The sequence below is a fragment of the Micromesistius poutassou genome, assembly GCF_964030765.1.
Source record: "Micromesistius poutassou genome assembly, chromosome: 11".
Classification (NCBI taxonomy): domain Eukaryota; kingdom Metazoa; phylum Chordata; class Actinopteri; order Gadiformes; family Gadidae; genus Micromesistius; species Micromesistius poutassou.
Window position 1 is genome coordinate 2,133,099 of NC_140281.1, and position 71,644 is coordinate 2,204,742.

At 44.8% G+C, this 71,644-nt stretch overlaps 5 protein-coding genes and 1 pseudogene across 7 annotated transcripts in view; 5 read left to right on the forward strand and 1 right to left on the reverse strand.

Annotated features, from left to right (window-relative positions):
* Positions 1-277, forward strand: part of LOC311355875 (uncharacterized protein) — a gene marked incomplete at its 3' end in the record, with an annotated part of 48,611 nt that extends 48,334 nt beyond the window's left edge. The window contains 1 exon segment of the mRNA XM_084475693.1: positions 101-277. Coding sequence (XP_084331819.1) covers positions 101-277 — 177 coding nt within the window.
* Positions 278-2,732: 2,455 nt separating this feature from the next.
* ssr1 (signal sequence receptor, alpha) lies at positions 2,733-9,617 on the forward strand. Of its 2 annotated transcripts, XM_084475564.1 has the most exons (10): positions 2,733-2,855; positions 3,747-3,880; positions 4,067-4,160; positions 4,511-4,614; positions 4,930-5,088; positions 5,395-5,471; positions 5,625-5,703; positions 5,897-5,990; positions 6,954-6,968; positions 7,776-9,617. In XM_084475564.1, the coding sequence occupies exons 1-10, from the start codon at positions 2,786-2,788 to the stop codon at positions 7,841-7,843; spliced, it is 894 nt and encodes a 297-aa protein (XP_084331690.1). In that variant the 5' UTR covers positions 2,733-2,785; the 3' UTR covers positions 7,844-9,617. The 2 variants fall into 2 exon arrangements, with proteins under 2 accessions (XP_084331690.1, XP_084331691.1); XM_084475565.1 differs by lacking the exon at positions 6,954-6,968.
* A 143-nt stretch (positions 9,618-9,760) lies between these two features.
* Positions 9,761-13,081, reverse strand: hus1 (HUS1 checkpoint clamp component). Its single transcript, XM_084475566.1, has 8 exons — positions 12,954-13,081; positions 12,686-12,813; positions 12,371-12,547; positions 11,890-11,997; positions 11,571-11,645; positions 11,349-11,448; positions 10,712-10,843; positions 9,761-10,083 (listed from the first exon to the last, which is right to left on the reverse strand). Exons 1-8 carry the CDS (start codon positions 13,003-13,005, stop codon positions 10,001-10,003), a joined length of 855 nt encoding a protein of 284 aa, XP_084331692.1. The 5' UTR covers positions 13,006-13,081; the 3' UTR covers positions 9,761-10,000.
* Positions 13,082-19,528: 6,447 nt separating this feature from the next.
* Positions 19,529-21,345, forward strand: LOC311355878 (lipid transferase CIDEA pseudogene; annotated as a pseudogene). The gene is made up of 3 exons (XR_014684169.1): positions 19,529-19,732; positions 20,184-20,400; positions 20,816-21,345. The product of XR_014684169.1 is annotated as a lipid transferase CIDEA pseudogene (transcript).
* Positions 21,346-22,210: 865 nt separating this feature from the next.
* LOC311355664 (tubulin beta-4B chain-like) lies at positions 22,211-26,098 on the forward strand. The gene is made up of 6 exons (XM_084475470.1): positions 22,211-22,340; positions 22,763-22,871; positions 23,503-23,613; positions 24,372-24,487; positions 24,735-24,863; positions 25,142-26,098. The coding sequence occupies exons 1-6, from the start codon at positions 22,284-22,286 to the stop codon at positions 25,955-25,957; spliced, it is 1,338 nt and encodes a 445-aa protein (XP_084331596.1). The 5' UTR covers positions 22,211-22,283; the 3' UTR covers positions 25,958-26,098.
* A 19,527-nt stretch (positions 26,099-45,625) lies between these two features.
* Positions 45,626-47,375, forward strand: LOC311355819 (ubiquitin carboxyl-terminal hydrolase 37-like). Its single transcript, XM_084475648.1, has 5 exons — positions 45,626-45,722; positions 45,844-45,967; positions 46,117-46,271; positions 46,584-46,738; positions 47,104-47,375. Exons 2-4 carry the CDS (start codon positions 45,857-45,859, stop codon positions 46,597-46,599), a joined length of 282 nt encoding a protein of 93 aa, XP_084331774.1. The 5' UTR covers positions 45,626-45,722; positions 45,844-45,856; the 3' UTR covers positions 46,600-46,738; positions 47,104-47,375.
* Positions 47,376-71,644: the final 24,269 nt, after the last annotated feature.

Below are 71,644 nucleotides of genomic sequence, written 5' to 3' on the forward strand. Positions count from 1 at the left end.
TGAATAATTTATAAACACACACACACAACCTCAAATAGGCACGACAAAATTGCTCCTGATCCACCCTGACCTCTAACAATTACCGTGTGTGTGTGTCCAGCGCGTGTACCGTGCGCTGTATGACTACGCGGCTCAGGACCACGACGAGGTGTCGTTTCGCGACGGCGACGTCATCGTCAACGCCCAGCACATCGACGAGGGCTGGATGTACGGCACCGTGCAGCGCACCGGGAAGACCGGCATGCTGCCCGCCAACTACGTGGAGTTTTACAACTAGTCACCACTAGGGGAGGGGTGGGGGTTACCAATAGAGGGGGGGTAAAACTAGAGTAGGGAGAGATGTTACAACTAAGGGGGGGGGGGGGGGGGGGGGGTAGCACTATAGGAGGAGGAGTAACAACTAGAGGAGGGAGGGTTACCACTAGAGGAGAGAGGGTACGAGAAGGGGGGGGATGCAGTTACAACCAGAGGAGGGGGGGTACAAGTAGAGGAGGGGGGAGGGCGAGGGGGGGGCGAGGGGGAAGGGGAGGTTACAACTAGAGGGGGAGGGTGGTGTTACAACTAGAGGAGGAGGGTGGTGTTACAACTAGAGGGGGGTGGTGTTACAACTAGAGGTGGAGGGTGGTGTTACAACTAGAGGGGGTGGTGTTACAACTAGAGGTGGAGGGTGGTGTTACAACTAGAGGTGGAGGGTGGTGTTACAACTAGAGGTGGAGGGTGGTGTTACAACTAGAGGGGGAGGATGGTGTTACAACTAGAGGTGGAGGGTGGTGTTACAACTAGAGGGGGAGGATGGTGTTACAACTAGAGGAGGAGGGTGGTGTTACAACTAGAGGGGGAGGATGGTGTTACAACTAGAGGTGGAGGGTGGTGTTACAACTAGAGGGGGAGGATGGTGTTACAACTAGAGGGGAGGGGTGGTGTTACAACTAGAGGGGGAGGATGGTGTTACAACTAGAGGTGGGAGGGTGGTGTTACAAACAGAGTGGAAGGGTGGTGTTACAACTAGAGTTGGGAGGGCGGTGTTACAACTAGAGGTGGGAGGGCGGTGTTACAACTAGAGGGGGAGGGTGGTGTTACAACTAGAGGTGGGAGGGCGGTGTTACAACTAGAGGGGGAGGGTGGTGTTACAACTAAAGGGGGGTGGTGTTACAACTAGAGGGGAGGGGTGGCGTTACAACTAGAGGTGGAGGGGTGGTGTTACAACTAGAGGGGAGGGGTGGCGTTACAACTAGAGGTGGAGGGGTGGTGTTACAACTAGAGGGGGAGGGGTTCGGAGGTGTTAAAGAGATGGATGGAGAGAGGTGGGTGGATGGAGGGGTTGAAGGCGGAGAGGGAGAAGACGTGGGAGATAGAGGGATATGGACTAAGCTAGGGGCCGAGAGTCGCTCATTTTTTGCTTTTGAAACAGTCCTGTTGTAATAACTCATAGTGATTTACAATTCACCATCTGGTATAGGTCTGCCATTCACACCCTGAAGAAAGGATGTGGTGGATGGTGTTTTGATGTATAATATTGTGTGATCTTCTACACACTTTAACACTAACCTCTGTGTGCAAACATGTGATGAGAGGAGAGTGACAGGCAGAGGAGAAAGAGGAGAGCAGAGGACTGAAAGTATAACAGACACAAACACAAAGTTTGAAACATTATTTGTTAAAAGCATCATCAGAAAGGCACTCGATATAAACAGTGTATCTATACTATCCAGCTATTTTGAATGTCATTTCCATCTAACAGTTATATGTGGATTGCAATCTAAACAAACTGTATTGTTACGTAAGTCAGGCCTGGAAGTGTCTGTACATGGAGCTCTATTTTGATACACGGGCTACGTCTGTGCAGTGGGGAAATATGTTTAATGCTCTATTTTGTGTATCCAGTCAGTTTCTATGGTTAGTCGTCTTGTGGTGTGGGGAAGTGTTTGCATTCAGATTATTTGTAAGACTCTCGCTTTGGTTTCTCACGATACAGTATCTATACCAGGTTCTGTTTTATAGTTTTCTCCATATGAGTTGCAATTTCAAATCAGTTACTGAATATGTTTGTGTTGTGTGTTGATTACTGATGAAGAAATGTGTGGTCAGTTTCTCACTTCAGTTTTTTTAATCTAGACTTGTAGTTTTCAAGATGTATCTCTTGTAAAGATTTTTTTTCCACACAAATTATAATATGTATTACCATGTTTATTTAGAAATCTACCGTGTGATTTTCCCCATTTTTTTTGACATAGTATAGTTGCCACTTGTCACATTTCTGAACAAAATTAAAAACCTTCATCATCTTAATTCTGATTCTTAGTTAATCCTTGTTGCACTTCCACTTCTACCGTCTCCATTCAGTGTGTTGACGGGAGGAGGGGGATCATTATCTCTGCTTGGGAATGTTTAACAGTCCAATTCAGTGCCAAACAGAAAATGCGAAAATTGTATTATTTTTATTTATTTTATATTATATATTTGTTATCAAATAAATATGAAACAGCTGGCCTATATCACAATATTTATTACCCCCATTGCCAGTGATAAAGATGATAACTTTTTTTTATGGTTGCTCATGATAAAATTATATAAATAGGTTATTTATTAATTATATTACATGTTAAAATCTATAATCTATAATCTATTAAATTACTTTAAATGTAGAATTAGCTTATATTTCTAACTGACCAGGACTTCCGGCTAAACTTACGCCTTACTGCGCATGCTCAGCTGTGCAGGAAGTACGGCGCTGCATATTCACCGAGGAGCGCTGAACCGGAGGCTCAGTGATTTCAGCTTCAACATGATGGCATTTCTTCCCAAACTCCTACTGCTGGTATTACTAGCGTTCCCGGCCACCATCCTTATGAAAGGTAATGCGTTCTTGACACTATTCGCTTGATGCTGAATTCCACCCCCCCGGCGTAAATAGCACGCATTTCTCCCTACTGTGAGCCAGCAGCGGCGGCTAGCTGCTAGCTCAATAAGTAGCCGAGCTTCCACAAGACAAGGCCAGTCTCGGTACGCACCTGACATGTGCTAAGGGATATCCTGCAACCATGTATGCATATTTCAGGGGGTTTTAACGCTTTCAATAAACAGTGCTGATATTGTTTCGCTAAAAGCCAGTGCCTTCGCCTCTCCGAGTGTGTTTGGTGAGGTTGGGATCCACGTCGTAGACATGTCTCCTCTAGACTGACGTGTCCTTACCGTCCTCCCGTTAGCTCAGCGCCGGTGGGCTTAAGCCACCCGGCACAGCGCCACATCGCTGACCTTACTGGAGAACTCGCCGGTCAAATGTAGATGGGCTAATTCTTCAACCCAACACACATGTCCCCGTTTGGTTGACTATCCGGTTGTTTGCGCTTGTTCATCTTCACTACACAATGGTGGCAGACAGGCAGCAGCCCAACGCCGGTGTTCCCCACTCATGGACTGATCTAGATCCACGGGCTGTATTGATGTTCATTGTTGTACTAATGTAATGTACACTTGAAAAAGAGGTCTTTCTGTCATTTGGTTCAATGGATTTTACTATGTTCATAGGATGGATCTAGTTGTAGATTTATAAATGCCTTGTTATGTGTCATGGACGTTTCAAAGCTTGATTATACCAAAGCTCATAATGATCCATATACGATCACGGCATCACTCTAAAACGTATTATATTACGAATAGTAATCATGGTAATTGCTGGTTAAGTCACTACAATAGGTTAATCAGTGGCCCGACTTTTAAATGGTATGCTCTTCTGGTGTGCCTAGGGCCAGGAGTAGCAGCCCAGGATGCCACTGAGGATGAGGAAGCTGAGGCTGGCGAGGAAGATGTGGTGGATGATGCCACTGCTGAGGATGAAGATGATGAGGCCGAGGTAGAAGACGATGAAAATACAGAATTGGTGAGTAATTTCATTGGTGATTATAAATCAGTCTGCACTGCTGTTGTTTGCTTGCTAATCCAATTAAATATAACAAACAAAAGTATTGTTGGGTATTATGGTTGATCAGGGGCATTGATATGGCTGTTGGATAACGTATTGTAGTGCAGGAAGTAACCGCTTTATTTTTCTTGTCGTCGTCATTAGACAGAAGAAAAAGAAGAGGAGGAAGAGGCCCTGGTTGGAGAGGTGAAGGCCTCCCCCAACGCTGACACCACCATCCTCTTTGTCAAAGGAGACGGTAAGGCCTGAGAGCAGACTGGGAAATAAAGGCACAACCGACCATTCGACAAGCTTGGTGTCTTTACTGTACAGGCCTCGTGGATAGATGTGTTTGTATATGTAACGGATGCCAACTAGCCTGGGCTAGCTGGCGGCAGTACGTGGTAAATCCTCACACCCCTAGCCTTAAGAACGCTTCTAGCCGCTGAGTTAGAAGCCTGGGCTTTTAGCTCAGTGGTTAGAACTTTCGACTCCCATGCCGGTAGTGTTGTATTTCGAGAGGTGGCAGGTTCGAGCCGCGAGCAGTCGAATCGGTCTCTGCTACATTTATATATATTTGTATTGTCATGTGTCTGTCCGTCCTGCTAGACTTCCCTGCCAACGAGATCGTCAAGTTCCTGCTGGGCTTCACCAACAAAGGATCAGAGAACTTTGTAGTGGAGTCTCTGGACGCTTCTTTCCGTTACCCTCAGGTACATGAGCTCCCTGGGGACTTGGGCTTAGAGTTGACCAGGTCCCATGTGGGTCCTTAATGTTGGGGTTTAGGGTCAGTTAATAGTATAATAATATATATACACCACTGTTCTGTGAGACCTTTTTATAATTCATTTTTAAGATGGTTATAAAATTCATTTTCTTTCATCAGCAATGTCTTGGAAAGCAGTCAAGTAAAAATTAAGCTGACCTAATGTTACCTTTTAGATCAAACCCACAAGAATAAATATGACCATAGGAGGGTTTAAACAAGGTTCTGTTGGGTTTAAACATGGTTCCGTTTTGTGTTTCAGGACTTCCAGTTCTACATCCAGAACTTCACAGCCCTCCAGCTGGGCCTTGTGGTTCAGCCCGGCAGACAGGCGTCCTTCGAGTACTCCTTCATCCCCGCTGAACCAATGGGAGGCCGGCCCTTCGGCCTGGTCATCAACCTCAACTACAAGGACAGCAATGTAAGCACGACGCCACAGAAGGGTTCTTGTATGCTGCTGTGTATGTGAGACGGCCTTTGCCTGGAAACCAATGGGGAGTCTGAACCAGCAACATAAAAAAATGTCTGTTTGATAAGCACATGGCTCAGTACAGCGAAAATTAAATCCTAATTAAGCTCTGGGGAATTTGGAATCCTAAGATGTATAACGTAACCCCCCCCCCCTTTCAAGGGTTCCAGAATTCTAGACCGAGGACCATCGTGTCTCCACGGTAACACTTTTTTTAGTCGTGCAGGAGTGTTGACGCGTGTTCCTGTGTGTCTGTAGGGCAATGTGTTCCAGGACGCCGTGTTCAACCAGACAGTGACCGTAATTGAGAGGGAAGACGGCCTTGACGGAGAAACGTGAGTCCTCCCCCCTCGCTTGTCTTTATTCCGTTTATAAATCTAAACGCTGATTACGCCGCAGCATCGTGACCACCATGTTCGGTGGCCGTATTAAGAAAGACTGGATAACAATGGATATTCAGTGGTTGGTTCCCTTCTTCCTTCCCACAGGATCTTCATGTACGTCTTCCTGTCCGGTCTGGGACTGCTGGTCGTCGTAGGCCTTCACCAGCTCCTTGAGTCCAGAAAGGTAGCGCCAACCACCTCCTCGCAGCACTCTTAACCTGATAGTGATGTAGGCTCCTCATCTAGATTGCATAGTGTCATTTCATATCTGTCCAGAAGCTACTACTATCCCTCCGGTCACAGCGTAATGAAGATGAACCAGTTCTGAGTGGTGTACATTTGTGTGTTAACGGCGTGTTTGTGTGTTGAAACAACAGAGGCGGCGTCCGGCCCCTAAGGTGGAGATGGGAACGTCGAGCCACAACGACGTGGACATGAGCTGGATCCCCGCCGAGACCCTCAACCACCTCAGTATGTGTTTCTCTCCATGTCCCATTCACACCCTAACATCCTAACCGACCTACAGGGCGGGCCTCCATGTGTGATCTAGTGGGCCAACAACATGCAGTTTTTGATTCAGACTCACCAGGCTGATTTGAAACCTGAAAATCCATTGGGCCACTAAATTGGAATTTGTATGGGTCATTGGTTCCTTTCCCTATGTCCTCTGCTGGTTCCCCCTAATTTCCTTCCAGGGAGTAATGGTGGAGCTCTAAGCCAGTTCAGGGGTTTGAAAGTATACAACTGTAGGATTGTCTATCCGCATATATAAAAAAATATATAACTATCACATCAAAACACATCAGACTGTCTGGAGGTCACTGCCGCCCTGCAGTTTACTGCTCCTATACTGAAGCATCCTGTTTGTATTTCTCCTATAAACCAGCCACTGTCTCTCTTCACCCCCTGAATACTACTAACACAACCTCTTTGAGTCACAACATAACTCTGATCCACTGAACTCCTGACTTTTTCTTACTTTGTCAAACATTGGTTTAAGCTGTATACAAACCACTGTATAGATTCTGCATTTTCTTGTTGGGCATGGTTGTTTTTTTTAACAAGCTGAAATGTTTGTTGCAGTGCTCGAGAACTATCTTCTTAGTGGGAATTTTTCACCCTCATAGGTTATTTAAAATAAAAATTAAGTTAATGTACGTTTACGTGGTAGCTGGTGCTACGATAAACCTACATAAATCTAACCTAATGTTAAAATGACCGCAACAGGACGTTACTTTACCCCACTGTTTTCGACTGGTGTAAGGGCCTGTGGGTGCTTCCTCGTTTAGCCGTTGTGTTTCTGTATCTACTGGGTTGTGGGCTGCTGCTTCATGGGTGACTTCAGCCTTTTGCACTTTTCACTCCTTTGCATGGGGTCACTCACGCTTTGTCTCCTCTCTCTCCCTTCCCTCTCTTGTTTTCTTGTGCCTTCAGTGCAGAGCCGTCGAGGTGAGGTTTTTCTGCGTGTGTGAAAAAGAGTTTTGCATACATACTTGTAGTTGGAACTGTCTAAATTGCTGTCCTATTGTATCAGTATTACAATGTAGCATAGTCTAATTTATTAAGTGGAATGCCTTTGCACACCATATTTATCTAGTGCAAATCATTTGATCAAGTAGAGGTTAGAAAATAACAAACGTAGACAGAAATGTGTCCTATTTGTTGAACAACTATTTTATAAATTGATCAAGAACTACTTACTCCAAGATACAAAATCCCCCTAAGGTACAAATCCTCTGGGTACAATGAGCCCGTTCACTGTAGGAAAAATCTAGGGGTAGTGAGAAGGCATCGCTGTCAAATCTGTCCCTGGGAAAAGTAACGTTGCGCCGAATTGAAAAAGGAACTACGTTTCGTTACCATATTTTCAGTGGTTACGCGTAACTTTACTTTTTACATGAAAAAGTAGTTACGTTACTGTATTAACGCTGTCTACCGGTCACACCGGTCTCACGGTAACGTCAAAATCTATACTGTAGCGCAAATTCACACCGGTGTACTTTCTATACCGTATACATTCGTTTTAGGCATTTTTTTCACATATTGATGCAACTAGTCATCTAAATATACACACTGCACCGACAAACAAAGTCCTACCTCATGTTGAAATGACAGGAACAGGAGGTCATTCTACCCTATTGAGGATAATTTATGTGAAAAGGGTGGATTACCCCTGAGGTCCAAATACCAGTACTAGGGTGTCTTTGAAGTCCTCTCCTCTTCTGTTGTTGGTAACCCTCCCTCCCTCCCCTCCAGACAAGGCCTCCCCCAGACGCTCCCCCCGCAAAAGGAACCAGAAGCGATCCGCCGGCTCTGACGAGTGATGGGCGGCACCGCACCCTTGACCGTCCGCACAGAACCCCCCCCCCCCACCAACCCACCGACGGGAGGGCTGGGAGCGACAGCCCAACGCACCCGGTCTCGCCCATAAAGAAACACACTCAATGCCAACCAGTCAGGGTTGCACTTCATAATCAACGTACAAACTGTTGAATACGATTTTGGACATACACACACATACATATTTTTCTTTAACACTTTTTACGGAGCTGTCACCTGGGGGTGGAATCAAAAAAACAACTGAAAATGCATTATTCTGAAGAGAAGAATGGGATATTTTGCGATGAGCGAGGGACCGGTGGGTAAACGGTAGACATCTGGTTAGGTTTTATATATTTTTTTTCTTCATTTTGTTTCAAATGGACTGCCTTTGTAGCATATCCGTGACATCATGATCATCAATTTGTGATAATGTGGGGGTTGTTTTTGTGACAAAGCCATGCAATGGATAATGTCTGCATTGCTTCATACTTAATTTTTTTGTTTTGGTAGCTTGGGTTGCTGTTGTACTTGTGGGAGCGGAGGTATTCCCCTTCCACAGGGTGTTCTGCCTCCCACGAGCCCCCAACACGTCGGCCCTGCCACACATTGGAAACAATACAGTAGTTGTTGCTGTTTCAAACCCCAGCCACTAATGCCCCTGACGCACTTTGAGATTAGAAGCAGAAGGGAGTGAACCCAAGGCCTGGCCGCCGTAGTAACAAACAGACCAACCACCTCCCCCCCAACCCCACCCCCAAATCTCTGCTTGTCTTAAAGGTTCACTTTTGGACGACACGCTTTCACTCTGGGAATGCATCTATAGTACCCTGCTACCTGGGGACAGCACTGGTGGGCAACCACTGGACGGTTATAGCCGCTATGGTTTTTGAAGGTGGTCAACATTCACAGCGTTGATGGGTGTTGTGAGTGGCGTACCGTATACGGGGTGTCGTTGGCGTGCAGGTGGTCACGGTGTTTGGTGTTGGGTGTTTTGGTCGGGGCTGTGCACTGAGTGGCGTCGGGGGGGCCTGAGCCGTTCTAAGATCAGCAATGGCAAACGAGGGTTCTGAGTCTGTCCCCCAACGTGCCTGTTTTTTACTTTTGTTTGTGATTCTACTGTACATTTAGTTTTCTGCCCTGGTTCCCCTCCTAGAAGCCAGTTTGAGGTTGGGAACAGGCAGGGAATGGAATGTGTTTTTGTTTTTGTTTCCAGGGCTGTTTTTCTGCTTTGCGAAATGTTAATCTGAGGCACTGGTGTAAATACTAGCTAAAGCTCCCAAACTAGAGCAACATGACAAGTTAATTTATTTCCCAAATGAAAAAGTGGGTTCCAATGGGTTTTATATACTGTATTCATTTGACCACTAAAGGGTACCATTGTGGGTATTTTTCTAGTAGAACTTAACTTCAGTTGCATTTCAAAGGGGTTCTCTACAAAGCTGTCTGGATTTTAAGCGTGGTGGTAATGGCTGTTCCAATGTGTGGCTCGGCATGCAGAGCCACAACCACCATGTTGGTGCGTATGTCATTGAACTTGCCACTTACTACCATGGCTCAATGTGTTTACAGTCGATGGCGCATAATGTGGGTGCTACTGAGAAGGGTAAACCTAATACAATAATTTCTGAAAATGGTAAGTGATACTCATAGGCCATATCTACACTTTGTTCGACTTTCTCCCCCCCCCAAAACGATGTGCCCCTTACAAATTGTTTCATCACATCCATTCATTCATTTTTCATTATGTGCAGAAAAATAAACTTTGATTTGCTGTAGGATTGGTCTCCTCTTCTAATTGACGGCATCACTTGAAGTGAAATGAGTGAAAACCATTATTATTGAAAAAATATATATTTATATTATTATTGAACATGCATTGATCAGAGTACAGAGAGATTCGGAAAGAAACGTGTTTATTTACAATAATTACAACTTAAATGTTTTGCAGCCAACATAAGCACAAATCAAGGTGGAATTTGACACAGATGTACATTCTCCGATCAAGTTGGTTGACTTCTCATCCAAAAACCACATTGAACCCTTAATCTCAAAATAAATATGTTGGGAACTAAAATAAAAAAGACTGGGAACATGAATGGGCCTTGTATGATGTTGATGGTGCTGCGCTGGTCGGTCCCTTCTTCAGAAGTGTAGGGTTCCTAGGCCACAGCAGGGATGAAGTACTGCAAGGACACATCTTCATAAAGGAGAATCAAGTGGATGATGGTATTCTGGACAATGTCTAAGGGGGAGAGGAAGAACCAAACATCTTATTCATCATATGGTTTCATACAGTACCTCATTCACTGTAGGTATGTTTTACATGCAAACATGAGGGAAAGAATATGGTACGGAGTGTCCTGTGTTTTAGGTTGTTTGACTCCAAGCTGGAAGGTTCTGGGTTTGGAAGCCCAGAACCGTAGAAGGGCATTGGATAAGGCTCAACACCTACTTGCTTATTTTGTATATAAGAATCAATTCAATATAAATGTCATCTTTGCATGTCTCCTTTAAGGGGACCTGGTCCTATATTTGTATCCCGACGACTAGTATAGCGCTTGTACATCAGAATCCATCATGGGATTTCTTTTGACCCATATATATCCATATAGAAAGGACGTGAGAGTTGTGTTACTGCAAAATCCGAAATTAACAAATATACCATAGTCTAACAAAAACATTGTGTAACATCACATGAGAAACGCTGCGGCAGTTTCAACCAACCCTTACCCTCTCCCTATAATTATGAATCATTTCACAATTCATTATTAAAATATGACAAAACATTACTACAAACAAATATCACAATGCTCCTATGGTTCCAAAATTGGAGGCGTTCCATGTGAGGACAACGGTAAAGCTGGACCTACTGCACATGGCCTTGCTAGGGTTGAACTGCTGTCCCATGAGGAACTGCTGCAGCTTCCTGATGTCCACCCTGGCCTGGACCATGGTCTCAGGGTCCCTCTGGGAGTCGCCCCCCGCCTGCGACCCATCACCCCCTGGGACGTGGTGGGGAGGAGGGATAAAGAAGTGTTCGGGATGGAAAGGAATCACGGGTGAGACACCAAAGACCGTAGCTGTAGTGATCAGATTTCAGACTTATTATAAGAATACTTTTTGCATGCATAAATAGCTTTAAATTGCCAATATATGATGTTGTAATTTAACTTAAAAAATTAGGCCTTCCCCTACTCATTCTGATACCTAGAAGAGTTTGTACCTTATATATGATTCTAACTAACATTAGTTTGTTATTTTCTCAACCCACAGAGATCACAGTACTATGAAGGCTGGGGCAGGCTGCAGTTTCCAGACAAAGGGCCAGTCATAAGAAGGTATTTCTGATTCTTACACTTATTTCCTTCAAGGCAAGTCTATTTATAAAGTAACACTCAAACACAAAAGGCCCATTCAGATCGCTTTATACAGGTGGGAATGTAAAAGATATGTCAATGTGTCAAAAGGAGATGTTTATATGTGCGATAAACCCATTCTACAACATACCCCAGGGAGGGTTGCCCAGGTCTCTGAAGTGGGTTGTGACCGAGACCAAGTCTGTCTCTATCTTCAGGTTCATCTCCCCATTCATGTTTGCTTCTATGACCTAAAAGCACACATCATATCCTTACTTATTACACACAGTTTCTAACAGAAATGGAGCAGTTCAAATTAAGAAGTCGTGACTGCCAACAAGGGGCCATTTGACTGAGCAAGGAAGGGTTATACCAGGAAGTTGGAGAGGTTCTTCATTCTGTCCACCACGTTCTTCATGATCTTCAGAGGGGGCATGTAGATGCTGACCTGCAGGGAAGACATCGACCACAATAGTATTACTGGCAGCAACGATTCATTTATTGTTGAGTAATCCATCAATTATGAATCTATTCAGAATTGAATTGATCAGCTTAGTATATATAATAATTAACTGTAATTTATTTTCAGAAGTTAATTTCAAAACGTCAACAGAATCTAGGCCAGAGCGACCTGCAGAGGACAGAATGTGAGATTCAGAGGGTTTCAAGAAGCTACGGAGGAAATCCCTTACGTCAAAGTCAGGCATGTTGGGCTCCTTGAAGTCATTCCACAGCCTCTTGGGGATGACGTCCACAGGGATGTCGTGGGTGACAACTCGACTCATGCTGGACATTGTTGGCTGGGGAAGGGAAAAAAAATGGGGAGAAAGAAACAGGGCGAAGAAAGAGTGTGTTAGAGCCACAAAAAAGACCATTTAGAAATACATTAAAATGTGTACATAAATGATTGTTTAGATGAAATTGAATTGTTCATTTATTAATGATCACACAAAACAAAACCTGCATAATTCTCTTTTAAATAAGACATCCATATAAATTAAGACATGATCAGAAACATGTTTCAGGATAGTAAAACTATTAGGTTAAACATTTCAACATGAACATTTTGAATTGATTGAAGAGTTTAGTCAAGTTTAATGTCATGCCCCACCATCAATTATGCTCCTATAAATGGAAGCACGTGGATCTGGAGAAGACAGAAATCCAGCTCACCAGTTCAGCAGCGATGGTCAAGCAGGGGCAGTGTTTCTTTGTCAGTTTGATCTTAACAGTTTTGGCATTCTGGGCGGTTTTAAGGGCCCTGGAAAGGTTGTCCGGTGCCAACTCCAGGCAAATCTCATTGGCCTCCGCTGACACACCCTCCAGCTGGAACTCGTCAAAGAACTTGGCCTGTCGAGTAGAGTGACAGGAGGGGTTGTTCGTGTCAACACGAACAAAAGATGTCTTGAGTCAAACACATTATCTGTTCATCGCTGTAATACTTTGAGTGTATAACATATTATGCGCCACAAGGCATTGTACTCCTACCTGAGATAGTTCACACCACATGCCCACACCTCCATTGGCCACTTTACCAGACAACACAAAGTACAGGTTGTCTGGAGTAAGCCTAAGGACACACGTCTTGGTCAGTTTAGAGATGGTAGTCACAACCCCTGGTTACAGAAAAACAAAGCACGGAAAATGTATATTATTGCGGCAAGTTATTTTAATAAACAGCGAATATTTAGAAAGATTGACAACTGAACAATTCCATTAAAGTTCTTGATCTGAATTGTTTTGAACAAAAACGTACGTGTGAAGTGATTGAGACATCCAATATCTATAATTTTCGACCGAAACTTCATTGTAAATTCCAATGTTATACGTATTAAATCTATAAAAGGAAAATCATATTTTGGGAAGCGTCGTAGGACCCGCAGCCTGGCGGGTTATTTTTCAAGCGCACCACGGACGGTGCATCTGGATAAACAGCCCGACGGAAACAACGGCTGGTTGGATTCGTTCTGCAGTGTCTCCAGTCCGAGTACGTTGCCTTCTTCTTCTTCTTCTTCTTTTAATTTCCGGCAGTCTGTATGCCTTTGCGGCACATTGCTGCCACCCACAGGCAAAATAATTAGATAAATAAATAAACCACCAAACAAAAATAAATAAATTAAATAAAATAAATAAAAATAAAATAAATAAATAAAATAAAAATAAAAAGATATATATATATATATATATACATGAATATATATATTTCAGACGCAGTCAGTCCATCCTATTTCCATAGGGGTAATCCAGTGGCTGTTATGAAGTCCAGGACAGCTTTTATAGTCCCAGGCTGGTTCTCAGATGGATTTAAGAGGCTCTTTAGCGTAACCGGTGCTGTTCCCAGGCTTTCCACAGCTGCATACAGATGTTCCCTCTGTCGAGTGAGACCAGTGCATTCCATCAGGATATGTTTCACTGTTTGCTGTTTTTTACACGCTCCACATAGTCCATTTTCATGTTTCCCAAGTTTTTGTAGGTCCCATGCGAGTCCGCAATGCCCCAGCCTCAGTCTAGTCATCATGACTGTATGCCTCCTTTCCTTTCCCAAAAAACACTGGCTTTTTGTCACTCTATTCTGCAAGCTGTAATAATGCCTCCCCTTCTTTTCCTTATCCCACTCCTCCTGCCACACAGCCATGATGTTCTTTTTGATGATTGATCTACACTCAGTTATCCCCAGCCTCATTTTTACATCGATTCCTTCCCTTCTTAAAGACCTTTTTGCTGCCCCATCAGCTAACTCATTCCCCTCTATCCCCACATGAGCTGGGACCCACATAAACCCCACTGACTCTCCCACCTGCTCAATCCTGTACATCAGGGTAAGAAGCTCGACCATGAGGTCTGACCTGGCTCCAAGCCCTCCCTCCCTCAATGTCATCAGCACTGACGCAGAGTCAGAGCATATCACAGCTGGCCCTGGCCTGACCTCCTCCACCCACTTCATAGCCCAGATTATTGCGAGCAGCTCTGTGGTGTAAACTGAAACCCCCTCAGACACTCGCCTACACTTAACAACATTCAAATCTGGGATGCAAAAAGCAAACCCAGACTTCCCAGTCCTTGGGTCTTGAGCCCCATCAGTGTATATTTGTATGTACTGTCCCCACGTGTTATTTAGTCTTTCCTTTACAATTCCCCCAACTGTTGCAGTTCTCTCATGAGCTAACACACTTATATCTATCTCCGGCACTGGTATAATCCATGGTGGTATAGTTGGCCAGTACACTACCGGGGCCACCCCCTCCTCCCCAAACTCCATCCTCCCCATTTCCTCATTGACTTTAAAAATGAAACTTTCCCTTTTCACTCTTGCTCCTCCCCACTCCCATGCACCTGCCAGAGCCAGCTCCCCCACATTCTCCCCTTGATGTCCCCTTAATTTACAGATATACTGCATAGCCAGCTTAGCCCTTCTGATACCCAATGGGGTCTCCCCCATTTCCACAAGTAAGGCTGCAATTGGGGTGGAACGGAAGGCCCCACAGACGACTCTCAGCGCCTTTGCCTGCATTACATCTAACTTCTTGAGATTTGTTTTTGCTGCCGTCCCGTAGCACAAACACCCATAGTCTATTCTCGATCTAACCATTGCCCTGTAAATCATCATCTGCGTATCCTGTCCGGCACCCCACAAACTTCCTGATAAGGACCGCATGACATTTATAACTTTATCACACTTTCTCACAATACTGTCTATGTGCTTTTTATAAGTCAGTCTTTCATCACACATTACTCCCAATAATTTAAACTCTTTTACCCTCTCTACTGCTTGCCCATACATTTGCAAACCTTGACCCTCAGTTTTCTTATTGCCAAATACAACATATTTAGTTTTTTCCGTTGAAATCTTAAATCCCCACCTGCTTCCCCATTCCATTATTTTATTTAATGCCTCCTGGATTTTCTCTGTTATGTGTTTGATGTTCCTGCCTCTTTTCCACACTGTTCCGTCGTCCGCAAACAATGCAAAACCAAAACCTGAACCAATGTCTTTAAAAATGTCATTCACCATTATGTTAAATAAAACTGGGCTTATTACACTTCCCTGTGGCGTTCCATTCTCAATGCATGTTCCATTCGACATCGCCTCCCCCACCCTAACCTGGATGACCCTGTTCTTTAAAAAGTCTTGTTTCCAGTTTAGCATACGGCCTCTAACCCCTGCATCATACAGCTTAATGATGAGCCCCTCCTTCCACAACATGTCATAAGCCTTTTCAATGTCCAAAAACACTGCAACTACTGCCTCTTTATTTACCATGGCTTTCTTTACATCCGAATCCAGGGAGATCACAGAATCCATGGCATTTCTTCCTCTGCGAAAACCACTTTGAATTAGTGTAAACCACCCCTCCTTCTCCAGTTTGTATACTAATCTATCAGTCACCATTCTTTCCATTATTTTACATATCACTGCTGTTAGTGCAATAGGTCTATACGACCCTGGATGCTCTGCTTCCTTCCCTGGTTTTAAAATTGGGACAACCACTGCCTGTTTCCAGGCTAATGGAAGCCTTCCTTCTTTCCAAACATTATTTATAAGTGCTAACATTTCTTCCACCACTAGATCACCTAGTCTTTTAAAAACCTCATAGCTTATGCCATCCTTCCCTGGTGCTGTTTTCCCCCCATTTTTTATGGCTCTGCGCAACTCTTCCACTGAAAAGTACAAATTAACACAATCAGTGTTATCGTCATTAACCCCAAGTTTAGATACGTTTTTTCTTAGCGTTTCATTCCTCTTTCTAATGCCTTCCTCCCCGATGTTTACTCCCCTATGTACATCCTTAAACTTACTTTCACACATTTGGGCTTTCTCTATATCACTTTTCGCTATAACTCCCTTTTCCTCCAATACTGGCATTTTCCTTTTTCTTCCCACTCCTGACATACGGTGAACTGCTGCCCATATTTCACCAACGCCCAATTTTCCACAATATCTTCTCCAACACTCTTTTTTTGTAACCTTAATTACCCTTCTTGCCTTAGCCCTAAGCCTTTTGTACTCTATCGCATTATTCTCTGTCGGGCACCTTCTTAATAGTCTATATGCACAGTTCCTATCCCTCACTGCTTTATCACAAGCCCTATTCCACCATGGCACACTTACTCTAGTTTTAGAGTTTCTCTTTAAAGGGATGCACTCATATGCACTACTTAATATCATTGAACACAAACTGTTGTTCCACTCATCTATTGTTCCCTCTCCATTCACACTGTCTAGACCACTATCACACTTACTAGAAAACTTCTCCCAGTCTGCCTTCCCATAGTTAAAAAAGGTTGGTCCAGTCTGATCCTCAGTTAACAAAGTTTTCCCAAACTTCAAAAGTATTGGAAAGTGATCACTACCCATTGAGTACCTATCCATATTGTCCCATTCTCCTACCCTTGCGTATTCACTGGATGCTAATGCTAAATCTATGCATGAAACTGCCCCCGTCTTAATTTCAAACCTAGTTGGCCTGCCATCATTCATACATACTAAACCATATTTGTCCATAAAGTCCTCCACTGTGCTCCCATTAGTATCTTTTACCCTGCTTCCCCACAAAGGATTATGTGCATTAAAGTCACCTAGCCAAATAACCGGTACCCCTATCTGTTCCATAATCTCCTCCAAATCTATTATGCTGACTGGCAAGCAGGGATTATAAAAGTTAACTATATTTACCCACTTATTGTTTTCCCACACCTTTACCACCACGCACTCTAGAGAGGAATTTATTTGCACCCTCTGGTACTTCACCTCAGATCTTATAAACGTTGCACACCCTCCTCCTGCTTTCCCACTTCGGTCCTGTCTAATACATTCATACCCTGGCACCACAAAGTCCAAACAGGGTTTGAGCCAAGTTTCCTGGATACACAATACAGCTGGTTTATACTCTCCTTTAAAAATGTCAACATATCTTTTAAACTCTTGGCCATTAGCGATAAGGCTCCTTGCGTTCCATTGTAATAAATAAAACATCAGCAGATTAAGTATCTTCATATTCAGTCATGTCCATTTCCCCTTCTTTACCATTTCCCTCACTCCTGCCTTTGCCCCTCCCTTCTCTCTCCCTCCCTCTCTCCTGCACCTCAAGCTTCTGCCTCATGAATGTGTGTAACTCCTCTGGGCCCATTTCAACCTCCTCAAGAAACCTTTCAGCCGCCTCCACCACAATTTTGATAGCATCAGACCTTTTAGTAATATTCCTTGCTGCCCACACAACATCTACCATGAATGCAAGAAGTGACTTTTTTTCGTCTGTCCGCAATATATCCCCTTTTCCTGGCAACGGGTGAGCACTGGTCCCCACTGGCCTGCTATCTTCCCCTGTGCCCTTAACTTGTCTTATTGCCTCTGCATAAGACATATCCTTCCCAGCTCTTACTTTCTCCACTTCCACAGCTGTTATATGGTACTCACACCCTCTGAAGGAAGTAATATGTTTACCCCCACAATTGCAGCACTTTGTTTTCTCCACCTGGCATTGCTTAAAGTCATGGTCCCCCCCACACTTTCCACATCTCCTGTCCCCTCTACATGCAGCTGCTGCATGCCCAAAACGTTGACACTTGTAACAACGCAATGGTGGACGCCTGTATTCTCTCACTGTAAAACTCATATACCCTAGGAATACTCGTTCTGGCATGGTTTCCTGCTTGAAGGTCAGCAATACCGCTGTGCCATCTTGTTTGAATCTGCGGGCAGACTCAATCTCAGCTCCCTTTAAACTTTCAATTAAAGCACTCTCAGTGATTTCGGGGCTAATGTAAACTACTCCCTTAACCCCTCCGCCCCCAGGAACGAAACACTCAATTGGCCTGTTAAGTAAATGACGTACTTTCATGGCCTTTGCTTTATGACCATGTGATTTACAGAAAACCAGAACGTTTCCATTCCTCAGCATTCTCACATTGAGTACACCTCCCATTTTATCTTTTATATCATCCGACAGTTTGAGGGGATTTAAAGCTTTATCATTTTTATCTTTGAACTTAACAAGAAACTTGTATTCTCCTTCTCCCTGGACCTTTGGAACCTTCCGGCTGCCTTGATCGCTGTCCCCCTCACTATTTGATTCATCCGACCTGTCCCTTTTATTGCCTTCATCCTTCTGTCTGTTTCCCTTTCCCCCTTGGCCACCTCCCGAAGCCATCCCAAAAACTATCCCCTCACGGGGAAGCCTTGATCGATTCAGTCCCAAAGTTTCAATTTGATACGGAATCCGTAGCAGCCCCAAACCTCTCCGATGCAGTAAACAAAGTTCGCCAACAAGCCGCGCGCTGAGTCAAACTCCGCTCCTCCTCCGGAAACCACGTCAGCCCTTCCGGTTGTCTCCTTCCATCCCGAGTAGTTGCCAAACGTGCCACTGCCAGATATATTAGATATACCATACGCGGAGATGCCAACTTTTGCGTTTTGGCCGGAGTGAGGGGGTGGGGGAAATTGGATGTGTGGCGTGTGAGCGTGTGTAAGCAGGCAAAAGCGTGTGTCACACGGTGAAACCGTGAGAGTTGGCAGTTCTGCATACGGGTAGGGCCTATATCATATATATATCTGTGTCAAACTACGTGCATCAATTTGGTGTTAGCAGCGGAAGGGCCAATTCCTTCAACATTTATGTTATTGAAACTTTTATACATTTGACTTCCATTTTTATTCTAGCATCTATCATAATGCTGACATTGTCTGTGGGGTAGAGTGTTAATTACGCCCAAACTCTGCTGCCGGAGATTAACTCGGATTTTGAGAATATAAATTTAATGGAAACACAAAAAAAACCCACACATTTAAAAGTCGATTTCAGTTCAATGGGATTTTCAAGAAATCTTGATAATCGTTCTGGTTTTGTTTGACAGGTCACTAATCTCGGTCCAGACCACCGTCTCTCGGCGCATCCTGCCCACCCCTCAGCCCCTCTGCTTCGACGTTTGCATCCACAACAGGCGGAGAACCAGCGACCTGGAGGCCCCTTCACTGGATGAACCAGCTGCAATGGATGAGTATCCAACATCCACACTTTGTTTTTACTCTTTTTAGAGTTCAATTTTCTATTAACTAATTGTTCAATATTCACTCTTTTACTTTATTTAACCAGTCTGGCCATTATAGGGTAGTGTAAGAATTGCCAATCATTTAGATACTGTACTTACATTGCGGTGGGGTGATTATTTTTTTTATTTTATTCTCCGTTGGTTGCAATTTACAACCTCAACGCTAGTTGCTACTAAATTCTACACGCTGTACCTTTTTTATTGATGCAAAGGTGTGTACTTTGTTCAGCTTCGACCACCACTTCACCACCAGGGAGCGCTGTTGCTTTGCAAATTACTATCTAAAACGAGGAGAACACTAGCTTAATCTCCTTGTCTGCTCCTCCTACTACTGTAAGGCGGCTAGGGTTCCTTGCCTCCAGCCATGACCTGACTCTGGTCCCGGAGGAGGATGGGACTGTGGTTGACTGCGAGGCCTTCTTTCAGCCTCTCCCCAGCTACACAGTCCTCATGGTGCTGGAGAGGGGCCAGGTGTGGACGGAGAGCAAGGTACGACAATGTGAAATAGGTCTTCTAAAGTGCATCTCCCGTGTGACTTTGGTTTGTCTGAGGTGTGTGTGTGTGTGTGTGTGTGTGTGTGTGTGTGTGTGTGTGTGTGTGTGTGTGTGTGTGTGTGTGTGTGTGTGTGTGTGTGTGTGTGTGTGTGTGTGTGTGTGTGTGTGTACCGAAACCCAATTTCTGTTTGCATCGGCCCTGTAAGCTGCGTATGTCAGCACAGAGCAAGACGGACCAGAACAACCGTGTGGGTGTCGATTGATTTGATTTACCCTTAGGCTCCCCCTGGGGAAGACGGATCAGATCAGATGTCCCTATTCGCTTGCCAATACAATTACACAATCAAAAGAATCTCATTCCAGGCGGTTCTGTCGCGGGAGAAGACGGGGATATCTGGGTAAGATTCCCCAAACTACCTAACCTTACGTTGTCATCGTCGATCCAGACCTGCCCTAGCTCCCGGAAGCCTCAGTGGAGTGGGATCGCCAACCTGACCTTTGACCTTCACTAGCTGCACCCTAAAGAGTTCCTGGGCTGCCTGTCGATCCGGGCCACCTTGTATGAGATGTACACGTTCTCCTGTGACCTGAGATGCACCAGAGCCAAGCCTGCCATCAAGTTAATGGACTCGCCTGGTCTTACACCTCACTACTTAATCATTTGTGGGTTGAATTGACACGTTTTTTTAATAATGGAGGTTTCAATACAAGTTTTTGTTTTGGTAACCATTTGTAAGGGCAGACCAATGTACCAATCCCTAGCCATTATTCATTCAGTAAGTGCTCATTGTTTGAAGTTGTTTGTACGACTGCGAGCACAACAATCAACTATCTAGCATACTAACTCTGTCTCATCTCTCCATTGGGCTGTCTCTGCCTATCTGTCTATCTTTCTCTTTGTCTCTCTGCCTGTCTGTCTTTCTCTGTATGTCTGTGTGTGTGTCTCTCTCTCTGTCTGTCTGTCTGTCTGTCTCTCTCCTTGTCTATCTCAATCTGTGTCTCTCTTTAACTGTCTATGTCTCTCTCTCATTGTGTGTGTGTGTGTGTGTGTGTGTGTGTCAATCTGTCTCTCTCCCAGGGGGTCCTTGCGTCTCCTGACCCACCCCGCCAGATTGGCAGTTTCAGCTGCTGCTGTACGGCGCGTCGTCAGCGCTAACCGCCATCGGAGAGGGCGACGACGACGACTACTTTGACGGCGGACCCCTACATCCCGTGCATACACTAGCGGCCCCCCCCCCCCGGCCCAGCACAAATGTTTAGGCCCCGCCTGTGTATCATGTGTCCTGAACGCTCCGCTCTGTTGGGGCAGAGCCGACTTGAACTGTGGTTGATGCCTCGATTTCATATTCTGGCTGTTCGGGCTGGATCACAGCAACCCAGCCCTAGGGTCAGCCCCTGGCTTAAGGGTGAAGTAAGGGAGTTTATATGTAAATGAGTCATCATCAATCATTTTTGTTTATTTTAAAATGGTGTATTTGCATTTGTTTCATCAGTTACCTTAACGGGTTGCATCTTGTTCTAACAGCCTTGTGATATTCTAAGAAAACTGCCTGGGGAAAATGCCAAACATTTAAGGTGTATGAATCAATAGTTGGCATCATCTGATGGTTTTAAATGCAATGTCAATGTGTTTGTCCTTTTAAGAAAAGTAAAATAAAGATTTGTTTTATTAAATAATTTGAGCTTTGTTTCAACTAATCTCAAGTGCTTAATTCTCACGTTAATTCACAAATCATTTATATGATTCCAAGTTAACCGTATCATAGCGTACTTGCTTAGACAATTGGTGTGTCTGCTTTGTACCATGGGCGTATAATAGCAGGCACACCTGCGGGGATATGAGGTCAGTCGTCTGGGGACTTCCTCCAGCCATGGTATATGCTTACAAAAACATTCCTGTGACAACCACACAGCCCGGATAATGAAGTCCCCCATCCTGTTCTGACCAGGAACACATTTCTGTCCGTTTGTTTTTCTGTTGGACTTGCTCAAGTGTTGGCAATAGAGTGTCTTATACGTTTGGTAGAATACATACATCATGCCGTGGTGGCGTACTTAATAAACCGAAGCTCCACGCCCTGCTGCTGCAGTCTGAAACAGCTGATATATGCGTCATGTGCGCGACGGCTTAGCACGTGTTCCATTTAGTTTCAGTACACACTCTGTGATCCTCGACCACTAAGACGTAGATGGTTAGTTGCCTATAGTGTGTAAATCGTTCATAATGAACGTTTCGAAGTTGACACTCTATCATGTAGCGCCACATTTGATCAATACGTATCAACTCCACTCTAAATACACCCACAATGGACGAGCAAGGGAACAGAGCAAGGGAACAGAACAAGGAGTCGTCAAGTTCATGAATTTTTGTTTCGAACTACTCCCTCCCTAAACTCGTACCCGGGCGTGTTCGCGTGCACGCGCGACGGAGTTGGAATTTAGCGCGGGTTGAGCTCGTGGCTCGCTCACATTATAGAGAAGAGACACACCAGCCGGCAGCAGCGAAACCTTTGAAGAGCACAGCAGACCTACGCACGAGCAGAAACATGAGGGAAATAGTTCACTTACAAGCGGGACAGTGTGGAAATCAGATCGGCACAAAGGTAATCACATGTTATGTCGCATGTCAACGTTTATTATGTGATACATATAAAAGTTTTTGCCTCTAATCGATTAATTAACAATATATTTTCCTTATTTTAAATGGATTCAATCATTGGTTCTGAATGCAATTAACTGAGTCACCGAATTTGCGCTCTCTTGATCCTTTTTCACTTTTAATAAATTAATTAACAGTGGTTTCGTGCTTTTTACGAGTAGGCCTGGAATTTTTTGAAAAATTGTGTGACAGGAAAAAGTGTAGAATTAAACCTCACGCTACCGATCTGACTAGTCGCACTAACCCTGTTAACTAAAGGAACGAGTAAGTCACTCCGTGTTCAGGCGGACGCAACAAGACGATTTATTTTAACGTCGTCATAAGCTTCTTCTTCTTCTTCTTCTTCTTCTTCAATGACTCGTGTAGTTCTGGGAAGTGATCAGTGACGAGCACGGCATCGACCCCACCGGGAATTATGTCGGTGACTCGGTGCTGCAGTTGGAGCGGGCGAACGTCTACTACAACCTGGCGTCCTGTGAGTAAAACTATCGGTTCATTCAAACGTCCGGCCTTTGGCTCGCCCCACGCATGCGCTTCACGGTGACTGGCTTGGAGGCGCTCATTCAAACATACGACCTCACGCTGTGTGTGGATAGCCGAGTGCGCTATGCGTTGAGTCACCGTGACGCGCATGCGTGGAGAGAGCCAGAGGCCCCATCCGCCTTTGACATGGATAGATAACAACAGCTTTTCTCCCGGTGGAGATGTGTCAGTTCAAAGTGAGGAGTAACCCGCTGGCCAAAATACCTCTGCTCCTCCAGACATGGGCCCTCAACATTAATGTGAGGGAGGAGGATAAAATCTTCCCATGGCCATTTTGATTCATTTTCAAAGTGCGTAATTCCTTCCCCCCATAGGCTGAACATTGAACTGCATGAAGTACTCAGTTTCTCCAAGTGTGTATCTATTCCTAATTAAACCTGTGTTACTTGTTCTTTAATGTGATGCAGATGTATTTTATGCGTATGAGGTTTTTTGGTTATGCAAGTCAGGTTTTTTTTTTTTATAGATGCATCTCATTCATAATAAACCACTTGCTTAGTTGGGGGATTTTTTTAAATGCACCAATGGATGTATTGAAATATGTTATTGTTTCTTGTGTGCAGCAAATAAATATGTCCCCCGCGCCGTGCTGGTGGACCTGGAGCCGGGGACCATGGACAGTGTGCGCTCAGGTTCCTTCGGACAGCTATTCAGACCAGACAACTTCATCTTTGGTAAAAACAAAACCTAATCAAAATTAGAGAGACATCTGCTTTCTGTGTAAGGTAGACACCTTAAACCAGTGTTGACGTCCAGTGTCCAATGTCCAGTGCCAATCATATCATGACTTTTGTTTTATTGCCGTGAGTCATTAAGTTATATGGGATTAACCTCAGTTAAACTCTGACCTTCATGTTAAAAGTTCATGGTAAATGAGACACACAACCTTGTATTATGATGTAAATGGTAATATTGCATAACATGCAATCTTCCATATAAACTATCCCCTCCCTTAAATTAGGCCAAATAATATGTACCACGTGTTCATGGCATAACTATAACCTCCATTTGAAAAGAGGGATCACTGATGGAAATCTGCTCTCGGTACTGTATAAACAGTGGAGCAGCATTCCTGTTGCAACAGCCCAGGCTCTGTTTAATAAACTGACTTCACCAGAGGAGACAGATCTCTCCCTCTGTGCCCCTCCTACTCCATGTGTTGCAACATACTGCACTACAGTGCTCTACACATTGCACTGCAATACAATGGCCTGAAGTACACTACGTTGCTCAACAAAAAATATAGTGAATCAAACTTCAGCCATTAAGCTAATGTTTAAGACTTGGTATGTTAACCCGTTTGGTACTTTATCGAAAGTAAGGGGAGGGGAACTGTGTGTCTGCGCCAGGGGATATTTATATGGGGGACGTATAATAAGGGAAGGTCCTTTTTTAAAAGATGTCTAACTTTGTTGTGATTGGTTGACTACAGGACAAACAGGTGCTGGGAACAACTGGGCGAAAGGCCACTACACAGAGGGGGCGGAGCTAGTGGAATCGGTGCTGGACGTCGTGAGGAAAGAGTGTGAGAACTGTGACTGTCTACAGGTACAGTTTGATGTAGTTTGGTATCGATAATAACGGATCAACACTGATATGGGCCTTATACAGAGCTACAATAGGATGTTAGCCCTGGGTGTCACTATTGGCGATCTGAAATGCCTCCTTGTCAACGAAAGAAAATCTTGATTCAGAAATGCATTATAATTGTTGGATTAAGAAGCTGAATTTTATTTGGGTTGATTGTGACAGTCATCCCCAGCTTGTTGACGGTATCATGTGTGTTTGTGTATAGGGTTTCCAGCTCACCCACTCTCTAGGCGGAGGCACAGGCTCAGGCATGGGCACCCTGCTCATCAGCAAGATCCGAGAGGAGTACCCCGACCGGATAATGAGCACCTTCAGTGTCATGCCCTCACCTAAGGTATCGCTCACCCTGAAGTTGACCTGCAGAATGTAAGAAGTAATCTAGCAGCCAAAGAATCTAGCACCTACATAGGTTTGTAGGTGTTCGTTATGAACCCTGGATTGACTCATTCATGGATCATTCTGGATTTTGTTTTTAGTTTTTTTGTTGGATGGATCGTAACAGGCCGATTAAAATATGGATATATTAATATTTACATTTACAACAATAGAGGGATGCTAGCTAATGGATACGTGGATGTGATGACCAATGGGCTGACCTCTCCCCTCGTCCAGGTGTCGGACACGGTGGTGGAGCCCTACAACGCCACCCTCTCCGTGCACCAGCTGGTGGAGAACACGGACGCGACGTACTGCATCGACAACGAGGCGCTCTACGACATCTGCTTCCGCACGCTCAAGCTGACCACGCCCACCTACGGCGACCTCAACCACCTGGTGTCGGCCACCATGAGCGGCATCACCACCTCCCTGCGCTTCCCCGGACAGCTCAACGCCGACCTCCGCAAGCTGGCCGTCAACATGGTGCCCTTCCCCCGCCTGCACTTCTTCATGCCCGGCTTCGCGCCGCTGACGGCCCGCGGCAGCCAGCAGTACCGCGCCCTCTCCGTGCCCGAGCTCACGCAGCAGATGTTCGACTCGAAGAACATGATGGCGGCGTGCGACCCGCGCCACGGCCGCTACCTCACCGTGGCGACCGTGTTCCGCGGCCAGATGTCCATGAAGGAGGTGGACGAGCAGATGCTCAACGTGCAGAACAAGAACAGCAGCTACTTCGTAGAGTGGATCCCCAACAACGTCAAGGTGGCGGTGTGCGACGTGGCGCCCCGGGGACTCAAGATGTCCGCCACCTTCATCGGCAACAGCACGGCCATCCAGGAGATCTTCAAGCGCATCTCGGAGCAGTTCTCCGCCATGTTCCGCCGCAAGGCCTTCCTCCACTGGTTCACGGGCGAGGGCATGGACGAGATGGAGTTCACGGAGGCGGAGAGCAACATGAACGACCTGGTGTCCGAGTACCAGCAGTACCAGGACGCCACGGCCGAGGAGGAGGAGAACTTTGAGGAGGAGGCGGACGAAGAGCTAGAGTAAGGAACAAGCGAACATTGGTGAAGGGATGCCGAAAAATTAAGGCACGCAATGTCGCTTAGACGTTGGTCCAGGTAGGAGGAAGAAGAATCTCCAGAATCCAGTTTGGGTATAAAATCTTGACAGACTCGTCCAGAGTCTGTTAAACAAAAACATCAACTTGTCTATGAAGTTAAATTTAAAAGAACACTGATATTTACGACTCATTCAGGATCGACATTTACGCAACTGGAGAAAACTCTGCTGCTGCAAACTTAAATTCCTTCCTACACTTTTATATTACACTAATAGTAGCTACTATTCTAAGTGTGTAACATATGTAGATAGAGATTTAATTTAACTAAATGTATGATATTACAAACTATTAGCAAATACACCCACATCCATCGCGGTGTCCGACAATCAAGTAACAAAAAAAGGAAAGTATTTAACTATGTACTCCGTGAACTAGTGGGTTTCTATTTAACCGAACAAAAGCGTCTTGTTTTGTGTTTAAATGTTGTTTGTGTTGTGTTGTATGAAAAGGTGATTTATTTTTAAGTGTTGACCCCAGTGGTTCATTCCAGGGGAAATAAATCAAAGAAGAATGTTTGTTTTGAGCTCACTTCTTCGTGCAGTGTTGTTGTGTGTTTCGTGTGCGTTTCACTTGCTACTCATGGAGGGACTGTGACATTTTGCAGCTCACTGATGGTATGTCAACTCCAATAACCTTAACACCCACCTAACCACACAAGCCACCTAAACAAACGCATGCAGAGCAGGAATGAGCCAGTCAACAGCTTCCTAATCTCACATCATTGTGTTACTAACGTGATCCTACAGCAGTTGTATTTGTTCAGACATAAGCCAGGGAACAAAGAGCCTGGGTGGTCACTGTCAGATTCAATGCCAAATGCTTTGCTCATGTCTGCCTGTCCTGTTAGACTGGTTGAATGTAGGCATTTGTCGGTGTCTGCCATCAGCTGTGAGGAGTAATGAAACACTGGCCTCCTATTGGCAAAACTGGAGAGTAATCCTTTCAACCTGGAAGTTCCACAAACAGCCTCATTTAAATCCTGAGACAATGTAGCATACCTCAAACAGGGGAAATCAGAGTGGGATTAGAGTTGATGAATGGAGAAGTTGCTCGCTATAGTAGGTAGCACAGGCCTGCTGAAACAGGGTGTTTCCAGGTCTGTTTTAATGTGTTTTGCATCACCATTGTAATGACTTGTACACAATATACAGGGCATTAGGCAATCTAGTCAGAAATTTGTGTCACCTTTTTACATTATGTTTAGTCTACATAGAGATGCATGTCTCACGGTATACCGAATATTGGAACACTATCGGGAAGTTGAACTGACCTGGGTCTGTGATCTCGACCAATAAACAGGTGGACCGACGAGCAGCCCGAGGAACCAATCGGAGACCCGGAAAACAGCCTCAGCCCAATCAACTATTAGCACAGATGGGCCTTCAACACATTTCACTCCTGAAACGTTGACATATTGCTGTGGCTTTGACAGTGTGACTGTTCCTCTGGTTAGGCTTTGGTATGACAAAACATAAATGATACAAAAGTGATGTTTTAGGATACATTCCAGATGCCAACAAGGGCCTCCTTATAAACGTCATTCAGCTTAAAAATTAGCCCTGTGTCTTGTAGGGTTTGTAAAGAGTTATGTAGCTAGAACCAGTGGTTTGCTGAAAGATGATGTGCTGTGAACATTTCAATAGTACTGGAGTACAAAAGCCAAACTGCAATCATCCACAATGTAGACATGATGGGCAAAAAAAAAAGCCTTGATCGATAGTCAAACCACCAATAACCAAAATGAAGATAACCTGCATACATACTACTGCAGGGAAAGCTTGCTTTTATATGATTATTGTAACAGGTTTTACCTCGATTGACAAAGTTGAATGCAATTGTTTTTCCCCAGTTCCCTATGGATGACTGTACAGTCTGGGTGAAGTTGGCATGATTGTCCAATGTGTTCAATACCTTTTCCATGTTTGTTGCCGAGATTACAAATAAAGAACAATTGGATTTCCCTTTCAGCCACACACATGACTAATGCTAACATAACAGGTGGTGTAGTATGATAGGCTATCCTAATAACCCATCAATGACCTGTTGTGAATAGTATGTTTCTTCTTTCAAAAACAATAAATACTGTAAAATCCTTGTTTGTCTCTATGAAGTCTGCCAAAATATATTGAAAAAATGATGGTCATAGGGGTACATTAAATATCTGACTTCTACTGACTTCTATAAAGCAAATATATGATTCAATTTAAGTTATCAATGGTGTAATTCTGTGTAGACACCTATGATGAGGGCACACAGTAGGTCTGGATGTCACTGGACAGCAGAGATCGCTGCCATAGGTCACGATTCCTCCTAAAATATAACAGTTTGGGCTATGGACCGGTCTACGACTCCACACTATTCCTCACTGAGCATAGTTTGCCGTAAAGTCCCTCATGTGGACACGATGTGACGTACAAATTAATATATGTATGAAGAAGTAGCTTGACTTTAAGAAGAACAATTTGGCTTAATAAAGTTCCATCATGACCTGTGTGACCCTACTGATTTAAGAGGAAGGAAACAAGTCACACTAATCCTGCTTTTATATGATAAATGTCAAAAGAATATGACTTTCTGAGTTCTTTATGAATAACATGCTAGGGGAGGGGCTGACCCGCTTACAGACTTGTTTAAATGTGATCACTTTAGGAAGTACGTTTTGATATTCGTTCCTTATTTAGTCCTCTTTAATGTGACAACTTTTTTATTCAACACACACACACACACACACACACACACACACACACACACACACACACACACACACACACACACACACACACACGTGCGTTAGGAGTACTGATACAATGGTGGCTCTATGATCTCTTACGAAGGCCCTAAGACGATGACCTTTGTCTTCAGTTTTAGGCTGTTTGTTACGGGTCCTGCCTCCTTGTTCCTAGTAGGAGGAGACTGGGCGTTACCTTGCAGTGACTGATTGAAAAGGCCGGCCCTCCCAAGTATATAAGCCTGCCTACTTCCAAGATGGCTGTCTCTCTTTTTCTCTCACACCCTCGACATGGCAGACGCTGGCTGGTCACACTTTTTCTTTTGTTAAACCAGAACTCATTTGTTCAATCCGTATGTATTATTTTTGATCGTTGTTGATCTTTGATCTTTTATTTTATGGTGGGAGCGGTTGCGTTTTCTTTTGTTTTTGTGGCAACCGTCTCAACTGATATATGGAAAATAAATAAACAAAAACATTTTCTTTCCAGAAAATCAGTTTCTTTGAGTTATTATGTTAGTTGTTCACACGTTTTAATGTGGGCTCGTAACGTTTGACGGCCAGAGAGATACGGCCTTAATAATTCAGCAGTGAACAATTATCACCACAAGAGAATGAATAACTTGACCTGTTCACAGAGAGTGAGGCCAGCATGTTCTCCTGGCCTTGTGTTTGGTGTACGGGAGGTAGCCAGAGAACCACAGAATAAAATCACTCCATGAGATTCAATGTGAGGTTAGCATTACAATTTTGTTGCTTAAGAAAAGCCCATCTATGTACAAATGCGACTGCTCATGTTAATATGAGGGAAATGTGTAATGTCTCATAATAGTTCTGTGGTATATCTACTGTCAGCAGAAACATAAGGTGAGTCCTGAAGAAGTTCAGGATGAAGCTACAAGTGGCAGCTGACAGAGGAGGGAAAACCAAAGTCCTTCTTTAATCACATTGGTGCTATCTCAATTGTTTCCCAGTGCAATTATATGTGTATTTATGAGAGGATTAACTCATTAAATATATTGATAATATCCCCCAATCAGATCACAGCATTACACTTCCTTTCTGGTCCATTCACATGAACCACACGTATGAGTATGAATCCCATCCTAGTATCAGTACACATGAGGTTTCTCTCACGACTCCATCAAGAGTGATGGACACTGTCAGGGTCGCGGGTTCGATTCCCACACAGGTGAGAATCGATGTATGTATTGCATTTTGCACGACTGTCGTCTTTATTTCTTTATTTGCACTATCGTCTTTGCTCTTTGCTGCTGTAACACTGCACATTTCCCCACGGTGGGACTAATGAAGGATTATCTTATCTTATTATCTTAACTTATCTTATCTTAACTTATTAAAAAAAGATTACCCAAGCTTATTGAATCAAGCCAAAGTAAAACACACTCACACACACATGATAGAATGCCCACATGCATCAGTGCATCAGTGGCTCTATGATGTCATAGGAGCCTTGGAACGGGTTCCGTGATGTCATAGAAGGCCCATTCCAAGGCAGCCTTGACAAGCCCCTCAAGTTCCAGTTGAGGCATTTCAGGTTCGTCGAGCAGAGAGATTGGATGGTAATAATTCAGCAGCATTGCAAAATTATTATCGTGCGAGAATGATTTCTTTAGCGAGCCTGTTTCACCGGCCCTGCATTGCTTCTAAGGTAAGTGAGACCCACTGAATGAAACCAGATCATGAGTTTCAACAGCTGTTTGAATTCCAGTTTGATCTTGTTGCTTCCCTTTAAAGAAAATCCAATCTGCACGTACAAATACTTCTATACTTCTATAATATATCTATTACTGTAATGTCTGATGATTGTTACGTGTTATTTGTCCTTTCAACAGCAATGCAAGGAAAGTCCTGCAGCGGAGCAGGAGGACCTGACACCGTCCACAGAGGGACAGGGTCTCTCTGTCCGTCCCTGCATTGTCAACCCAGTGAGCATCAGCATTGGTGACTCTCTGGGCGCCGTCTCCTCCACCCACTCAGACCCAGCTCCTCCCCCCGAGAGCAGCAGGCCCCAACGCCAGAGGCCGAGGTCCTGCTGGGGGTGGCTGCAGCGTTTTCGCCACCGCGAGGTTGGTCTCACTCTGAACTAAGAGGTCTTATTTCAGGATCATAGTCTGTAGTCGTGCTCCTTTGGATCAAAGTGTCCCCCAAAATAGGATTTATTTAAGTTTTAAGATTTATATAAGTTAAAATTGTTTGTTGTCTGTGTAGCCGTAGCCCATATCAAATAATTTATATTCAGCTTATATAGTTGAATCTCAAATTCATATATAAGATAATGTATTCTCTATGTCTCTAGGTATAACTGAAATCTCTTTTCCTCACTATGACTGTTCTGTACCGTATTACTGGCAACAGCGAAAACAGGAGCAGAAGCTGAACGGAGGAAAGACGGCCCCCCCCTCCGAGGTGGCCCAGGTTGGCCCAGCCACTGGCAAGGGCTCCAGGCCGGCCCCCCCCTCCGAGGTGGCCCAGGTGGGCCCAGCCACTGGCAAGGACTCCAGGCCGGCCCCCCCCTCCGAGGTGGCCCAGGTGGGCCCAGCCACGGACCAGGGCTCCAGGCCGGTGCGCCCCACTGGGGCAGGGCTGCTCCAGGAGGATAGCGCTGCCGCCCAGGGGTAGGTGCAGGCGGAGAGGACCTCTGGTGACCTCTGGTGACCTCTGGTCTAATCGTAGATCTCCACATGGAGAACATTCTCCAAAATGAAGCTTGTGTTGTTAAATGCCACCTGAATGTAATGGACTTTGAAAAGCCTCTTGATCTGCTATAAGGTACCACATTGGGAGGGGGGGTAGAGTATTCTAGTGGTGAGGGTGCTGGACTCCCAGCAGGCAGGGTTTGAACCCAATGTCCACAGTACCTTTAAGCCTCCTTGGGCAAGCTGCCCTAAACCCTACTTGCTTGTCAATGTATCCATAGGAAAACTCACAGTGAACTGCATTGGATCAAAGCGCCCCTAATAAAATGATTAAACAGTAACTATATATCTATGTTTGAACCCATAGGGAGGCGCAGGCTGTACCCTCCGTAGACGGGGCCCTCGTCCGGGAGCCGTTATCCCAGTCTGGTGGCGTCCTCACCAGGCAGACCACCCCCGCTGAGGTGGCCCAGGTGGGCCCAGCCAGGGACCAGGGCTCCAGGCCGGCCCCCCCCTCCGAGGCGGCCCAGGCCGGCCCCACCCACTCAGACCCAGCTCCTCCCCCCGAGAGCAGCAGGCCCCAACGCCAGAGGCCGAGGTCCTGCTGGGGGTGGCCGCAGCGTTTTCGCCGCCGCGAGGTTGGTCTCAATCTGAACTAAGAGGTCTTATTTCAGGATCATAGTCTGTAGTCGTGCTCCTTTGGATCAAAGTGTCCCCCAAAATAGGATTTATTTTAAGTTAAAATAGTTTGTTGTCTGTGTAGCCGTAGCCCATATCAAATCATTTATATTCAGCTTATATAGTTGAATCTCAAATTCATATATAAGATAATGTATTCTCTATGTCTCTAGGTATAACTGAAATCTCTTTTCCTCACTATGACTGTTCTGTACCGTATTACTGGCAACAGCGAAAACAGGAGCAGAAGCTGAACGGAGGAAAGAAGCCCACCTCCTTCAAGGTGGCCCAGGTTGGCCCAGCCACTGGCAAGGGCTCCAGGCCGGCCCCCCCCTCCGAGGTGGCCCAGGTGGGCCCAGCCACGGACCAGGGCTCCAGGCCGGTGCGCCCCACCGGGGCAGGGCTGCTCCAGGAGGATAGTGCTGCCGCCCAGGGGTAGGTGCAGGCGGAGAGGACCTCTGGTGACCTCTGGTGACCTCTGGTGACCTCTGGTCTAATCGTAGATCTCCACATGGAGAACATTCTCCAAAATGAAGCTTGTGTTGTTAAATGCCACCTGAATGTAATGGACTTTGAAAAGCCTCTTGATCTGCTATAAGGTACCACATTGGGAGGGGGGGTAGACTATTCTAGTGGTGAGGGTGCTGCACTCCCAGCAGGCAGGGTTTGAACCCAATGTCCACAGTACCTTTAAGCCTCCTTGGGCAAGCTGCCCTAAACCCTACTTGCTTGTCAATGTATCCATAGGAAAACTCACAGTGAACTGCATTGGATCAAAGCGCCCCTAATAAAATGATTAAACAGTAACTATATATCTATGTTTGAACCCATAGGGAGGAGCAGGCTGTACCCTCCGTAGACGGGGCCCTCGTCCGGGAGCCGTTATCCCAGTCTGGTGGCGTCCTCACCAGGCATACCGCCCCCGCTGAGGTGGCCCAGGTGGGCCCAGCCAGGGACCAGGGCTCCATGCCGGCCCCCCCCTCCGAGGCGGCCCAGGCCGGCCCCACCCACTCAGACCCAGCTCCTCCCCCCGAGAGCAGCAGGCCCCAACGCCAGAAGCCGAGGTCCTGCTGGTGGTGGCCGCGGCGTTTTCGCCGCCGCGAGGTTGGTCTCACTCTGAACTAAGAGGTCTTATTTCAGGATCATAGTCTGTAGTCGTGCTCCTTTGGATCAAAGTGTCCCCCAAAATAGGATTTATTTATTTAAGTTAAAATAGTTTGTTGTCTGTGTAGCCGTAGCCCATATCAAATCATTTATATTCAGCTTATATAGTTGAATCTCAAATTCATATATAAGATAATGTATTCTCTATGTCTCTAGGTATAACTGAAATCTCTTTTCCTCACTATGACTGTTCTGTACCGTATTACTGGCAACAGCGAAAACAGGAGCAGAAGCTGAACGGAGGAAAGAAGCCCACCTCCTTCAAGGTGGCCCAGGTTGGCCCAGCCACTGGCAAGGGCTCCAGGCCGGCCCCCCCCTCCGAGGTGGTCCAGGTGGGCCCAGCCACGGACCAGGGCTCCAGGCCGGTGCGCCCCACCGGGGCAGGGCTGCTCCAGGAGGATAGCGCTGCCGCCCAGGGGTAGGTGCAGGCGGAGAGGACCTCTGGTGACCTCTGGTGACCTCTGGTGACCTCTGGTCTAATCGTTGATCTCCACATGGAGAACATTCTCCAAAATGAAGCTTGTGTTGTTAAATGCCACCTGAATGTAATGGACTTTGAAAAGCCTCTTGATCTGCTATAAGGTACCACATTGGGAGGGGGGGTAGAGTATTCTAGTGGTGAGGGTGCTGCACTCCCAGCAGGCAGGGTTTGAACTCAATGTCCACAGTACCTTTAAGCCTCCTTGGGCAAGCTGCCCTAAACCCTACTTGCTTGTCAATGTATCCATAGGAAAACTCGCAGTGAACTGCATTGGATCAAAGCGCCCCTAATAAAATGATTAAACAGTAACTATATATCTATGTTTGAACCCATAGGGAGGCGCAGGCTGTACCCTCCGTAGACGGGGCCCTCGTCCGGGAGCCGTTATCCCAGTCTGGTGGCGTCCTCACCAGGCAGACCGCCCCCGCTGAGGTGGCCCAGGTGGGCCCAGCCAGGGACCAGGGCTCCAGGCCGGCCCCCCCCTCCGAGGCGGCCCAGGCCGGCCCCACCCACTCAGACCCAGCTCCTCCCCCCGAGAGCAGCAGGCCCCAACGCCAGAGGCCGAGGTCCTGCTGGGGGTGGCCGCAGCGTTTTCGCCTCCGCGAGGTTGGTCTCACTCTGAACTAAGAGGTCTTATTTCAGGATCATAGTCTGTAGTCGTGCTCCTTTGGATCAAAGTGTCCCCCAAAATAGGATTTATTTATTTAAGTTAAAATAGTTTGTTGTCTGTGTAGCCGTAGCCCATATCAAATCATTTATATTCAGCTTATATAGTTGAATCTCAAATTCATATATAAGATAATGTATTCTCTATGTCTCTAGGTATAACTGAAATCTCTTTTCCTCACTATGACTGTTCTGTACTGGCAACAGCGAAAACAGGAGCAGAAGCTGAACGGAGGAAAGACGGCCCCCCCCTCCGAGGTGGCCCAGGTGGGCCCAGCCACTGGCAAGGACTCCAGGCCAGCCCCCCCCTCCGAGGTGGCCCAGGTGGGCCCAGCCACGGACCAGGGCTCCAGGCCGGCCCCCCCCTCCGAGGTGGCCCAGGTGGGCCCAGCCACGGACCAGGGCTCCAGGCCGGTGCGCCCCACCGGGGCAGGGCTGCTCCAGGAGGATAGCGCTGCCGCTCAGGGGTAGGTGCAGGCGGAGAGGACCTCTGGTGACCTCTGGTGACCTCTGGTGACCCCTGGTCTAATCGTAGATCTCCACATGGAGAACATTCTCCAAAATGAAGCTTATGTTGTTAAATGCCACCTGAATGTAATGGACTTTGAAAAGCCTCTTGATCTGCTATAAGGTACCACATTGGGAGGGGGGGTAGAGTATTCTAGTGGTGAGGGTGCTGGACTCCCAGCAGGCAGGGTTTGAACCCAATGTCCACAGTACCTTTAAGCCTCCTTGGGCAAGCTGCCCTAAACCCTACTTGCTTGTCAATGTATCCATAGGAAAACTCACAGTGAACTACATTGGATCAAAGCGCCCCTAATAAAATGATTAAACAGTAACTATATATCTATGTTTGAACCCATAGGGAGGCGCAGGCTGTACCATCAGTAGACGGGGCCCTCGTCCGGGAGCCGTTATCCCAGTCTGGTGGCGTCCTCACCAGGCAGACCGCCCCCGCTGAGGTGGCCCAGGTGGGCCCAGCCACGGACCAGGGCTCCAGGCCGGCCCCCCCCTCCGAGGCGGCCCAGGCCGGCCCCACCCACTCAGACCCAGCTCCTCCCCCCGAGAGCAGCAGGCCCCAACGCCAGAGGCCGAGGTCCTGCTGGGGGTGGCCGCAGCGTTTTCGCCGCCGCGAGGTTGGTCTCACTCTGAACTAAGAGGTCTTATTTCAGGATCATAGTCTGTAGTCGTGCTCCTTTGGATCAAAGTGTCCCCCAAAATAGGATTTATTTATTTAAGTTAAAATTGTTTGTTGTCTGTGTAGCCGTAGCCCATATCAAATAATTTATATTCATATTCAGCTTATACATACAACATTCTAATGTACTTTTTAAAAAGGCCATCTCCTTGCTACCACCTCTCAACCCATGTTCTGCTGATGATCTTTTCGAAAACTTTAATTTGAAAATTTTGAAAGTCATAGATGTCATTGCACCTTATAAGGTTAAAACGATTTCTGGAAAGCAAAAGGCACCTTGGAGAAAAGCTGCTTTTGTAACAGCCCAGAAAAAAGAATGCAGGAAGGCTGAACGCATATGGCGTCAAACAAAACTTCATATTCACCATGACATCTATAAAGAGAGCCTCCGTGCCTACAATTTAGACTTAAAAAGTGCTAGAGAAACATTTTTCTCCAATATCATTAAAACCAATACTAATAATGCCAAAACCCTATTTGCAACTGTTGACAGACTGACCAAGCCCCCAACACAAATTCCACCTGACCTTCATTCCACTCAGAAATGCAATGAGTTTGCAGCATTTTATACTGATAAAATTGAAGGCATCAGACGCGCCATCAATGTCTCCACTTTAAACAAAAATGCTGGACTACCACCATATTCAGGCAAAAGTAACGTGGCAATGACATGCTTTAATGTCATAGACTCTAAAACTCTTGTGGAAACTGTGACACAACTGAAGCCATCCACCTGTTGCCTTGATACTTTACCTACCAACCACTTTAAGAATGTTTTTGACTGCCTAGCAATAGACATATTGCAAATAGTTAACAACTCTCTCCAATCAGGCACTTTCCCAAAAGCCTTAAAAACTGCAGTTATCAAACCCCTTTTAAAAAAGCGGAGCCTAGATGCCTCTATTATTAACAACTACAGACCAATATCAAATCTACCCTTCATAAGTAAAATCATTGAGAAAGTTGTTCTCCAGCAACTTAGTGACTTCCTGGCATCAACTGGTTGCTATGACACCTTCCAATCCGGATTTCGACCCCTTCACAGCACCGAGACCGCCCTTATTAAAGTTGTAAACGACATCCGTCTTAACACAGACTCTGGCAAAATCTCAATACTAATGCTACTAGACCTCAGTGCTGCATTCGACACTGTAGACCATACAATACTTTTGGACAGATTAGAAAACTGGGTGGGGCTTTCAGGCACAGTCTTAAATTGGGTAAGGTCCTACCTACAAAATAGGAACTACTTTGTTTCCATTGGCGACTTTGTTTCAGAATCAACAAACGTGACATGTGGAGTCCCACAAGGTTCGATCTTAGGACCCTCTCTATTCAACATCTACATGCTCCCACTAGGGCAAATCATGCAAAATAACAATATTGACCATCACTGCTATGCTGATGACATGCAAATCTATGTATCTCTATCACCAAATGACTATCAGCCCATTGATCTGTTGTGCCAGTGCATTGAGCAAGTCAAAGACTGGATGTGCCAAAATTTCCTTCAACTAAATGAGGACAAAACCGAGATAATTGTATTTGGTGCTAAAACCGAAAGGCTTAAAGTTACCCAACACCTTCACTCTCTGTCCCTGAAAACCTCAATCAAAGCCAGAAATATAGGGGTTATCATGGATTCAGATTTACATTTTGACAGTCACATCAAATCAGTTACAAAATCTGCATATTATGACCTTAAAAACGTAGCAAGACTTAGAGGGCTCATGTCTACCGAAGACTTACAAACACTTGTACATGCCTTTATCACTAGCAAGCTTGATTACTGCAATGGTCTCCTTACAGGTCTCCCAAAAGAGAATACTGCTGCTAGAGTTCTAACAAAGACCAAAAAATGTGAACATATTACACCAATTCCATTACTTAAATCATTACATTGGCTCCCTGTATGTCAGAGAATTGATTTTAAAATCATGTTGCTAACCTATAAATCCCTACATGGTTTAGGGCCAAAATATTTAACTGATATGCTTCCACTACATAAGCCTTCTAGGCCACTAAGATCCTCTGAGACCAATCTGTTAATTATCCTCAGAGTCAACACGAAACATGGGGAAGCAGGATTTAGTTACTATGCAACAAATAGCTGGAATAAACTCCCTGAGGATTTAAGACTTGCCCCAACTCTGACAGCTTTTAAAACAAGACTGAAGACTTTTATGTTTGCTTTAGCTTTCTGCTAAATCTTAAATCTACAATGCTTCTATTTTATTTATTTATTTATTATTTTATTTTATTAGTAACTTTGCCTTTATTTTCTCACTTTCTAAAATGCATTTTTTTAACTCTGCCTTTCTAAAATGTTTTTTTTTTTAACTTTGCCTTTAATTTCTATTTATTTTACTTTTTACTTAACTATTATTTTCTTTTATTGTATGACAATGTTTATATGTGGAGCACTTTGAGTCTGCCTTGTGTATGAAAAGTGCTATATATATAAAGTTGCCTTGCCTTGCCTTGCCTTGCCTTATATAGTTGAATCTCAAATTCATATATAAGATAATGTATTCTCTATGTCTCTAGGTATAACTGAAATCTCTTTTCCTCACTATGACTGTTCTGTACCGTATTACTGGCAACAGCGAAAACAGGAGCAGAAGCTGAACGGAGGAAAGACGGCCCCCCCCTCCGAGGTGGTCCAGGTGGGCCCAGCCACTGGCAAGGACTCCAGGCCGGCCCCCCCCTCCGAGGTGGCCCAGGTGGGCCCAGCCACTGGCAAGGACTCCAGGCCGCCCCCCCCCTCCGAGGTGGCCCAGGTGGGCCCAGCCACTGGCAAGGACTCCAGGCCGGCCCCCCCCTCCGAGGTGGCCCAGGTGGGCCCAGCCACGGACCAGGGCTCCAGGCCGGCCCCCCCCTCCGAGGTGGCCCAGGTGGGCCCAGCCACGGACCAGGGCTCCAGGCCGGTGCGCCCCACCGGGGCAGGGCTGCTCCAGGAGGATAGCGCTGCCGCCCAGGGGTAGGTGCAGGCGGAGAGGACCTCTGGTGACCTCTGGTGACCTCTGGTAACCTCTGGTCTAATCGTAGATCTCCACATGGAGAACATTCTCCAAAATGAAGCTTGTGTTGTTAAATGCCACCTGAATGTAATGGACTTTGAAAAGCCTCTTGATCTGCTATAAGGTACCACATTGGGAGGGGGGGTAGACTATTCTAGTGGTGAGGGTGCTGGACTCCCAGCAGGCAGGGTTTGAACCCAATGTCCACAGTACCTTTAAGCCTCCTTGGGCAAGCTTCCCTAAACCCTACTTGCTTGTCAATGTATCCATAGGAAAACTCACAGTGAACTGCATTGGATCAAAGCGCCCCTAATAAAATGATTAAACAGTAACTATATATCTATGTTTGAACCCATAGGGAGGCGCAGGCTGTACCATCCGTAGACGGGGCCCTCGTCCGGGAGCCGTTATCTCAGTCTGGTGGCGTCCTCACCAGGCAGACCGCGCCTCCTCGCCTCACAGACAAGCAGCTGGGCTTCTTGGGGTGAGTGCTGGATTGAAGGGCTCATACACACCAACCCACAGTAGACACACAAGTAGCATCAACACCAGGGAGGTCATTCATTAAACCGACCGGCAGCCGGTGTAACTGCACTACCAAAGACATCCACTAGATGGTGTTTGTGGCTCTATATTGTCATATTATCCATATGAAAGCATGTAAAAAAAAAGGACCATAACACAATTAATTGTGCAGCAATCAATATCCAAGAATGATACTTGATAAGTGATAGATGTATGTTCATCTCATGAACGTTCAGATGTGGTCTTATTTAAAAAATAATAATACTAATATTACCCTGATATGAATACCAATGCAAAGATAGGCAAAGTACATCCTTCCTGGCTCCTGGTTGCTAGTGCTGTCGTGAGGTGAAGCCTTGCTACCTGTTGTTGTGTGTGTGTGTGTGTGTTCCTCAGGCTCCCCAACCTGGCACAGAGCTGCTATTTAAACTCCACCCTGCAGAGTCTCCTGGCCGTGAGGGTCTTCAGTCAGGAGATGGAGCAGATGCAGTGGGCTTGGAGCTTAGCCCCCTCTGCACAGCTGGCCAGGTACACACACTGGCAAGCACACACACACACACACACACACACACACACACACACACACACACGCACATGCATACACACCAACACGTACGCACATGCACACACACACACACACACACACACGCACACGCACACGCACACGCACACACGCACACGCACACACACACTGATTGACAGCTAGCTGCTACATTGAAGTAATTTCCTTCCCCCAGGGAGTTTGTGGCCATCGGGACATCACGTTCCTCCGGCAACAACAACCACAAAACGGCAGTGCTGAGGTCGTTTAAGGGGAGTGTTTCGCTGCAGGCCCCAGAGTTCCAGGACGGTGGACAAAAAGTGAGTCCCCCCCCCCAACCCCCACACACCAAACAACTTCCTTTTTTTGTGTGCGGTTGTGTTCAACATGTGTGTGCATGTGTTTGTGTGTGTTTGTGTGTGTGTTTGCATGATGGTGTGTGTGTGTGTGTGTGTGTGTGTATGATTGTGTTTGTGTGTGTAGGACGCCCATGAGTTCCTGACCGCTGTGCTGGACCAGTTGAGGTCTCTGTCCCTCGTGCTACAGCCAGCAGCTCTGGACATGGTGGGAAGGACCTACTCCTGCCCCGTGGAGGCTCACCTGCTCTTCCACATGTTGAGCACCAGGACCTGCAAGGGGTAACTCAACTCCACCTCAACCCACTCGCAGACATACACACTGCCCTCTCTTCTGCAGATTCCCTGCAAAACGACCATACAACGGGCTTCTACAAGTTTAAAATAACAATCGAAAAAAATCAGAGAATCACAGAGACACATTTGAGAGGTAGATGTGAACACAGACGAACTACAAACTATTTGAATGACATTAAGCCGTCAATGGTTTTCCTCATAAAGATACTGACCGCTGTGGGATGCTGTAGTTCCTCTGGGATGCTGTTCCAGAGGAGCGTAGACATTAAACACTGCCTCCCTGTGGGCCATGGTCCTCCCTGGAGGCTTTGATATAGGGATGACGTCGGCCCCAGCAGCAGTGCGTCCTGCTCGGGGCCAGCAGTCTTCATGAGTGTCTCACGTATGTTCTCCTGTGTTAGATGTGAGGGCCAGTCCTCGTCCATGGAGGACTTCAGCAACCTGTCTCTGGACCTGGAGCCTGGAGGCTCGGTGAGCCAGGCCCTGGACAGTTACCTCACGGTCAGTGACCCCACTCCAGATCATGGATCCACCGTGCTGTCGCTCATCCTCCCCCTTGGTGCTGCTGTGTGTGGGTGGTTGTTCTGTGTGAGGGTCCGACCCAGGCGTTTATTGTTGTGTTGTCGTGTTCGTAGGAGAGCTCTCTGATGTACACCTGCCAGTGCGGAGGAAATACATCTGGCATGCAGACCTGCTTTCTGACCCTACCTAAGTGAGTGATTCTACAAGCTAGAGAGATAATGATCTACAGTAGGTTTTATTTCCAGTGTTTGTTTGCATAGCACAGTGGGACGGTGGCTTTCCACCCCCCAGCCTTAATGTGTTAGAACTCGCTCTGACCGGTTCTGGACAGAAAGCGTCTGCTCACTGAACAGATTGTGAGTTTCTTTGTAATAATTCCTGTCTCTCTACCTGCTCTTGTCTCGTCTCCTGCAGCGTTCTGGTCCTCCACCTCAAACGATTCCGCTTCACCCACACTGGGAGGATGAAGAAGACGGATGATGATGTCCTCCTGTCCAGAAACCTGGAACTCAACATTGGGACAGGTGCTGTGGCTTTGTCACTTTCCTGTTCAGAAGATCCAATATCTTATCCATTTACATCTCTTGTTTCAGTATTATGCACACAAGAAGAGAACAAGCAAGGACAGACATAGACAAAGAGTACATGTTGATTGAATAACTGAAACGATGAATATGTGTACCCTTTACTAACCCATCAAATGATTTATTTAATACTACAGAGGCAGGGAATGAGGACAGCGACACCATGGTGAGAAGAAGAGAGAGAGAGAATATTAGAGCGATAAGAAGCTAATAAGTTACACAAATGAGTATTTTTGATAACAAGAGGCGGATAAAATATGGAATACTAATACTAATATACGGTAATATAGCCGCCTTAACTTGAGCTTAAGTTCAGCCTGAACTGTTAGGAAGATGAAGGGAGAAGAAGTGCAGGAAATGTTGTCTGTGTGTGAACCTGTTGCTGTCCTGCCGACGCCGTGCTAACTGTTCAGTATGATACGCGTTTCCTTCCCAGGGGAAGTACACACTCGTGAGTGTACTGAGCCACATTGGTGCCCACGCTTCATCAGGTGATACAAACACACACACACACACACACACACACACACACACACACACACACACACACACACTTTCAGAGTTTTGTGTATTTCTCTTGCAGTTACCTTGTCCTGGGTAGATTGGTTATTGAATGATTGAGTTATTGATGATTGTGTGATTGATAGTTTCTTATTGATGATTGATTATTGATGATGATATGATTGGGCACGTCACAAATTCATCTTTGAACCCGCCCCCAGGACATTACATCAGTGAGGGGGCCTATCCGGACGAGGACGACAAGCTGCCTGACCAATGGCTGCGTTACAATGACCTGCAGGTGTCACGGACCTCCGGCAGCATTGTCTGTCGCCAGCGGCAACGCACAGCCTACCTGCTGTTCTACCAGCGACAGGTAGGAGGACGAATCACATCACATTACAAAAGGCACACAGACAGATAATCTGGACTCCAGCAGGCTAGGCTTCAAATCAACATCATGTAGACTGGCCATTATATTAACTTAATTCATTTATCTCCCCTTCTGAAAGCGTCATTGACTAGCACAACTGAGTTTCTCTTTGGTAGAATATCTCTGTAACGAAGCAGGAAACAAGGCGTAACTCCGCCCCTTCAGTCTCTGGTTTCCGGCCCAGTGCTGCACACTGCTGGATCCCAGATCAGCTCCACTGTAGATAATAATGTGATGAATGTAGTGCAGTATTCTACAATACGTGGTGTTTTCTTTGTGTGTCCAGCTGTAGAACAGTGAGGGTCGGGGTGGGGTGGGGGGGGGGGGGGGGGGGCGGGAGGTGGGGGAAGAAGCTCTGGACATGGTGGGAAGAAGCTCTGGACATGGTGGGAAGGACCTACTCCTGCCCCGTGGAGGCTCGTCTGCTCTTCCACATCTCTTGAGCACCAGGACCTGCAAGGGGTAACTTAGGCCCCAGAGTTCCAGGACGGTGGACAAAAAGTGAGTCTCCCCCCCCCCCCACACACCAAACAACTTCTTAATTTGTGTGCGATTGTGTTCAACATGTGTGTTTGTTTGTTTGAAGTGTGCATGTTGTTTTTGGACCCTACCAGTGAACTCACCAGACTGACGGCCCCCCCCTCCGAGGTGGCCCAGGAGGGCCGGGGCTCCAGGCCAGGGCTCCAGGCCAGGGCTCCAGGCCAGGGCTCCAAGCCGGGGCGCCCCACCGTGGGAGGGCAGCTCCAGGAGGATAGAGCTGCTGCCCATGAGTTCCTGACCGCTGTGCTGAACCAGTTGAGGTGTCTGTCCCTCGTGCTACAGCCAGCAGCTCTGGACATGGTGGGAAGGACCTACTCCTGCCCCGTGGGGGCTCACCTGCTCTTCCACATGTTGAGCACCAGGACCTGCAAGGGGTAACTCAACTCCACCTCAACCCACTCACAGACACACACACTGCCCTCTCTTGATTCTCTGCAAAATGACCATACAACAGGCTTCTACAAGTTTAAAGAAACAACAGAAAATAATTCTGAGAATCACAGAGATACATTTGAGAGGTAGATGTGAACACAGAGGAACTACAAACTACTAGATTAGATTTATTGCTATTTAAACTCCACCCTGCAGAGTCTCCTGACCGTGAGGGTCTTCAGTCAGGAGATGGAGCAGATGCAGTGGGCTTGGAGCTTAGCCCCCTCTGCACAGCTGCTCAGGTATGCACACTGGCAAGCACACACACACACACACACACACACACACACACACACACACACACACACACACACACACACACACACACACACACACACACACACACACACACACACTGACGGCTAGCTGCTACATTGAAGTACTTTCCTTCCCCCAGGGAGTTTGTGGCCATCGGGACATCACGTTGCTCCGGCAACAACGACCACAAAATGGCAGTGCTGAGGTCGTTTAAGGGGAGTGTTTCGCTGCAGACCCCAGAGTTCCAGGATGGTGGACAAAAAGTGAGTCTCCCCCCCCAACCCCCACACACCAAACAACTTCTTTATTTTGTGTGTGGTTGTGTTCAACATGTTTGTTTGTTTGTTTGAAGTGTGCGCGTTGTTTTTGGACCCTACCAGTGTTTCGCTGCAGACCCCAGAGTTCCAGGATGGTGGACAAAAAGTGAGTCTCCCCCCCCAACCCCCACACACCAAACAACTTCTTTATTTTGTGTGTGGTTGTGTTCAACATGTTTGTTTGTTTGTTTGAAGTGTGCGCGTTGTTTTTGGACCCTACCAGTGAAGTCACCAGACCGACGGCCCCCCCCTCCGAGGTGGCCCAGGTCGGCCCAGCCACGGGCCAGGGCTCCAGGCCAGGGCTCCAGGCCAGGGCTCCAAGCCGGGGCGCCCCACCGAGGGAGGGCAGCTCCAGGAGGATAGAGCTGCTGCCCATGAGTTCCTGACCGCTGTGCTGGACCAGTTGAGGTGTCTGTCCCTCGTGCTACAGCCAGCAGCTCTGGACATGGTGGGAAGGACCTACTCCTGCCCCGTGGAGGCTCACCTGCTCTTCCACATGTTGAGCACCAGGACCTGCAAGGGGTAACTCAACTCCACCTCAACCCACTCACAGACACACACACTACCATCTCTTGATTCTCTGCAAAACGACCATACAACGGGCTTCTACAAGTTTAAAGAAACAACAGAAAATAATTCTGAGAATCACAGAGATACATTTGAGAGGTAGATGTGAACACAGAGGAACTACAAACTACTAGATTAGATTTATTGCTATTTAAACTCCACCCTGCAGAGTCTCCTGACAGTGAGGGTCTTCAGTCAGGAGATGGAGCAGATGCAGTGGGCTTGGAGCTTAGCCCCCTCTGCACAGCTGCTCAGGTATGCACACTGACAAGCACACACACACACACACACACACACACACACACACAAACACACACACACACACACACACGCACACACACACACACACACACACACTGACGGCTAGCTGCTACATTGAAGTACTTTCCTTCCCCCAGGGAGTTTGTGGCCATCGGGACATCACGTTGCTCCGGCAACAACGACCAGAAAATGGCAGTGCTGAGGTCGTTTAAGGGGAGTGTTTCGCTGCAGACCCCAGAGTTCCAGGATGGTGGACAAAAAGTGAGTCTCCCCCCCCAACCCCCACACACCAAACAACTTCTTTATTTTGTGTGTGGTTGTGTTCAACATGTTTGTTTGTTTGTTTGAAGTGTGCGCGTTGTTTTTGGACCCTACCAGTGAAGTCACCAGACCGACGGCCCCCCCCTCCGAGGTGGCCCAGGTCGGCCCAGCCACGGGCCAGGGCTCCAGGCCAGGGCTCCAAGCCGGGGCGCCCCACCGAGGGAGGGCAGCTCCAGGAGGATAGAGCTGCTGCCCATGAGTTCCTGACCGCTGTGCTGGACCAGTTGAGGTGTCTGTCCCTCGTGCTACAGCCAGCAGCTCTGGACATGGTGGGAAGGACCTACTCCTGCCCCGTGGAGGCTCACCTGCTCTTCCACATGTTGAGCACCAGGACCTGCAAGGGGTAACTCAACTCCACCTCAACCCACTCACAGACACACACACACTACCATCTCTTGATTCTCTGCAAAACGACCATACAACGGGCTTCTACAAGTTTAAAATAACAACAGAAAATAAATCAGAATCACAGAGATACATTTGAGAGGTAGATGTGAACACAGAGGAACTACAAACTACTAGATTAGATTTATTGCTATTTAAACTCCACCCTGCAGAGTCTCCTGACCGTGAGGGTCTTCAGTCAGGAGATGGAGCAGATGCAGTGGGCTTGAAATTAGCCCCCTCTGCACAGCTGCTCAGGTATGCACACTGACAAGCACATACACACACACACACACACACACACACACACACACACACACACACACACACACACACACTGACGGCTAGCTCTTACATTGAAGTACTTTACTTCCCCCAGGGAGTTTGTGGCCATGGGGACATCACGTTGCTCCGGCAACAACGACCACAAAATGGCAGTGCTGAGGTCGTTTAAGGGGAGTGTTTCGCTGCAGGCCCCAGAGTTCCAGGACGGTGGACAAAAAGTGAGTCCCCCCCCACCACACACACCAAACAACTTATTTTTTTTGTGTGCGGTTGTGTTCAACATGTGTTTGTGTGTGTTTGTGTGTGTGTTTGCATGATGGTGTGTGTGTGTGTGTATGATTGTGTTTGTGTGTGCTTGTGTGTGTAGGACGCCCATGAGTTCCTGACCGCTGTGCTGGACCAGTTGAGGTGTCTGTCCCTCGTGCTACAGCCAGCAGCTCTGGACATGGTGGGAAGGACCTACTCCTGCCCCGTGGAGGCTCACCTGCTCTTCCACATGTTGAGCACCAGGACCTGCAAGGGGTAACTCAACTCCACCTCAACCCAATCGCAGACACACACACTGCCCTCTCTTCTGCAGATTCCCTGCAAAACGACCATACGACGGGCTTCTACAAGTTTAAAATAACAATCGAAAAAAATCTGAGAATCACAGAGAACACACACTTTCAGAGTTTTGTGTATTTCTCTTGCAGTTACCTTGTCCTGGGTAGATTGGTTATTGAATGATTGAGTTATTGATGATTGTGTGATTGATGGTTTCTTATTGATGATTGATTATTGATGATGATATGATTGGGCATGTCACAAATTCATCTTTGAACCCGCCCCCAGGACATTACATCAGTGAGGGGGCCTATCTGGACGAGGACAACAAGCTGCCTGACCAATGGCTGCGCTACAATGACCTGCAGGTGTCACGGACCTCCGGCAGCGCCGTCTGTCGCCGGCGGCAACGCACAGCCTACCTGCTGTTCTACCAGCGACAGGTAGGAAGACGAATCACATCTCATTCAACATAACTGATCATTTACACACACAAGGCCCATCCCCACTACTGCTAGACCTACCATGCATGTTCACCTGAACAGTCACCTATTTATTCATGTATTCATCATGCTTATTTATATTGTTCATTTCACGCACATTTCATGTACATTAATATTACTTTGATATTCTATGACCTTTATCTTTTACTTCTGTTTTCATTATTATTATTATTCTCTGCCTTTAGCAAAGCAAATGTGATTGAAGATTATTTTTGAACTTGTGTTTGTGTCTGTGTCTGTTTGTGTCTGTGTCTGTTTGTGTGCTGCGTGTGTGTGTGTGTTTGTGTGGTGGGACGGACCTACAGACCTACAGTCCGGTGAGCAGACTGCAGCTCACACAAGGCAGCCAGTGCTGCAGTAGCAGCCCCCCCCCCACCGTCGCCCAGCGGGGGCCTTCGACAGGGAAGAGGTCCTCATCAGCGACGGTTGAGACGTTGGATGGACCGAGCGCATCCAGCAGCACATCCACCCAGGAGAGACCCCCCCCAGGTCACCTCGGGGCCCACAGGAGGATGGGACACCCAAGAGAGCCTTGTTCCTCCAGAGGTTTCTACCTCCCAGAGGGAGTTTTGCCTTACTAACGTCCCCCCCCTGGCCTGGTCCCTACCACCAGATCAGCGTGTTCAGCACCACTCTGATCTGGTGCTGGTGTTATGGTTTGTTTGTGTACTTGCTCTCTGGGGTGAAAGGTTAACAAATAAACCCTTTAATATTCCCTTTTTTTGTATTCCTTCCTAGGCTTGTAAACACATGCATTTCCACATTCAAATGAGGTTTAAATTCCAGATTCCTCCTTTTTACATTGGTCTGCGGATGATATCATATAATATATGACTTATTACTGAGAGTTTATTTAACAAAGCTGATATATTATATCAGCTTTGTTAAATAAACTCTCAGTAATAAGTCATTAACTCAGAAGTAAATAGTCAATGGCACTTCAACTAGTTCCCCCACGATGCACCACTGCTCCGCACCCTGCATTGGCTACCAGTGGCTGCCCCAATCGGATTCAAGTCACCTTTAATTGCCCACGGTGCTGTGAAAGGCCCATCCTACCTCCAGGACACGGTCCAACCATTCCCCCCAGGCCATCCACTACGCTGTGTGACCGCCAAATGGCTTGCTACTCCCTCACTGCGAGGGGACATGTTGATATGGTTGAGCAGGAGCGAGGGATTGTTTAGTCCACTGACATCAGAACAGCAGAAACCCCATCCCTCATCCTCCGTCAAAGACCCAAAACCCATCTGGTCAGACTGCAACTTGGCCCATGAAAAAATACAAATAATACAATCCAAATTTTTATTTCTTGTTTCTATAATGTGTCACTTAAAGCAGTTTTTCTTGTTTTGATTCATTTGTTTGTACTGGCATGATTCTTGCACTTTTTGGGTTGTATCCTCATGGTTGAATGCCCTTATTGTATGTCGCTTTGGACAAAAGCGTCAGCTAAATTAAATCTAATTTAATTTAATGTAACATAGTGTAACAGGTAGCCACTAGGTGGCGAACCAACACAACTAATGATTCCCAGGCTCTTCAAACTAGTCTTAAGCTACTTGGAAGGTGGAATCCAACTCAGGTAAACAACTGTTTAAATTCTTCAGATGATTCTGTACCACACAGGTTTTTAGTCAGGGAGAGAATTGCAAAAAGGTTCTATTATTCCTTCCAACAATTAATTGTTAGAAGGAACAAATAATTGTTCCATATATTGTTTTTATGCCACCAAAGACAGCCGAGTGAAGAGAGAGGTAGGTGGGTTGAAGGGTCAACGTTTTTTATTTCAGGAGCAAGTAGGACATGGGAGCATCTTTCTTTAGGACACACACATGTCGAATCCCAGCAAACAGCAGGGATCCGGACCCAGAACCCAATGGGTTACTGGCAGTAAAACACCTTAACCATCCTGTCCCCCTGCTTTTACTGTTATCTATCAGTTATTCCCAACCGGGCAATGCCTCCCTGCAAAACAAAAGTGACAACAACGATTCAACAAATTGTTGTTGTTGCATCTTATGAAGGTTGATTGTCGCTGGTCAATAAGGTTGAGGCTAGCTAGGTTAGCTTCTTCCATTGTGAACGCCCCCTAGGCAACTCAAATAGGAATAATGAGGCTCAATTGTGAATTAAAATATACATATCGTTGTCATACATATTTAGTCTGTCATATACATATTGCACAGCAGGTGTCACTAGAGAGAACGATTCAATGAGGCTTCGGGTAATGAACCTTTTGGTGAACCTTTGGGCTGGAAAGCCTCATTGGTTCATGAAGCCTCGTTTTGCCATCACTAGTTGACAGCGCACAGGTTGAATTTATGAATGAAAGTATGTACGTTCTGTGACAGAACTGTCATACTTTCATTCATAAAATTAACAGAATTTCCGCCACTATCGAAATTGATACGTGTCATTGCGCATTTCTAAGTGGGCATACGGAAATGCTGGAGCTTTCTTAATAGGTATACACCGTATACCTGCGTATCACGTAGACTACACCACTGGAAGCAAGCCTGCTGGAATCATTCCTGATATCTCTTTATTCTCTTTATTGTCTTTATTGTAATGGCGTTAGATTGACACCAGAGGACGCCACTGAGCTGGTATGGAGACATGCACATATATTGCTTTCACTGGAATCTCCAGAGACTCTTCTGAAAACCTCAGCCACCTACATTTCCACTGACTTTCTGTCACTCAAGGGACACAGGTGCACATCTGCTAAAACTGGACATCATTTCTACAGTTCACTGCTTACAGAATACGTTTAATGAAACACATCTTTTAGCGGTGTGGGTTTGGTCTTTGACTCATAGAGACAGACATTATGAATATGTTACTGTTTCCATCACTCAGCATAATAGGGTTCTTATGTCTGGGTGAGTGATACTGAATGTCTTTTGAGACATACTTTTACATGTTTCTAAGGTATATCTGCAGAAACCTGTACATCTCTGAACTACTATATTATGAAGTGAGAGGAAGTCAGTCTGCACACATGGGTCATTTCAGCAGCAGTGGCTCTATGACTGACCCTGGTCCACTGAATACACACATTACAACACACACACTTTACAACGGCATCCACACAACCAACACTTTGCTCATTCAGAGATACACACCATAGCTTTAACCCATCTTTCATAATGTTGGTGAAGTTTGTTTAATACAGATTGTAGAATTGTTATATACTCATTAGAAGCCACATTAATTAGAAAAATACAGAAGATAAACGATAGTAAATGATCACAAGAAAAAAAAAAACTATCCTTTACATGTTTATTAAATATTCAGCATGTGATAAACACAAGAAAAGGGTTAAAAAACAGAAAGCATAATGTGAATGGATCAAATACATGCTATATGAATGTAAATCATCAAAAGCTGCAGTGCCAACTTAGACAGAGAGATATAAAGCAGACAAAGGAGATCTGTATTCTACAGTACTTCCATGCTGGAGCCTCTCTACTCTGTACACTGGCCAGGATTCAGGGTTTGAGTGACAGGCTGCGTCTGGCCATTCTTACTGGCCTCACAGCCCACTGAGGCCGCCTTCCTCCACTGGTCTGCAGGGAGGGTCAAGGTGCTGGTCCAGCTGTAGTGGCCGTCTTTCCCCAGGACCCCCAGGCTATCTGACACCCCCCCAGACCTGCTGCTGCCCCCCACCTTCCAGCCAAGCTTCCAGTCTGAGGGGAAGCCCCCACTGGCCACACACACTAGTGTAGCACTGCCCTGCTCCAGCTCCACTCTGGAGGGAGGGAGGACGCTCAGCGTGGGCTGCACCACTCCCACTGGAGGAGAGAGAGAGGAGTGGACAACAGGCTCAGTTAACATCAGCCCTCATAGGAGCACAGAGGGAAGGGACAGCTTCCTGTTCAGCAGCAGTTGGTGATATTAAAGAGGAAGGAAGCCATTTTGTTGTAATAGTAATCCAGCAAGTAATCTAGTTTACACCAAAACGTTTTTATGTTTATTTTTGTTTGAATGAATACATCTTTAGTTCTCTTTCTTTAAAGAATATCACATGGGGCTCAACGGCCATGAAAAATAAAAATCTTGATTACTAATTCAAAGGACATTAGTCAATTCTAATGTTTCAAATAATTATCAGACTTTTTAGAAGCTCCACTGAACTTAAATTGCACTCCTTTGCCCATATTACTAAACATCAATATATTTTAAATCATCAATTATACTATAGCAATAGTCTAAAATAATCCAAATAATATTTTGGATAACGAATTATGCAGTAGGACATATATGAAACAAATGTAGCTAATTATACCAAAAATACAAAACTCTGTACAACAGGATATATTCAAACAGTGTACTCAATTTATCTAGAGAACAAAGAACAATAAATAAAAAATATAAACAACTTAAATTGGTTTCAAATCATGAAAGCTAATTCATTCTAAAGAGTTAAATACGTCAAGTAAATGTGCATATGCAAAGAAAAGTGTCCTTGTACTTACAGTCAACGATGAGTTTGGTGCCTCCACCAAAAGTCCACCACAGTGATACAAACTCATTGAGAGGCTGTACAAAAACCTCCCGCACATTAAAGACTCATCTTACTGACACACAAACACAAACGTTTTTCACTGAAATGTATGAAGGAGTCGATATTTGATTCACTGGAAATATTATTATTAATTGATATTAATTGTTTGAATGTATATTGATGTAATGAAATACATTTATCCCACATTTATTTTCATAACCTTTTTAAAGGCACACTTACAAACGCTTGATTGCTTGAACAGTAGTCCAATAATAAAACTTAAAAAAAACCTTTAAGACAATGTTATATTCATGCATTTATAATAAACAAAACAATATGTTTTTTTAATCTATTATTCTAGTTTTACGTTATAATATTATGAGCATGTTTTTCATACAAATTAGAAAGTGAAAGGATTTCATACAAACCAAGATCAACTTCAACCAGATAAAATGTTGTACATTATAAATCCCAATTCTTTACACAAAATCAATATTTGTATTCCAAAAGTGTAACTGTAGAAGAGATACAGTGGTCCCCCCAGAATGTCTGCAGTCACTCTCACTCCCAGTCTGATGAGTGGAAACAGGTTATTTCCATATAGAGGAAGCTTTGCATGCTCAGCTGAAACTGGGGTTCTGAGAGGGTTTAAAGTCCTCTGAGTTCAACACTGCAGGACTCGGAGCTGTCACTCAACACCCCAGGAACCGTGGCAACCATGAATCACCTCACCCTCCTTTTCTGGACAGTGGTCTGTGGATCCTTAACAGGTTGGTTCATTCCACTCAATCAAAGTGTGGACCATCCTTCTTTGTTTGCTTGTGTTTTCTATTGGATAACTCAATGTTTGGTTTGTTTTTCTATAGGAACCAGCAGTCAGGTGACTGTGACTCAGAGACCAGTAGTGTCTTTTACTCCAGGATCCACAGTTACTCTGACCTGTAAAATAAAGCCAGTCATTTATGGCTCTTATCTACACTGGTACCAACAGAAACCTGGAGAAGCTCCCAAGCTCATCATAAAATATATAAACCAACTTGTATCACCAACACCAGCTCGGTTTAGTGGCAGTGGAAGCAGCACTGACTTCTCTCTGACCATCACCGGTGCCCAGCGTGAAGATGCAGCAGTTTATCACTGTCAGAGTTACCACTATCTTAACAGTGTTTATGTGTTCACACAGTGATTGAGAGCCGTACAAAAACCTCCCTCAGTCACACTGCGTAGACACTGAGCTGTTACAGCAGGAACCTGCTGCAGCTGCTGAGGGGGAAGAGACTCTGACACAGAGCGCTGAGCACAGAGCTGGCTCTAACCAGGGGCCTCGACCAAGAGCCAGCATTATATTCCTCAGCATTATTAAATATACAAGTACTACCTCAACTACCACATAGTACATACAACCACTACCTCAACTACCACATATTAGATACAACTACTACCTCAATTACCACATATTACATACAACTACTACCTCAACTACAACATATTACATACAACTACTACCTCAACTACCACATAGTACATACAACTACTACCTCAACAACCACATAGTACATACAACTACTACCTCAACTACCACATATTAGATACAACTACTACCTCAATTACCACATATTACATACGACTACTACATCAACTACAACATATTACATACGACTACTACATCAACTACCACATATTACATACAACTACTACCTCAACTACAACATATTACATACAACTACTACCTCAACTACCACATAGTACATACAACTACTACCTCAACAACCACATAGTACATACAACTACTACCTCAACTACCACATATTACATATAACTACTACATCAACTTCCACGTATTACATACAACTACAACCTCATCTACCACATATTACATACAACTTCTACTTCAACTACCAACAGGGATAGCATACCCATTAATAAACAGGATTCTTAACAGCATTACCATACCATACGTAGAACAATAATAAATACGATCCAAACCCCATTGTCCCCACACCTCCCCGGTGTCTTTACTGCCCAGTCAGTGAGCACACATTCAATAAGGAGATTTAAAATGGGATTCATGTGATTTATCTCCGAACCAAGGGTCAATTCTGATGAAACAAAAGCATACTACTCCAGAACTTTTTAAGCTATTGTTAAAGAGGTGAACGGAGTGAAGTTCAACAAATCAGTCTTTATTGTAATGGCGTTGATTTGACACCAGAGGAAACCACTGAGCTGGTATGGAGACATGCACATACTGCTTTCTCTGTAATCTCCAGAGACTCTTCTGAAAACCTCAGCCCTACATTTCCACTGACTTTCTGACACTCAAGGGACACAGGTGCACATCTGCTAAAACTGGACATCATTTCTACAGTTCACTGCTCACAGAATACGTTTAATGAAACACATCTTTTAGCTGTGTGGGTTTGGTCTTTGACTCATAGAGACAGACATTATGAATATGTTACTGGTTCCACCACTCAGCATAATAGGGTTCCTATGTCTAGGTGAGAGATATTGAATGTCTTTTGAGACATACTTTTACATGTTTCAATGTTTGTATCTGCAGAAACCTGTACATCTCTGAACTACAATATTATGAAGTGAGAGGAAGTCAGTCTGACACACATGGGTCATTTCAGCAGCAGTGGCTCTATGACTGACCCTGGTCCACTGAATACAGTGAACACACTTTACAACGGCAACCACACAACCAACACTTTGCTGATTCAGAGATACACACCATAGCTTTCACCCATCTTTCATAATGGTGGTGAAGTTTGTTTAATAAAGATAATAGAGTTGTTATATACTCATTAGAAGCCACATTAATTTGAAAATACAGAAGATAAACAATAGGAAATTATGACAAGAAAGAATTTATCCTTTACATCTTTATTAAATATTAAGCATGTGACAAACACAAGAAAGGGGGTAAAAACCAGAAAGCATAACGCTAATGGATAACAGACATGCTATATGAATGTAAATGATCAAAAGCTGCATTGCCAACTTAGACAGAGAGATATAAAGCAGACAGAGGAGATCTGTATTCTACAGTACTTCCACGCTGGAGCCTCTCTACTCTGAACACTGGCCAGGATTCAGGGTTTGAGTGACAGGCTGCGTCTGGCCATTCTTACTGGCCTCACAGCCCACTGAGGCCGCCTTCCTCCACTGGTCTGCAGGGAGGGTCAAGGTGCTGCTCCAGCTGTAGTGGCCGTCTTTCCCCAGGACCCCCAGACTATTTGACACCCCCCCAGACCTGCTTCTGCCCCCCACCTTCCAGCCAAGCTTCCAGTCTGAGGGGAAGCCCCCACTGGCCACACACACTAGTGTAGCACTGCCCTGCTCCAGCTCCACTCTGGAGGGAGGGAGGACGCTCAGCGTGGGCTGCACCACTCCCACTGGAGGAGAGAGAGAGGAGTGGACAACAGGCTCAGTTAACATCAGCCCTCATAGGAGCACAGAGGGAAAGGACAGCTTCCTGTTCAGCAGCAGTTGGTTATTTTAAAGAGGAAGGAAGCCATTTTGTTGTAATAGTAATCCAGCAAGTAATCCAGTTTACACCAAAACGTTTTTATGTTCATTTTTGTTTGAATGAATACATCTTTAGTTCTATTTCTTTAAAGCATATCACACGGGGCTCAACGGCCATGAAAAAGAAAAATCTTGATTACTAATTCAAAGGACATTAGTCAATTCTAATGTTTCAAATAATTATCAGACTTTTTAGAAGCTCCAGTGAACTTAAATTGCACTCCTTTGCCCATATTACTAAACATCAATATATTTTAAATCATCAATTATACTATAGCAATAGTCTAAAATAATCCAAATAATATTTTGGATAACGAATTATGCAGTAGGACATATATGAAACAAATGTAGCTAATTATACCAAAAATACAAAACTCTGTACAACAGGATATATTTAAACAGTGTACTCAATTTATCTAGAGAACAAAGAACAATAAATAAAAAATATAAACAACTTAAATTAGTTTCTAATCATGAACGCTAATTTATTCTAAAGAGTTAAATACGTAAAGAAATTGTGCATATGCAAAGAAAAGTGTCCTTGTACTTACAGTCAACGATGAGTTTGGTGCCTCCACCAAAAGTCCACCACAGTGATACAAACTCATTGAGAGGCTGTACAAAAACCTCCCGCACATTAAAGACTCATCTTACTGACACACAAACACAAACGTTTTTCACTGAAATGTATGAAGGAGTCGATATTTGATTCACTGGAAATATTATTATTAATTGATATTAATTGTTTGAATGTATATTGATGTAATGAAATACATTTATCCCACATTTATTTTCATAACCTTTTTAAAGGCACACTTCCAAACGCTTGATTGCTTGAACAGTAGTCCAATAATTAAAATTAATAAAAAACCTTTAAGACGATGTTATAATCATGCATTTATAATAAACAGAACAATATGTTTTCAATCTATTATTCTAGTTTTACGTTATAATATTATGAGCATGTTTTTCATACATATTAGAAAGTGAAAGGATTTCATACAAACCAAGTTCAAACTCAACCAGATAAAATGTTGTACATTATAAATCCCAATTCTTTACACAAAATCAATATTTGTATTCCAAAAGTGTGACTGTAGAAGAGATACAGTGGTCCCCCCAGAATGTCTGCAGTCACTCTAACCCCAGTCTGATGAGTGGAAACAGGTTATTTCCATATAGAGGAAGCTTTGCATGCTCAGCTGAAACTGGGGTTCTGAGAGGGTTTAAAGTCCTCTGAGTTCAACACTGCAGGACTCGGAGCTGTCACTCAACACCCCAGAAACCGTGGCAACCATGAATCACCTCACCCTCCTTTTCTGGACAGTGGTCTGTGGATCCTTAACAGGTTGGTTCATTCCACTCAATCAAAGTGTGGACCACCCTTCTTTGTTTGCTTGTGTTTTCTATTGGATAACTCAATGTTTGGTTTGTTTTTCTATAGGAACCAGCAGTCAGGTGACTGTGACTCAGACACCAGTAGTGTCTTTTACTCCAGGATCCACAGTTACTCTGACCTGTAAAATAAACCCAGTCATTTATTACTCTAATCTATACTGGTACCAACAGAAACCTGGAGAAGCCCCCAAGCTCATCATAAAATATATAAATACACTTGTATCACCAACACCAGCTCGGTTTAGTGGCAGTGGAAGCAGCACTGACTTCTCTCTGACCATCACCGGCGCCCAGCGTGAAGATGCAGCAGTTTATCACTGTCAGAGTTACCATAGTGGCGATGTGTTCACACAGTGATTGAGAGCCGTACAAAAACCTCCCTCAGTCACACTGCGTAGACACTGAGCTGTTACAGCAGGAACCTGCTGCAGCTGCTGAGGGGGAAGAGACTCTGACACAGAGCACTGAGCACAGAGCTGGCTCTAACCAGGGGCCTCGACCAAGAGCCAGCATTATTAAATATACAACTACTACCTCAACTACCACATAGTACATACAACTACTACCTCAACTACCACATATTACACACAACTACTACCTCAACTACCACATATTACAATCAACTACTACCTCAACGACCACATATTACATACAACTCCTACCTCAACTACCAACAGGGATAGCATACCCAACAATAAACCGGACTCTGACCAGGGTTAGCACACCCAACAATAAACAGGACTCTTAACAGGGTTAGCACACCCAACAATAAACAGGACTCTTAACAGCGTTACCAAACCATACGTAGAACAATAATAAATACGATCCAAACCCCGTTGTCCCCACACCTCCCCGGTGTCTTTTTGCTGTCCAGTCAGTGAGCACACATTCAATAAGGAGATTTAAAATGGGATTGATGTGATTGATCTATGAACCGAGGCGCAATCTTCATTAAATGTGAGCAAACTACTCCAGAATTTTAAAGTTATTGTTTAAGAGGTGAACGGAGTGGAGCTCAACGAAGCAGTCTTTTTTGTAATGGTGTTGGTTTGACACCAGAGGACGCCACTGAGCTGGTATGGAGACATGCACATATACTGCTTTCACTGGAATCTCCAGAGACTCTTCTGAAAACCTCAGCCCTACATTTCCACTGACTTTCTGTCACTCAAGGGACACAGGTGCACATCTGCTAAAACTGGACATCATTTGAATAGCTACAGTTCACTGCTCACAGAATACATTTAAAGAAACACATCTTTTAGCAACGTCTGTTTGGTCTTTGACTAACAGAGACAGACATTATGAATATGTTACTGTTTCCACCACTCAGCATAATAGGTTTCCTATGTCTAGGTGAGAGACATTGAATGTCTTTTGAGACACTTTAAAATGTTTCTAAGTTATATCTGCAGAAACCTGTACATCTCTTTGAACTACTATTTTATCAAGTGAGAGAAAGTCAGTCTGCACACATGGGTCATTTCAGCAGTAGTGGCTCTATGACTGACCCTGGTCCACTGAATACAGTGAACACACTTTACAACGGCATCCACACAACCAACACTTTGCTCATTCAGAGATACACACCATAGCTTTAACCCATCTTTCATAATGTTGTTGAAGTTTGTTTAATAAAGATAACAGAGTTGTTATATACTCATTAGACGCCACATTCATTTGAAAATACAGAAGATGAACGATAGTAAATGATGACAAGAGAGAATTTATTCTTTACATCTTTATTAAATATTCAGCATGTGACAAACACAGGAAAAGGGTTAAAAAAAAGAAAGCATAATGTGAATGGATCAAAGACATGCTATATAAATGTAAATCATCAAAAGCTGCATTGCCAACTTAGACAGAGAGATATAAAGCAGACAGAGGAGATCTGTATTCTACAGTACTTCCATGCTGGAGCCTCTCTACTCTGAACACTGGCCATGATTCAGGGTTTGAGTGACAGGCTGCGTCTGGCCATTCTTACTGGCCTCACAGCCCACTGAGGCCGCCTTCCTCCACTGGTCTGCAGGGAGGGTCAAGGTGCTGGTCCAGCTGTAGTGGCCGTCTTTCCCCAGGACCCCCAGACTATTTGACACCCCCCCAGACCTGCTTCTGCCACCCACCTTCCAGCCAAGCTTCCAGTCTGAGGGGAAGCCCCCACTGGCCACACACACTAGTGTAGCACTGCCCTGCTCCAGCTCCACTCTGGAGGGAGGGAGGACGCTCAGCGTGGGCTGCACCACTCCCACTGGAGGAGAGAGAGAGGAGTGGACAACAGGCTCAGTTAACATCAGCCCTCATAGGAGCACAGAGGGAAAGGACAGCTTCCTGTTCAGCAGCAGTTGGTTATTTTAAAGAGGAAGGAAGCCATTTTGTTGTAATAGTAATCCAGCAAGTAATCCAGTTTACACCAAAACGTTTTTATGTTCATTTTTGTTTGAATGAATACATCTTTAGTTCTATTTCTTTAAAGCATATCACACGGGGCTCAACGGCCATGAAAAAGAAAAATCTTGATTACTAATTCAAAGGACATTAGTCAATTCTAATGTTTCAAATAATTATCAGACTTTTTAGAAGCTCCAGTGAACTTAAATTGCACTCCTTTGCCCATATTACTAAACATCAATATATTTTAAATCATCAATTATACTATAGCAATAGTCTAAAATAATCCAAATAATATTTTGGATAACGAATTATGCAGTAGGACATATATGAAACAAATGTAGCTAATTATACCAAAAATACAAAACTCTGTACAACAGGATATATTTAAACAGTGTACTCAATTTATCTAGAGAACAAAGAACAATAAATAAAAAATATAAACAACTTAAATTAGTTTCAAATCATGAAAGCTAATTCATTCTAAAGAGTTAAATACGTCAAGAAATTGTGCATACGCAAAGAAAAGTGTCCTTGTACTTACAGTCAACGATGAGTATAGCGGCCCTGTCACTATCGACGCACGCTGCGGTTTAAAGGGCTTTACGCGTGCCAATAAGTGCAGGTGTATGCAGGTGTAGCCAAAGTGCATAACACAGCAACTGTCCAGTCAAAGCTTCTCTTTTTGTTGCAAATTTATTTATACAGCCGACTCGAATACTCACTAAAACACAACAACACATTCTCTCTGTGGCATAGCACGGCATGGCACGGTCAAAACCGTATGAGTTCCTCAGCGTGCGCACCTGCGCTGATTACCCACCTACATTTATCACTTCAGGCCAATTACCTGAACAGAAATCGCCACCTACTGGCACAAAATGTGTACAACATTACAAAACAAAGAAAATGACCGATTTGGCTCCTACACACTGGCCCCTAATTGTTAATGGCGTGTAACATAACAATTCAAACAAACAAAAAAAACAAAAGGAGCCAACTGTTCTTCTTAGTGATAAATGTATAACAATCCCATTAGTGCAAAAACACCAATTAAACCTCACAGGCTGCCATCAGCAGGCAAAGTTTAGTTACAGGCCTTTCCATAATACTAGACTTTGTCTTGAGACGAACAGATCGCACAAACCCATGCTTGTCAGGAAAGGTTTCCAGAACTTTACCAAGCAGCCAAGAGCCTCGAGGAGCTGTTGAGTCCACCACTAACACAATGTCCCCAGCAGCAAGACTTCTTTTCCCCTGGCTCCACTTCTGCCTCTCCTGAAGCAACAGAAGATACTCTTGCACCCATCGCTTCCAGTCAACAGTGCGTCCACCTTCATACCTCTGGATGCATCATCAGCTGGATTCATTTTAGAACCGACATATCTCCACTGTGACACATTGGTAGCATCCCTGATGGTTGAAACTCTGTTTCCCACGAAGGTATGAAATCGTTTATCTTCATTTTTTATATATTTCAGGACGGAGGTGCTGTCTGTCCAGAAGACTGAATCTTCCAACTGTAGCTGCAGCTCTGCTCTCAACATCCTGTCCACTCGAACAGCAAGAACCGCCGCTGTGAGCTCCAAACGTGGGATAGTGACCTGTTTTAATGGTGTCACTCTTGCTTTTCCAAGCAGAAAGGCGACGTGAACATTATGCTGACAGTTCTCCATCCTCACATAACTGACGACACCATATCCACATTCACTTGCGTCGGAGAAGTGATGCACACGAGCATGTACAAGCGGTCCAAAATCCTTTGGCTTAATGCACCTCTCGATCTTAAACTCTGCAAGCTTGACAAGCTCCTCCAGCCACTTTGTCCAGTGCTGCTGTATGTCACCTGGTAAGTTGTCGTCCCATCCAAAGTTTCTCCTGCATAGCTCCTGCAGCAACACTTTGCCTGGTAGAGTGACTGGTGCAATAAACCCCAAAGGATCATACACTGAACTGAGCAGAGAAAGCATGCCTCGTCGAGTGTAAGGTTTTTCCTTCATCAACATCCTAAATTGGAAGGCATCACTCTCAATGCACCACTGCAAACCAAGGGCTCTTTCCAAAGGAAGACTGTCTCTGTCTAGGTCCAGCTCCTTTAAGTCCTTGGCTCGATGCTCCTCTGTGACAGTATGCAGCACCACACGGCTATTACTGACCCACTTTGTCAGGTGAAATCCTCCTCGTAGGCAAAGAGCTGTGAGATCTTTAATCAGCTGAGCAGCTTCCTCTTCAGATGATGTGCTCTTTAAGCAATCGTCCACATAAAAGCTTTGCTTCACTGTGTTGGTGACATCAGCAGGGAAGCAGGCTTTCCCATCCTCAGCTGTTTTCCTGAGTGCGTAGCAAGCGCAGCTCGGGGAGGAAACGGCTCCAAACAAATGAACAGTCATCCTATACTCTGTCACCTCTTGCTTCATGTCACCCTCAGGCCACCACAGGAAACGAAGAAAATCTTTGTCCGTCTCTGCTACTTTAACCTGGTAAAACATCTTCTGTATGTCTCCCATAACTGCTACAGGCTCCTGCCTGAACCTGGTGAGCACTCCCAGAAGACTACTGGTGAGGTTGGGCCCCTGCAGCAGCTGACTGTTTAATGATGTTCCTTTAAATGTTGCTGCACAGTCAAACACCACACGCAGAGTATTCTTCCTTGGATGGTAGACTCCGTGGTGTGGGATATACCAGACCTTTCCTTCAACACCATCCAACTGATGCTGTGGTACCTTCTCTGCATAGCCATTGGAGATTACATCAGTGAAGAAGCTTGCATATTCCTGATGGAACCGCTCATCTCTCTGAAATCTCCTCTTGAGTCCCAATAACCTTTGCTTGGCCATAGACAGATTGTTTGAGAACGTGGGATGCTCTTTCCTGAAAGGCATTTTTAGACTGTAATGTCCATCCTGAAGCTTTGCAGAATGACTGACAATTTCCAAAAACCTCATGTCTTCTCTTGACATTTCCTCTTTATCATAAGCTTTTTCATTGAAGTCATGCATGTACTGACTGGTGAGCATTTCCTCCAACTTCCTCACAGAAATCCTGTTCACTGTGGCAGAGAGAAACTCTGTCTCCAAGGCACCACTGCTTCCACTCAGTGGACCATTAATGATCCATCCCAACACAGTTCTAATAGCGTACGGGCCATTCCCGTGGCTGTTGATGACCTCCCATGGTTCCAGCAATTTGGGAGCGTTGGTTCCTATCAACAAATCAACGTTTGCTTTTATGTGTGGGATGTGAACATCTGACAGGTAAGACCATTTATCCAGCTCCTCAGTTGTTATTATGTTATTAGTGGTGACTGGCATTTTCCTTTGGCTCAGGACCTCTGGGAGACTATAAAAGTCATTGCCATCCAACCCAGCCACCTCCAAATCAGTGATGGAATAAGCTGGAACAACAGTCTCCTGGCCCATCGTGCTCAACAAAAAGCTGGTTCCTCTGCCTGTAACATTCAGCCTCTGCATGAGATCTTCGGAACAGAACGTGGCTGAGCTGCCAGGGTCCAGAAATGCATAAGTTTGTATAATGTAATTTCCCTTTGCAGACTTCACACTTACAGGAAGAATTGGAAGAGCACAGCCATCCTTACCGGCCCCTGTATGACCACATGTTTGGAAAGACGCTGGTTGTTTCTTTTGCTCTGGAGCTGCTGGTTGCCTTTTGATGTGCAGCACAGTGGGATGAGTTTGACCACAGACTTTGCATGTTAAGCGCCTCTCGCATTCACGACTCATGTGACCATCACATAAGCATGCAAAGCAAACTCCCTTTTCCCTCAGAAGTTGAATTTTCTCCTTGTGCCCTTTCCCATTAAATAGTTTACACTCCTCCAATGTGTGACTGTATGAACAACAAAGACATCCAACTCTAACTGACTTCACAAGCTCTGCCGGTGGCTCCTCCCCCCTTTCTGATGAGGTCATGGATGTTACAGTGGTGGCAACAATGTTTCCTTTCACCCTGTTTCCAGGATAAGACTTAAACCGAGTGAGAGTCTTTGTGCCGGCCGCAGCAAATACCGGATCCTGGATGTCGCCGAACAGAGGATCAGAAAGAATTTTAACATGACGCTCCACAAAGGCAACCAAGTCAGTAAAGTGAGCTCTCTGTTGTGTTCGTTCCATGATTCCATGAGCAGTGGATCTCCATTGCTCCCTCATTTTGTACGGCAGCTTTGCAAGAATGGTTCTCATATTTGCAGGCATATCCAACTCTTGCATATACTCCAGCTCCCCCATTACAACAGCCACGCAAAAACAAAGAATACTCTTGAAGTCCTTCAACATCTTCAGCCCTTATAGACTGCCAGGCTAGAACCTTTTCCATATAAGCATTAGCAATCGTATATTGATTTCCAAAATGTTCTTGCAGCAGGTTCTTAGCCACAACATAGCCGCGATCCGGAGCCAAGTGCTGGCAGCTACGTACCAGTTGTTGTGGCTGTCCTCTGGTAAATTGCTCCAGATAGAAAAGACAATCTGCTGCTCCTGTTTTATCCTCCACCCCTTGCTCAAATGCTTTCATGAATGCTCTGTACTGTAGAGGGTTCCCTTCAAACACAGGAATATCCCTTGGTGGCAGAGATCTTGTTATTTGCTGTTGCACCAAAGCAGCTGTAATTTCGTTTTGTCTGTGCATGATGGTAAGTATGCCTTCGGATCCACTTTGAGGTTGAGTGAATTGATGAGTGCTTTGAGGCTCAGTGAATTGATGGGTGATTTGAGGCTGAGTGAGTTGATGGGTGATTTGAGGTTGAGTGAATTGATGGGTGATTTGAGGCTGAGTGAATTGATGAGCGATGCCAGGTTGAGTGAATTGATGAGTGATGCCAGGTTGACTGATTTCCTTGTTTAATTGAAAGGTTGTCATTTGACCTTTAAGCTGGTGTGAATTTCCCATGATTTCCTGGTGGTCATGCATATTGTAGTGATGTTCAGAAGCCATTTTAAAACTTGAGCCACGTTCCTTTGGTCGCACATCAAGTGGTTTATTTGGATTTATTGAACACTGTTGTTGTTGTGTTGATTTCCACATTCCAAGCTGATATTCATTTGCCAAAGGATTTAAGACAATCACAGGCTCACTTTTCCCCTTTTCCTTTTCCAGGTGAGAGCTCATTGCACCTTTGGATCTTGAACCAGTACTGCTCACCTCAGAGGATTGCAACACTGCCAACTTAGCATTTGTTGCAGCTATTTCCGCTTCCAAGTCAAGTTGTTCTCGTTTCCTCCTCAATTGTTGCTCTTGCTCCTCCAATGCATGCCTTTCCTTCAGGGCTGTAGCACGGGCAATAAGAGCAGCTTTATCAGCTTCAGCTATTATGCGTGCAGAAGCAGTGCTTGATCCTCCACTGGCTCTACTTCCTTTACTTGAACGTTTGCTTCCCACATTAGAAACGCTGTCATTTGGGCTGATGTCATCCACCACCCGCCCATATGCATGTGCATTGTTTTCATTGTTCGTGACATCACCATTTTGCTTGATACCAGCCTCATTTTTATTTGCATTATCCTCATTGTTTGCAACACCAACAGTTTCTTCATTGTTTGCAGCACCAACAGTTTCTTGAATATTACCTTCATTGTTTGAAACCCACATTTCTGCATCACGAACACACTCATTTAAAGACAGCAATTTTGCTTTAAACCATATTTCATGTTTTTCTTGTTCATCACTTGGCATGAAACCCAACAACTGTTCATGTATGGGCTTAAATTTGTCTCATTAATATCTGTAAACGCATAGATGGTGATCTACAAATGTTTTTGATTTGCACACGTGTTTTGCTATCCACAAATACAAATTTATAATTTGTAACTTGTATTTTGGTTTTTACATACTTGTAAATATATTGTGTTTTTGTAAATACACAATTTTCCATTTGTAAAAACAAAAAGCCATTTGCAAAACTGAAAATTCTGCTCGTGAAGTATGACTCAGCATTTGTGGATCATTACTCACGCACACGCATCTCTTTCCTCACTTACGCATTTTTGAGACATTCTTGTCGAGGATCCGCACAGATCCACAAGCAAATAGCTCGTGATTCACAAATGGCCTGCCCTCCTCACAAGTAGGTGGCAGTGTTGTTGTATGCATACAAATATTCCTTCCACAAACACAAATTTAGGATTTGTAACTTGTGTGTTGGTTTTTACAAATAAATGTGTATTCGTAAAAAAAAAAGGCATTCGTAAAACTGAAAATTCTGCTCGTGAAGTGATTCAGCATTTGTGGATCATTACTCACGCACACGCATCTCTTTCCTCACTTACGCATTTTTGAGACATTCTTGTCGAAGATCCGCACAGATCCACAAGCAAATAGCTTGTGATTCACAAATGGCCCGCCCTCCTCAACCAGTAGGTGGCAGTGTTATTCTATGCATTGATGTAGCTATGGTTTGCACTGAGGCAACCTGACGTCGTTGAAACATCCTTAGCGAGACCGAAAAAAATTAATCAATTATCAAACTAATGATCAGACACATTCACTGACTGAAGATTATGCAGGTTAAAAGTATATTTTTCGCTAGAAATGTTATTAGAAACACGTTTAATGGTGAATCTGCCCTAAAATATTGCATTTCCCCGTCAGATAATAAAGACTACGTAAACATTTCACCAAATGCTGGGAGAATGTCTCGCCCCCTGTTGGTGCTATTCCTCCATTCATTTAAATGGGCGGAAGAAAGCGTGTACTCTTCACGTTTTGATCAGGCAAGACGTTACACGTACACGCTTTGCGAGGTGGACCAACGTAGCCTATCTATTTCACGCTTTGGCGTGATACCGGGTTACTCCATCTTCAGCCATCGTTTTACCGCGAAATCGAAAGTCTGCTTAAGCAGAGTGCAAACCATAGCTACATCAATGCATAGAACAACACTGCCACCTACTGGTTGAGGAGGGCGGGCCATTTGTGAATCACAAGCTATTTGCTTGCGGATCTGTGCGGATCTTCGACAAGAATGTCTCAAAAATGCGTAAGTGAGGAAAGAGATGCGTGTGCGTGAGTAATGATCCACAAATGCTGAATCACACTTCACGAGCAGAATTTTCAGTTTTACGAATGCCTTTTTTTTTACGAATACACATTTATTTGTAAAAACCAACACACAAGTTACAAATCCTAAATTTGTGTTTGTGGAAGGAATATTTGTATGCATACAACAACACTGCCACCTACTTGTGAGGAGGGCGGGCCATTTGTGAATCACGAGCTATTTGCTTGTGGATCTGTGCGGATCTTCGACAAGAATGTCTCAAAAATGCGTAAGTGAGGAAAGAGATGCGTGTGCGTGAGCAATGATCCACAAATGCTGAGTCATACTTCACGAGCAGAATTTTCAGTTTTGCAAATGGCTTTTTGTTTTTACAAATGGAAAATTGTGTATTTACAAAAACACAATATATTTACAAGTATGTAAAAACCAAAATACAAGTTACAAATTATAAATTTGTATTTGTGGATAGCAAAACACGTAACAAAAATATTTGTAGATCACCATCTGTGCGTTTACAGATATTAATGAGACAAATTTAAGCCCATATTCATGTATAGATTTTGCATCATCACACACAACCCTTAATTCATACAAAGCATCACAAACCATTGTTTTGTCACCCTTTGTGATTAGATTTTTCATTGAGTCTCGTATATTGCTAGCTTTACTCAGCTTAGCCTTTCGTTCTGCTTGCAACCTTGAAAGCTTATCGGCAAGCGCCTTTTCAGTCATCACAACCTTTCGTCCACTCGCGGTTTCCATGGTTACAGCAGACGCCGTGTCAGTCAGTCAGTCCACAGTTCGCAACAACAAAGTTCACGCAAAGTCACTCACTTATTTGTTTCGTTTACCAATGCATTGGATTTATTCATTCCCCCCTAATTGTGTGCACACAGGTCAAATGGCCATTGTTGTGTAGCGCTATTCATACTTCTCGGCATCTGCATCCGTGAGCTGGGCGCCATCGGTGATCAGCTGATCCGAGCGTGCTCCGCTCCCTCGCCGCTGCTGCGGTCTCCAGCCGAATCGCTGCCTACGCCTCCACAGCCGTAGCCGAAGTCCGCCGCCCGAATCGCTGCAGCCGTTCCTCCAGCCGAAGCCGAACTCCGCCGCCCGAATCGCTGCAGCCGTTCCTCCAGCCGAAGCCGAACTCCGCCGTCCGAATCGCTGCAGCCGTTCCTCCAGCCGAAGCCGAACTCCGCCCGTACCGCTGCGGTGGCTCCTCCGGCTTTTGTCGAACCCGCCCGACTCGCTGCGGCTGCTCCTCCAGCTGATGCCGAACTCCGCCTCAGACCCAGACTCAGTAGCAACGGCAGCTCCTCCACTCGTCCTCCCACGATATGGCTTTCTTGGGCAGCGAAGGCCCACAGCTCCCACGCCAACAGTTTCCCAACGAGTCCAATGGGAACCAGGTTTTGACAAGTATAGCGGCCCTTTGTCACTATCGACGCACGCTGCGGTTTAAAGGGCTTTACGCGTGCCAATAAGTGCAGGTGTATGCAGGTGTAGCCAAAGTGCATAACACAGCAACTGTCCAGTCAAAGCTTCTCTTTTTGTTGCAAATTTATTTATACAGCCGACTCGAATACTCACTAAAACACAACAACACATTCTCTCTGTGGCATAGCACGGCATGGCACGGTCAAAACCGTATGAGTTCCTCAGCGTGCGCACCTGCGCTGATTACCCACCTACATTTATCACTTCAGGCCAATTACCTGAACAGAAATCGCCACCTACTGGCACAAAATGTGTACAACATTACAAAACAAAGAAAATGACCGATTTGGCTCCTACAATGAGTTTGGTGCCTCCACCAAAAGTGTACCACAGTGATACAAACTCATTGAGAGGCTGTACAAAAACCTCCCGCACATTAAAGACTCATCTTACTGACACACAAACAAACGTTTTTCACTCAAATGTATGAAGGAGTCGATATTTGATTCACTGGAAATATTATTATTAATTGATATTAATTGTTTGAATGTATATTGATGTAATGAAATACATTTATCCCACATTTATTTTCACAACCTTTTTAAAGGTACACTTACAAACGCTTGATTGCTTGAACAGTAGTCCAATAATTAAACTTAATAAAAAACCTTTAAGACGATGTTATAATCATGCATTTATAATAAACACAACAGTATGTTTTTTATCTATTATTCTAGTTTTACGTTATAATATTATGAGCATATTTTTCATACAAATTAGAAAGTGAAAGGATTTCATACAAACCAAGATCAACTTCAACCAGATAAAATGTTGTACATTATAAATCCCAATTCTTTACACAAAATCAATATTTGTATTCCAAAAGTGTGACTGTAGAAGAGATACAGTGGTCCCCCCAGAATGTCTGCAGTCACTCTAACCCCAGTCTGATGAGTGGAAACAGGTTATTTCCATATAGAGGAAGCTTTGCATGCTCAGCTGAAACTGGGGTTCTGAGAGGGTTTAAAGTCCTCTGAGTTCAACACTGCAGGACTCGGAGCTGTCACTCAACACCCCAGGAACCGTGGCAACCATGAATCACCTCACCCTCCTTTTCTGGACAGTGGTCTGTGGATCCTTAACAGGTTGGTTCATTCCACTCAATCAAAGTTTGGACCACCCTTCTTTGTTTGCTTGTGTTTTCTATTGGATAACTCAATGTTTGGTTTGTTTTTCTATAGGAACCAGCAGTCAGGTGACTGTGACTCAGAGACCAGTAGTGTCTTTTACTCCAGGATCCACAGTTACTCTGACCTGTAAAACAAACCCAGCCATTTATAGCACTAATCTATACTGGTACCAACAGAAACCTGGAGAAGCCCCCAAGCTCATCATAAAATATATAAACCAACTTGTATCACCAACACCAGCTCGGTTTAGTGGCAGTGGAAGCAGCACTGACTTCTCTCTGACCATCACTGGCGCCCAGCCTGAAGATGCAGCAGTTTATCACTGTCAGAGTTTCCACTATCCTAACAGTGTTTATGTGTTCACACAGTGATTGAGAGCCGTACAAAAACCTCCCTCAGTCACACTGCGTAGACACTGAGCTGTTACAGCAGGAACCTGCTGCAGCTGCTGAGGGGGAAGAGACTCTGACACAGAGCGCTGAGCACAGAGCTGGCTCTAACCAGGGGCCTCGACCAAGAGCCAGCATTATATTCCTCAGCATTATTAAATATACAACTACTACCTCAACTACCACACAGTACATACAACTACTACCTCAACAACCACATAGTACATACAACTACTACCTCAACTACCACATATTACACACAACTACTACCTCAACTACCACATATTACAATCAACTACTACCTCAACGACCACATATTACATACAACTCCTACCTCAACTACCAACAGGGATAGCATACCCAGCAATAAACCGGACTCTGACCAGGGTTAGCACACCCAACAATAAACAGGACTCTTAACAGGGTTAGCACACCCAACAATAAACAGGACTCGTAACAGCGTTACCAAACCATACGTAGAACAATAATAAATACGATCCAAAACCCATTGTCCCCACACCTCCCCAGTGTCTTTTTGCTGTCCAGTCAGTGAGCACACATTCAATAAGGAGATTTAAAATGGGATTGATGTGATTTATCTATGAACCAAGGGTCAATCCTGATGAAACAAAAGCATACTACTCCAGAATTTTAAAGTTATTGTTGAAGAGGTGAACGGAGTGAAGCTCAACAAATCAGTCTTTATTGTAATGGCTGGTTGGTTTGACACCAGAAGATGCCACTGAGCTGGTATGGAGACATGCACATATACTGCTTTCACTGGAATCTCCAGAGACTCTTCTGAAATCCTCAGCCCTACATTTCCACTGACTTTCTGTCACTCAAGGGACACAGGTGCACATCTGCTAAAACTGGACATCATTTGAATAGCTACAGTTCACTGCTCACAGAATACATTTAAAGAAACACATCTTTTAGCAACGTCTGTTTGGTCTTTGACTAACAGAGACAGACATTATGAATATGTTACTGTTTCCACCACTCAGCATAATAGGGTTCCTATGTCTAGGTGAGAGATATTGAATATCTTTTGAGACATACTTTTACATGTTTCAATGTTTGTATCTGCAGAAACCTGTACATCTCTGAACTACTATATTATGAAGTGAGAGAAAGTCAGTCTGCACACATGGGTCATTTCAGCAGCAGTGGCTCTATGACTGACCCTGGTCCACTGAATACAGTGAACACACTTTACAACGGCATCCACACAACCAACACTTTGCTGATTCAGAGATACACACCATAGCTTTAACCCATCTTTCATAATGGTGGTGAAGTTTGTTTAATAAAGATAATAGAGTTGTTATATACTCATTAGAAGCCACATTAATTTGAAAATACAGAAGATAAACAATAGGAAATGCTGACAAGAAAGAATTTATCCTTTACATCTTTATTAAATATTCAGCATGTGACAAACACAAGAAAGGGGGTAAAAACCAGAAAGCATAACGCTAATGGATAAAAGACATGCTATATGAATGTAAATTATTAAAAGCTGCAGTGCCAACTTAGACAGAGAGATATAAAGCAGACAGAGGAGATCTGTATTCTACAGTACTTCCACGCTGGAGCCTCTCTACTCTGAACACTGGCCAGGATTCAGGGTTTGAGTGACAGGCTGCGTCTGGCCATTCTTACTGGCCTCACAGCCCACTGAGACCGCCTTCCTCCACTGGTCTGCAGGGAGGGTCAAGGTGCTGGTCCAGCTGTAGTGGCCGTCTTTCCCCAGGACCCCCAGACTATTTGACACCCCCCCAGACCTGCTTCTGCCCCCCACCTTCCAGCCAAGCTTCCAGTTTGAGGGGAAGCCCCCACTGGCCACACACACTAGTGTAGCACTGCCCTGCTCCAGCTCCACTCTGGAGGGAGGGAGGACGCTCAGCGTGGGCTGCACCACTCCCACTGGAGGAGAGAGAGAGGAGTGGACAACAGGCTCAGTTAACATCAGCCCTCATAGGAGCACAGAGGGAAAGGACAGCTTCCGGTTCAGCAGCAGTTGGTTATTTTAAAGAGGAAGGAAGCCATTTTGTTGTAATAGTAATCCAGCAAGTAATCCAGTTTACACCATAACGTTTTTATGTTCATTTTTGTTTGAATGAATACATCTTTAGTTCTCTTTCTTTAAAGCATATCACACGGGGCTCAACGGCCATGAAAAAGAAAAATCTTGATTACTAATTCAAAGGACATTAGTCAATTCTAATGTTTCAAATAATTATCAGACTTTTTAGAAGCTCCACTGAACTTAAATTGCACTCCTTTGCCCATATTACTAAACATCAATATATTTTAAATCATCAATTATACTATAGCAATAGTCTAAAATAATCCAAATAATATTTTGGATAACGAATTATGCAGTAGGACATATATGAAACAAATGTAGCTAATTATACCAAAAATACAAAACTCTGTACAACAGGATATATTTAAACAGTGTACTCAATTTATCTAGAGAACAAATAACAATAAATAAAAAATATAAACAACTTAAATTAGTTTCTAATCATGAACGCTAATTTATTCTAAAGAGTTAAATACGTCAAGAAAATGTGCATATGCAAAGAAAAGTGTTCTTGTACTTACAGTCAACGATGAGTTTGGTGCCTCCACCAAAAGTGTACCACAGTGATACAAACTCATCGAGAGGCTGTACAAAAACCTCCCGCACATTAAAGACTCATCTTATTGACACACAAACACAAACGCTTTTCACTATGAATTAGTCGATATTTGATTCACTGGAAATATTATTATTAATTGATATTAATTGTTTGAATGTATATTGATAATGTAATGAAATACATTTATCCCACATTTATTTTCATAACCTTTTTAAAGGCACACTTACAAACGCTTGATTGCTTGAACAGTAGTCCAATAATTAAACTTAATAAAAAACCTTTAAGACGATGTTATAATCATGCATTTATAATAAACAGAACAATATGT

Coding starts and splice junctions, on each gene's coding strand:
- LOC311355664 (XM_084475470.1), top strand. CDS start 22,284: ATGAGGGAAATAGTTCACTTACAAGCGGGACAGTGTGGAAATCAGATC. Junction 24,488..24,734: donor AGAACTGTGACTGTCTACAG/GTACAGTTTGAT, acceptor GTTTGTGTATAG/GGTTTCCAGCTCACCCACTC. Junction 24,864..25,141: donor GTGTCATGCCCTCACCTAAG/GTATCGCTCACC, acceptor CCCCTCGTCCAG/GTGTCGGACACGGTGGTGGA.
- hus1 (XM_084475566.1), bottom strand. CDS start 13,005: ATGAAGTTTCGGTCGAAAATTATAGATATTGGATGTCTCAATCACTTC. Junction 10,844..11,348: donor CCTGGGCAACCCTCCCTGGG/GTATGTTGTAGA, acceptor ACCACGTCCCAG/GGGGTGATGGGTCGCAGGCG. Junction 10,084..10,711: donor CCCTAGCAAGGCCATGTGCA/GTAGGTCCAGCT, acceptor TCTCCCCCTTAG/ACATTGTCCAGAATACCATC.
- ssr1 (XM_084475564.1), top strand. CDS start 2,786: ATGATGGCATTTCTTCCCAAACTCCTACTGCTGGTATTACTAGCGTTC. Junction 5,472..5,624: donor GACGGCCTTGACGGAGAAAC/GTGAGTCCTCCC, acceptor TCCTTCCCACAG/GATCTTCATGTACGTCTTCC. Junction 5,704..5,896: donor AGCTCCTTGAGTCCAGAAAG/GTAGCGCCAACC, acceptor TTGAAACAACAG/AGGCGGCGTCCGGCCCCTAA.
- LOC311355819 (XM_084475648.1), top strand. CDS start 45,857: ATGGGGACATCACGTTGCTCCGGCAACAACGACCACAAAATGGCAGTG. Junction 45,968..46,116: donor TCCAGGACGGTGGACAAAAA/GTGAGTCCCCCC, acceptor TTGTGTGTGTAG/GACGCCCATGAGTTCCTGAC.